Source organism: Microcebus murinus, chromosome 16 (assembly GCF_040939455.1).
Source record: "Microcebus murinus isolate Inina chromosome 16, M.murinus_Inina_mat1.0, whole genome shotgun sequence".
NCBI classification, from domain to species: domain Eukaryota; kingdom Metazoa; phylum Chordata; class Mammalia; order Primates; family Cheirogaleidae; genus Microcebus; species Microcebus murinus.
In genome coordinates this window covers 13,523,294-13,584,241 of record NC_134119.1, presented here as the reverse complement: position 1 = coordinate 13,584,241, position 60,948 = coordinate 13,523,294, and the positions used below count along the sequence as shown (strand labels likewise).

The following is a 60,948-nucleotide window of genomic DNA, read 5'->3' as shown; positions in this document are numbered from 1 at the left end:
GGGGAGGCAAATGGGGGCTGGGGTGGAGGTGTTGAGGGTGGATTCTCAGACAAGGTGGCATTTGGCAGAGACCTGAATGCAACAAGGGAGGCAGCCGCGTGACGGTCTGGGAGCCTGGGTGGGAGCGTGACTGGCGTGTCGGGGGAGCAGCGGGGAGCTGGTGTGGCTGACCCAGCGGGAGCAGGGGGGCAGAGGACCGCAGGGGGTCAGAAAGGTGAATGTTGGTGTGGGGGCGCATGGGCCCTTGATCTGTAGGCCCTGAGTTGGGGGAACCAGCAGAGTGGTTTTGTCCTTTCTGTTCTTTATAGAGACGAGGGCTGGCTCTGTCGCCCAGGCTGGGGTGCAGCGGCTATTCACAGGTGCCATCATAGCTCACCGCAGCCTCCAACTCCTGGGCTCCGGGGATCCCCCCACCTCGGCCTCCCGAGTGGCTGAGACCACAGGCATGCGCCACCCCAGCACCAGATGTGCATGGAGATGAAACGTACTGTGGGACAAAGGTGGGAGTGGGAGACCCGTGAGGGGCCACTGGGGGCTTCCGGCAAAAGGTCCTGTGGCCTAAGCCAGGGTGGCAGGGAGGGGGAACAGAGGTAGGTTCTAAGCATGTGTTCACAATCTTTTTATCAAAGTGCAACATGAATACAGAAAAGTACACAGACCCAATCCACCCATGCAACCAGCACCGCGCCCAAGAAATAGAACTTGCCCACCCCCCCAAGTCCCCGCATGCCCCCTTCAAATCACTGCCCCACCCCTAAGGACAGCCACTCTCCTAACTTCCCGATGATATTTTGGAAGTAAAGGGCGGGGCGGGGGAGCTGGTGAGAGCTGGGAGTTCCCGGGTTCGGGCTGGCGCTCCAGAGCTGCTTTTAATGGGATGGGAAGGTCGTGTGGGGGCAGAGACCCAGGGACAGGAGCAGGGGTTTGTTTTGGACATGCTGACTTTTGGGGTGCCTGTGAGACCCCCGAGGAAGATACCGCCCATCTTATCTGGGGGTTTCAAATTCAAATGCTCACAGGACAAGTAACATGAGGAGTAAGAAATATCTCACTCTCCTCTGAACTCTGTAAGGAAAGAATAGCAGGACCAGCGCCATGATACTGGTGACTGGTAGCCAGTCAGAGTGAGGAGCAGTAGGGAGGGGTGTGGACTGGGGTGAATTGGAGAGCACAGCCAGTCTAAACAGAGAGGTCTTAGAACTGGGGCCCCGTGGTCAGATCTCCTGATGATGATCCCAGAGAAGTCAGCTATCTGGATTTTTAAACAAAACCATCTCAATTATTTAACACTGGCAACTGGCTGGGCTCGGTGACTCACGCTTGTAAAATCCTAGCACTCTGGGAGGCCGAGGCCGGCAGATCACTCAAGGTCAGGAGTTTGAAACCAGCCTGAGCAAGAGCGAGACCCCATCTCTACTAAAAAAAATAGAAAGAAAATTAATTGGCCAACTAAAATATATAGAAAAAATTAGCCGGACATGGTGACACATGCCTGTAGTCCCAGCTACTCGGAAGGCTGAGGCAGAAGGATCACTTGAGCCCGGGAGTTTGAGGTTGCTGTGAGGTAGGCTGGTGTCACCACACTCTAGCCCAGGCAATAGAGTGAGACTCTGTCTCAAAAAAAACCCAAAAAAACAAAAAACCACGAGCAACTAAAAAACAAACATTATGTGGATCCAACAAAAATGTCTACAACAACAGCAACCAGTCTGACCCAGATCAAACCCTCCAATTGAAATATGGGGAAACTGAGGCCCAGGGAAATCTAGAATTTTCCCTAAACTCACAGAGGAAGTTGGTGGCAGAGATTGGCTGGGCCTTGAGTAGGTGGGATCTCAGTGCAGAGGTCTGGCCTCCCAGCCCTCGGCTTTGATCTGAATAGAGCGGACTTTTCTTCCCAATATGTCCCAACCCAAGCAAGAAAGCAACAAGATGCCGTGGACGAGTGTGGCCTTGGGGAACTGGGACATGTACCTGTTTGGGTTAGGAAGGCTTTTGGCTTCGAGTGATAGAAAACCCGGCGTCGGCTTTGGAGATGCTTACTTCCGCGTGCAGCACGTCCAAGCGAGGAGGTTTGAGGTCGCTAAGGAAAGACGTGCCTCTCTCTACTCCATCATCTTCCTCCCACTGACCCTGTATCCTCAGGGGTGGCCTCGTGGTCTCCAGACCGCTGCTGCAGTTGTCACCACTGCTTTGGAAAGCAGGAATGGTTGATGGCATGTGTTGGGGTCAGAGTGGGGACAGAATCCTCACACCCCCTCACCTTCTATAGGAAGCAAAATCAAATCTTCCACGGAAGCAAATGTGGCAGAGTTGCCGTGCATGGCATTGGCCAGAGAAGGGTCACATGCCCACCCCTGTATGAGGAACCAGTCCCACCTTCCCTGAGCGGAGCTCCCTTCACCTAACAAACACCCGGACAGGTTGGGGCTCTGTCCAAAGGGAATAAGGAGGGTGGCTTTCGGTAGGTGCCAATGCCTGGCACAATCTTTACCGCTTACAGGCTGATGACTCAGGGAAAGTTGCTTAGCATCTCTGAGCCTCAGCTCCCTCACCTGTAAAATGGGTACGGCAGACAACTGTTGTTTCTGGCCCTCCCAGCATCCATTTCCTATTTTGCTCGTGACACACCTTGATTTTCCTCAGAGCAGGTATTCTCAGAACAGCAGCCTCAGTGTCACCTGGGAACTTGTTAGAAATGCAAATCCAGCCCAGTCTCAGAACTTCTGATTCAGAAGCACGGAAGTCGGGGCCTGGCAATATGGGAACATGCACCTCGTCTACCCTCAGCTTATACGGGGAATGAATGGTGCTATGTTATAATCACCTGTTCTCTAAAAATAATAGCAATACAAATGGTATCGTGATAATAGCAATCATTGCTCACTGTTACAATGTGCCAGGCACTGTGCTAGTGCTCCGTGTGCACTGATGCTTGTGGAGGACACTGTGCAACCCAGATCCCTTCTAGGAAGGACTGATGGTCCCAGAGGCAGGGAGAGTGGTCAGCCCCTTCAGGGGTCGCCTCATGGTGGGTAGAGGGTGGCCTTGCCCAAGATCATGCCCCTGGCAGGGCTGGCCCACCGAGGACTGTGCAGTATGCAGTTGCGAAGCCCTGGCCATCTCAGCCCATCCTGGGACATCTCTGAAGGGCCATTCTGGCTGCAGAGCTCCCATGGGGGTGGCTGCAGCCGTTGTGGGCTCTGCCTGCAGCCCTGCTTCTTCTCTGCCCTCTCCTGCTTCCCTGCCTGCTGCAGGTGCTGATCCCAAGGGCTACGCGCTGAACTGCGTCTCAGACTCTGCTTCCTGGGGATCCTGAGCAGCACCTGTGCTCACAGCAACTCCGCAAGGTGGCACCATTGTTAGTCCGTTTTGCAGATGAGCACACTGAGGCTCTGAGAGGTGCAGGGAGGGGGTCCCAGGCCATGCAGCTGGTAAGCAAGGAGACACGGGATGAGAAGCCGCCAAACTTCTGAACAGGGAAGTAGCACAATCTGGCTTCAGAAGGGTCCCCTGACTGCCAAGTGAGGAAGGACAGAGGGGGGCTGGGCAGCAGCAGGGAGAGCAGAGCCAGTAGAGGACAGGGGGCTCCAGGACGGTGGCTGGACTTCATCACTGTAGCTCCTTTAGGAACCAGCACAGAGCCAGACACGGCCAAGGTGCTCACTAGATACCCAGGGAAGGGATACATGAAGAAGCTACAGAACAGATAAAAACACGAAGACAAGAAGGAACTAGACATCCTCGTGCCTGTCTTACTTGTTACATTGTAATTAGTGATGACACTGGAGGCTGCACAGCATCCCCCATGCAAGGTGGCAGCTAAGGTGTTGAGTGAATAAATAAACAAGTTCAAGGAAGGGAGGGAGGGAGGGAGAAAATAAAAGGAGGCAGGGAGTTGGGAAGAAAAGAGGTAAAGGAGAAAGAGAGGAAAGAAAGAGAGGAAGGAGGGAGAGGGGAGCTTCTTTGCCTGTCTGCACAGGGAACAGCAGTGACTTGCGACCTCTGGTGGCAAATGAGAGCACAGTCCTTTGGAATTGCCCTGCCGGGAATTAGACACAAGAGGAGACCCCTAGTTCCCAAAGAGAAGGTTGGGGGCTGTATTATTAGCAGTTTGTTTTCTGTTGCTTATAACAGAATACTAGAAACTGGGTAGTTTATAAAGAAAAGGAATTTATTTCTTACAGTTATGGAGGCTGCGGAGTCCAAGGTCAAGGAGCTGCATCTGGTCCTGAGGCAGTGCAGGGCAACACATGGGGGGGGGGGCAAGTGTGCTCGCTCAGGTCTCTTTCCTCTTATCATATAAAGCCACCAATTCATTCCACTTCCATAAGCCATTAGCCCACTACTCCACAAATGGCTTTATTCATTCATTCATTCATGAGGGCAGAGCCCCCACGCTCCCTCCCAATGCTGCCACGTTGGGAATTAAGTTTCCAACACAAGATTTGGGGGAAAGCTTCAAGCCATAGCAGGGGCTGACCCTTGTCAGAACATGGGCTTCTCCATCAGGGCCTGGCAGTCAGTGGAGCTGGGTGGGGACCAGGGGAGCCAATTTCAGGGGGCACCAAAAAAGTCAATAATCAAGACAAATATTTTAATGTAATAGTTTAAAATTCAAATTGGCAAACTATGGCCCACAGGCTGGCTGTCTGTTTTGGTAAATGAAGTTTTATTGGAATCAGGATGAGGATTAGGGTTTACTTTCTGAGTTACATCAGAGATGATACCCTACGTGCATGCCTTGGCTAAGGTAGGTGTTCCCAAGTCCCCTCAGCCAGCACGTGGTGTGAGCATGGCCAGCTCGTCTCAGCTAAAAAGAACATGCCTTGTCTGCAGCACTCACTATGCCAGGCTTTGAAGGTAAGTCTATTCTGGAACTACCGCTCTTGACTCCATGGACTGGCCACAAGAGCGGTTTTAAATGTTCCACAAAATGTGGGCCAGTGTCCTTTTTAGTGTTGGACACATCCCAGTGTCACTTCACATTTCCCTGCCTTTGTCACTCACTGAGTGAACTTGGGAAGACAATTTTCCTGTGCTCCACTGGCCTCCTCTGTAAAATGGGTTAATGCATGCAAGGAACTAAGTAACTATAATACTTAATAAAGTCAGCTGCAGTTGTCAAAAATTGGGGTTTGAATCCCAGCTCTGTCACTTACTGTGACCTAAGACATGATATTTCACATTGCTGAGTGTTTCCTTGTGTGTGAAATGGAGACGATAGTCCTTGTCTGGTTGGGTTAGGGTGGGGACCCACACCAAGCTGCCAGTGCTGTTGGCTCAGCCCTGCAAAGCACCTGCTGTCCCCCATGTGGACTGAGCATTCTGCACCTGGGGAGGGCTCCTCAGCACTTTGTGACACTGGACAAGGGAGGAACCCACTGTTCCCCTAGGAACATCTGTTAGCCTCTTATTTCCCATCCTGGGCCAAGGGCTGAGACCACAGCTGGACAGTTTTCCTCCTGGGGACATTTATGAAGCTTCTCCAGTCTCCAATATCTACCTCTCTCCCCCTCAACACGTGCAAAGGAGGTCACTGTTGCTTCCCCACTGCTGCCGCTACCTTCACTGCCGCTGGCCGCTGTGTCCCAGGCTCCACTGGGTGACAGATCCTGTTCCTCGCAATTGGAGTGTGCTCGCCACTGCGTCCACCCCTGGCTACCGGACTGGCCAGCAGCAGTAGCCTTCTTGCTTCCACGTTTGCCCCCTACAGCTCTTTTCTACCAGCGACCAATGCAATCCTTTCAAAACATTCATCAGATATCACCCTGTTAAAAACCCTCTAAGTCTCATTGAGAATAAAACCCAACCTTGTTGCGTGATCTGGCCCTTGCCCTCCTCCCTGACCTCGTTCTGCTCCTCCTTGCTCGCTGCATGCCAGCCACACTGGCCTTCATGTCTCTCAGGGAGGTTGCTCCTTCACCAACTGCATACACGATGGTCCTCCTGCCCGGGATATACTCTCCCATCTCCTGCGTTTCAGGTTTGACTCCACACCTTCACTCATCACTGTCTGAAATTGTCTTAGGTACTTATTTTACATTCCCCAAGTGAGTAAGGACAGCTTCCTGCCTCCCCACCCCCACCCCCCGCCCCCCATTATCTCTCCAGAGCCTGGTACATAGTAAGCACTGGAGATTTGTTGACTTAGTGCCTGCACACGTGAGTCCACCATTTGCCCCGGGAGGTAGGTATTAGCCTTACAGTACATATGAGGAAACTAAGGAATGAGTCATCTTGAAAATATTAACTGAAAAAATTGCCAGCACCTGTGGGCCTTGGAGTTCCTTGAAAATAATGTTATATAATAACAATATATAAAATAATATAAAGATGTGCCAAATATCCAATATCTCATTTTTTAAAGGATCAGTGAAAAGAACATAGGCTTTGGAGCCAGGTAAAATTACCTTTTGCTGGCTGTGACATTTTGGACATGTTCCCTCCTTTTTTGGGCCAATTTCTTCATCTATAAAATGGGGACAAGACCTAACTTGGAGTTTAGATCCAATACAGAAACTCTTGGCACAATGCCTGACTTGCAGTTAAGCAGGCAATATTTGCTCTCCTCTCTACTAGTCACAGCTATCCAGGAAGGGTAGTTTTCACTCATTCTTGGTCACCTGTTGTGTGCAGGGCACTCAAGTGGGTGCTGACTGGGGTAAACAAAAAAACCCAGGCCTGGTCCCACTAGGACGTTCACTCTGTAAGAACAGGCGCTGAAAGTACCATCTCTGACCCGATGGAATGAAGCTGGAAATTGGTAATAAATGGAAAACTGGAAAATTCACAAGTGTGTGGAAAGTAAACAGATTCTTAAACAAGCAAAGGGGTCAAAGAAGAAATGACAAAGGAAATTAGAAAACACTTTGAGATGAATGAAACCCAAACTACAAAATACCAAAACTTATGGTATGTGGTAAGAAGCAGTATGCAGAGGGAAATTTGTGCTGTAAAGGCCTATATTAAAGAAGAAAGTAGCTATGAGAGGTGATGGATAAGTTAATTAGCTTGGCGGCAATAATGATCTCACAATGTATATACATATCAAAACATCATGTTGTACACTTCAAATATATATTTATTATACTGCCTACACATACCTTCTTTTGGGGAAAGAAACTGAGGCTCAGCAGGTTAAGAGCTAGCTACTAGTCCTTTGCACACTCAGTTTTCCTGCACCTTAAACCAGACTTTATCAATCTTCAGTCATTCACATGCCATTTCACCATTTTTACTCTATCTACTTACTGCTTGTGATAGAAATCAATTTAATTTTTTACCTATAAAGTTTAAAGGAACTTTATAACAATCACTTGCCTTCATTAGAAGGTAACCATAAAATAAAAACATTGAGTTAGAGGACTAATAAAGATATATTATCACCAACTGAGACTTTGTCCTTGTCTTTCCAGGACTAAAAAGAGAGTGTTCTCATTATGTGATTCAGTGCTACATCCATGTACATGAGGTCACAATTTGGGAGAAAGCCTGTCCAAGATTTATTTTAAATACTCAATTCTGCCTTGAACATGTCTTATGTTCATATTTAATAGTAAGCTCTTGAGGACAATGAATTGGAAATGATAATGACATTTTACAAGCACCAGCACAGACATTACTTAAAAATATCAACACCTTTATTGAGGTCTAATCTTGTATTTGTAGCATTTCTTCAAATTTACTTTGAAAAAAGAACTTAACTGTGTGTGACTGTCACACACATTCTCCTACCCAACCATGGACCTCTTTCTTCCTCTTAAGCGAACTTCATCTAATTTTTTTAGCACTGGCCTGGACTTTTTGGAGGAGGTAGAGTAGCTCTTCAGAAAGGCTTCAAACACAGTCTCAGTGTTGGGATGGGTGCTGAGGAAAGCTTTCTCCAGGACGTAGAGGTCTACCCCCTTATCTTCTGGAAGTGCTGAAATGAAACTCAGTCCAAAGTCTATGAGCACAATGTTCTGCTGTTCCATGGGGGGTTTCAGGAGCATGTTGGAAGTTGTGAGATCACCGTGAATGAGGTCTTCATCATGCATTCGAGCCAAAACCCGCCCGATTGTCTTAGCTAAGCCAAAGAGATTTTGGGGAGATTTTTCAGTCTCCAGAGTGGATTGAATATAATCTCGAACAGACACTGAGCCTTCAATTTCTTCCATATATAAGCAGTTGGAAGCATAGTCCACAAAAAAGACAACAGGGGCAGATATTCCTGCAATCAAGACATGAGTGGTTATTGGATTGGACTCCTTTTAAATGGTAAGCTTATTTATTTATTGAGACAGAGTCTCACTCTGTCATCCTAGCTAGAGTGCAGTGGCATCATTACAGCTCACTGCAACCTCAAATTCCTGGGCTCAAGCAATCCTCCTGCCTCAGCCTCCCAAGTACCTGGGACTACAGACATGCGCCACCACGCCCGGCTAAGATTTCTATTTTTGGTAGAGATAGGGTCTCACTCTTGCTCAGGTTGGTCCTCAACTCCTGGCCTCAAGCAATCTTCCCACCTCAGCCTCCCAGAGTGTTGGGTTACAGGCATGAGCCACCATGCCTGGCCTTTAATGGTAAGCTTAATTTTCAAGGATTGAGCCGGTTTTTCAGTCCGTATCTAGTTATTTCAGGAAGAAGATTTAGGAAGGCTGCAGAAAACGGTGCAACTGAGTTATCACTGGGAAGTTTCTTCTGCTCATGCCCTTCAGGATATGCCTGAGGCCTGAGACCACCCCAACCGTGGACTTATTTTTCCCTCTTAAGTGAACTTCATCTAATTTTTTGTCACTGGCCTGGCCTTTTTGGAGGAGGGGGAGTAGCACAGCCAGTCTATGATTCTATTTCATTTTAATAATGCTGGTTATATCCCACTTGGCCTAGCTAAGTATAGGAGTGCCAAAGCTTCCTCCTCCTTTCCTAAACCACCCATTATGAGTGAACTTAATTTGACACACTTACTCCCTAAAACACAAAACAAAACAAAGAGCCAGAAGGGGAAACATGGCCCAGTCAGAGCAGTTTCTATCTGACAAGGACACAAACAGGAGGCCAAGCAGTGTGTTGGCTTAGAAATTCATCTTTGTAGACAGAACGGGGTTCAAATCTTAGCTCCCTTTCTTATTGGTTATGTAACCTTAAAGTTACGCTAACTTCTCTAAGCCTCAGTTTCTGCTACTATAATATGAAAGTAACACCTCCACCAAACTGGGTCAATGAATCTTCACTGAATGTCAACCATGCTCAGGATACTTTTCTAGAAACTAAGAGACATATCAATGGGGATATGCCAATAAACAAGGCAGCTACCCCCTGCTTAATAGAACTTACATCATAGAAACGGTGAAACAGAAAATATGAACACACAAATAACTTCACTAAATCTTTCCAAGGGCAGATGTGTCTGCTTGTTCACTACTGAATATCCCCCCCAGATTCCCCAGCACGTAACAATGTCCTGATGCACAGCAGGTACTTAAAAAAATACTAATGAAAGAAAGGCAAGAAGTGTAAAAGCAAAAAGCCAGTGCTTCTGATTCAAAGGATGCAGGCTGAGGGCCTGGCTGGGCCACTTACTAGCACAGTGTGACCATGGGCAAGTTACTTCTCTCGGAGCCTCAGTTTCTCATCTGAGGACAAGGTTTATGGTGAGGGTTCACAGTGGTATTTTAATGAAAAAGTAAATAAACAATTTAATGAAATCTGACATTTAATGATTACTCTGTGCCAGGCATACATTTAAACATAATCCATGGCATACATACTTCGTCTAATGGTCATAATATCCCTAGGACATGGATACTGCTACTATGACTTCCATTTCACAGGTGAGGAAACTAAGGCTGAGAGGTTAAATAACTTGCTGAAAGGCTACATACGAAGCAGCAGAGTTGGTATTTGAACCCAGGGAGCCTGGCTTCAGAGCAAGTACTTGTAATTACATCTGTTTCTTAAAACTAATGAGTGAATGGATAACGATCGAAAACTGAAACGGCACAAATAGGGAAGGACAGGCAGAAGGGACAAAGAGAGAAACTGAGGCAAATCGAAGCATGGAGAGAAGGAGAATCCCCTCACCCGCCGCTGCCCAGCCCCAAACACTCGGGGTCCCTCCCCGCGCGGATCCAGGTGCGCCTCACCTGCGCGGCGGCAGCGGAGCAGCGCCCGGGCCTCCTGCACGGTCCGCCGCCGGCTGAGCCGCGCCTCCAGCGCCGGGTGCCGGTAGCCCTTGGGGAAGCGGTGCTTCACCACGGCCGCGCGGCCCTGGAAGCGGCCGCGGAACACGCGCGCCTCGGCGCCCTGCTTCAGCAGCTCCAGGCCGCTCAGGAAGCGGCCGCTCCGCTCCCGGGCCGCGGCCAGCGCCTCAGCCTCCGGCGCCGGCTCCTCGCAGTCCCCGGGAGCAGCGGCGACCGCAGCCGCCATGGTCGCGCCCTGCACTGGGCGTCCGAGCCGGCCCGCGCGCTCCGGAAGCTGTCGCGATGCTTCGGCTCGCTCCGGAAATTCTCGGGCTTCCTCCGTCACCTGATCGCCTCCACTTCCGGGCACTTCCGGGCGCTTCCGGCCTGTGGGAGTAGTTCCGCCTCCCAACCTTCCGGCTCTTTTCGAAGCTTCGGCGCCACTTGGGAACTGCTCTTGTGGCCCCTCCTCCCAGATCTTCGTCTGTCTCCGTACGTGCTCGGCGACGCTCGGCAAGCGACGCGTCCCCACGCCTCGGCTCTCTCCGGAAGCGCTCGGTGACGCTCGCCGCCGGCTTTAGGGTCCACCTCCCAGTTCTTCGGCTGTTCCTGGAAAACTTAGGTCCTCTTGAGAAAAATGCTTTCGGGTGCTCTTGCTCTTCTCAGGAGTGCCCCTAGATACTGGAAAGCTGCGCCCCGCAGTAGTCTCTTTTTGCAACTCCTCATCCCGTTACTCCAAATTCCCGTTAAAAGGGGCCCTCCTTAGTCAAAGTCGGACGGGGCGGACGGTGAACCCCGTTTCCGACATGGTCTTGGGTGCTAGGACAATGGTAACTAGCATTCTTCGAGTGCATTCAGGGGCAGTGAGTTAGACCCTTCTCAAGGAAAAGAAGATTGACACTCAGGGCGGTCGGGGCGGTGAGGTTTGGAGAGGGGGAGCGGAGAAGAATCAAGGCAAATTTTCCAGAGACAGAACCTAAACTGAATTGGGAGTAATTTACCTTTCTTTGTTTCCGTTTTATTACAAAGGTAATACGGGCTTTAACAAATTCTTACAATACAGACTTCTGCATACACACAAAAATCAGACTTCCTGTCCCTTCACCCATCTATGCTATGTTGTCATTATATGAATTTTATTTCTACATTTTTCTTTTATACAGTATGTACACTCACACACATATAGCTGTGGGTTTTTTCCCCCAACATAAGTGAAATCATACTGTGCATTCTTTTGCAATTGGCTTTTTTGCTCCTAAGCGATTTATCTTGGATAATTTTCCAAATCGGTACATGTAGAGCTACCACATCCTCCTACATAATCACACAAGCAGTTTCTTGTTGCTAAACAGTTGTTTCCAGTTTTTGTTTTATTCGTGAATGCTGTATTTCCTATTACCGGTTTGTTTGTTTGTTTATTTATTTTCTGAAACAGGGTCTTCCTCTGTCACCCAGGCTGGAGTGCATGGCACCATCATAGCGCACAGCAACCTCAAACTCCTGGGCTCAAGCGATCCTCCTGCCTCAGCCTCCTGAGTACCTGGGACTACAGGTGCGTGCCACCACATCCAGCCACACACTCCACTAAAACCTTGGGGGATTATTATTAAGAGGATGTAGGAGAGGAAAGTTATTGGAGGACAGTTATTAGACTCTGCCACAGTTTTGATATTTCAAGCTGCAAGTAACAGATGAGTCAACTAATTATCTTAATTAGCATAAATAACATATTCATTTATTATCTCAAAAAATTTCAAGAAGTAAGGGGGGCTCAGGTATCATTCAGTCACTTTATGATCAGACCCAGGCTTTTTCCATCTTTCTGCTCCATCAGCCTCCGAATATTATTTTGGTTTTAACACTTGTCACCTTATGATCCCAAAATGGCAACCAAATTTCCACACATCATGTGATGACACAGAAACATCTGGCTAGGGAAGAGAGGAGCTACCTCCTGAACCCCTCTCTTTACTTGGGAGAAAATCTTTTGCTGGAAGTCTTTCTGTCCCCGTCAGACTTCCCCTGCAGGGCACTGACCACGCTTGGCCCCTGTGTCTTTGCCTTTGCTTCAGAGGAAGCTGGAAAAGTGAGGGTCTGGCATTTCCAGCCCATGTAGATGGAGACGTGTCCCACGAGCAAGGAGGAGGGCAGCTGGGCATAGCTGCTGGGGAGGAGCCACAAGTGCCTGGCACATTGTGACACAGTAACCAACATCGTTTCTATGGGTTTCAGCTTCTTCATCTTCAGAATGGGGATAATTAGTTCTACCCTATTGAAATGAAAATACTTATTGATCATGAGGGTGCCTGGTGGATGACAGACACTCTTCATATGTTCTTTTCCTTCCTCCACCCCCTGGTCATTGAGGCCCCGTTTGAAATACTAAAGAAAAGCTCTTTGGTCCGAGGGTTGCTATGACACCAACGCCCTGGACTCTGAAGTCCCTGGGTTTCATTCATACACATGGCAGGTCACCTTTTCAAACATCAGACCCTTTATGTGGGCATAATGTGGTTTCTAGCACCTTTCATCCGCCCAGACTACTCAAAGCTCACCCAGAACCAATTCTATTTATAACTCCCAGTTTCCCAAGTTTGTGGCTTCATTATCATAATTGTTAGTGTCCACGTAGCCATCTCTATGGTTACCAAATCCATCTGAAACCCTGCTTTAGAAATCTACTGTGAAAACATATTTACAAGACCCAGGCTTGCTGTGGTCAGACTAGTTCTGGCTTCTGTGGTACGAAACTCGGTTTTAAACCTTCCAGTGGCTCCCACCGAACTTAGGAGAAAGACCCAATCTTTAGTTCAGCAGCCCTGCACGGGGCCCCTGCATCTTCTTCTAGACCCATCTGCCACCGAACTCCCCGTTGTTTCTGCTCTTCAAACACATTGACCCTCTCTGTCTCATGCCATGCTCCCTCTTGCCATAGGGCTTTGCACATGCTGTTTCCCCTGCCAGAAGTGCTCTTCCCTCCCTTTGTCACCTAGAGTCATCTAGATACCCTTCCATTTTCAGCTTCTGTTGCTTCCTTAGGGTAGCCATTCCTAACCTCTCAGAGGAGGGAAAAATCCAACTTTTATAAGCTCCAGTGTCCCTGTAAACTCCTCTTTAATGCTGCCAAAGATTCCTTCTTTTTTTTTTTTTTTCTTTTTTGACCTGCTGCTAGGAGTAGTATGACAGAGATTCCCTTTTTGTTTGTTTGTATGACTCTCTGATTTGTGTCTCTCTCTCCTGCTAGCCATCAGCTCCATAAAGGCAAGAAGCTGGTCTGTTTTTTCACATCACTGTGCCACCCTGGCGAGGAAAGGTGCTCTTGCTAAAGAATATGCTCATGATAAGAGCAAATATTATCATATTGTCTCCTTTTGTTTTTCTTGGATTGCCAAAGGGTGAAGGAAGGGAGCAGACAGCTCTGTCTTGTTCATCAGGTGCCTTAATGTCATTAGGAGAACAAATGTTAGTTTGAGGTAGGGTTGGAGATCCAGGAGGCTCTGAATAAGAAAACAAGGTAATCTGGGAGTTGGAAGCCTGGCTAGGCTCCGAAGGCAGTGAGAGCACAAGAGGAAAGTGATAAGCTGGAGATTAAGGGGAGGAGTCTTCATTTTGGTATCCCCCAGAAGCAGACAGTGAGATAGACTCAAGTGTAAGTAGTTTATTTGGACTGTGATCCCAAGAAACCCCAGGAGAGGAATGAGGTAGGGACAGGAGGGCAGTCAGTGAAAGGCAGCTTGGCAAGATGGTTTCCACTCTGAGCAACTGCAGCTCAGTCCTGCTGGGGAACAGAAGCCTCTGTAGAGGATTTATGCTTCAGACCCAAGGGACAAGAGAGCGGGATACTTAGACACCAGCTTGTGGCAGTCATGATTGAAGGTTGTTCCCAGGGGGCATTAGTTCCTCTGTGCTCTTGGCCTGCCACAGGGCAGCAGAGCACGACCAGAGTGAGCCCCAGGTGCACATGCCGGCTTGACTGCCAGCCCTGTGCACTGAAGCGGTGAGGGCAAGGCGGGGAGAGCCTAGCACTGACAGTGCCTGCCTAGGGGGGATACACTTTGCATTATTCATGACCGTGGTGGCAGCAAGTGACAGAAACAAGATTAAATACATGAAGGAATTTATTTTAGACACAGCTGTACCCAGGGGTTCACTCGATGTCGTCCAAATTTGTATGTCAACATCGTTTCCTTCTTTGATGGCTTTATCCCCAGGAAGGCTCCCCTTCCCCTGACAGCTCCCCATCTGCCAGCTCAGCAACCCCAGCAGGTAGAACAGACCCTTCTGTGTTAGTTTCTCAATTGCTGTTGTAACAAATTATCACACACTTAGCAGCTTAAACAACATTTATGATCTTAACAGTTCTAGAGACCAGAAGTCTGAAATGGGTCTCACTGCGGTAAAAATTAAAGTGTCAACAGGGCTGTGTTCCTATCAAAAACTCTAGGCGGAGAATCTGTTAACTTGCTTTTTCTAGTTTCTAGAGGTTGCCCACATTCCTTAGCTCAGGGCTCCCTTTCTCTGTCTTCAAGGCCACCAACATCTGGCCAAGTCCTCCTCAGGCTGCCACCTCTCTGGCTCTCTCTCCTAGATCCCTTTTCCACTTTTAAGGATCCGTGATTACATGGGGCCCACCTGGATAATCCAGGATCATCTCCCCATCTCAAAGTCAGCTGATTAACAACTTTAATTCTATCTGCAACCTTAATTTCCCTTTGCCATGCGCCCTAATATACTCACAGACTCCAGAGACTAGAACATGGATATCTTTTTTTCTAAGCTGTCCCAGCAAAAATCCCAGGGTTGATTTTCATTGAGTTGCCTGGGGTCACGTGACTATCTCTGAACCAATCACTGTAGCCAAAGCAATGGAAAAGACTGGCTAAATCCAGGTCATGTGGGAAGGGAAGGGCGGAGCTAGCCCCAGTAGAATCCACATGGAGTGAGCATGGAAGAAGTGTAGCTCCCCAAGGAAAGTCAGAGTGTTCTTATGGAAGAAGAGAAAATGAATGCCAGGCAGGCAGAAGGAGGAGTTGCCCACCACAGGTCAATAGGCCAGAATTTCCTGTTGTGTGTGGGGAGAAGCTGATGCAGTTTTGGGATTGTAATATTGAATTTTAAATGAAAAGCAAGTTCTGGTACCATTCTGGGTGGTCACAAGCCTCCATTATTGCAAACCTCCAATACATAGAACCACACACATCTCCTTAGTACCTCAAGAGTTGTAGGAAGAAGAAAGGGTCAGCTGTCACAGTTGAGGCTGGAGCAGTGATAGGGACTCAGGCAAGAGTAGGGGCAAGGCCGGGCGCTGTGGCTCACGCCTGTAATCCTAGCTCTTGGGAGGCCGAGGCGGGCGGATTGCTCAAGGTCAGGAGTTCAAAACCAGCCTGAGCAAGAGCGAGACCCCGTCTCTACTATAAATAGAAAGAAATTAATTGGCCAACTGATATATATATAAAAAAAAAAAATTAGCCGGGCATAGTGGCGCATGCCTGTAGTCCCAGCTACTCGGGAGGCTGAGGCAGGAGGATCGCTTGAGCCCAGGAGTTTGAGGTTGCTGTGAGCTAGGCTGACGCCACGGCACTCACTCTAGCCTGGACAACAAAGTGAGACTCTGTCTCAAAAAAAAAAAAAAAAAAAAGAGTAGGGGCAAAAGGCAAGCGGTGATTAGGGGAAATATAAGCCCCTGCCTCCATCCCACCCCTAGAATCTAGCTCCAGGACATTGGATTTCCCATTGTATATGAGTGTGGTGGGATAATATTATTTAAACAATGATTTTTATTTTATTTAATGTTATGTTATGTTATTTTAGTTTAGCAGGATCTCACTCTGTTGCCCAGGCTGGAGTACAGTGGCCCGATCTTAGCTCACTGTAACCTTGAATTCCTGGTGGGCTCAAGTGATCCTCCTGTCTTGGCCTCCTGAGTAGCTAGGACTGCAGACGAGTATCACCACAGCCAGCTAATTTTTTAAAAATGTTTTGTAGAGACGGGGTCTTGCTATGTTGCCCAGGGTGCTCTCTAACTCCTGGGTTTGGGCAATCATCCCACCTTGGCCTCCCAAAGTGCTGGGATTATAGGTGTGAGCCACCATACTTGTAATGATATATTGTATAATGATTTTTTTAAGCCATATTTTCTCTATTCTCTTTATCCCTTTATTGTTAATACATCCTAGAAGGGATTTGTTTCATTTGTGAATAGCAGAAAACCCCAAAATAGCACTGACTCAATCTAGTGTTTTATCTTTGAAACATAGAGAAAGGGGGTCCAGGGCTGGAGCCACTATCAGGAGTTAGGATCCAGGTTCCTGCCGTAGCGTTGCTCTGATGGGTTTCTATTCTCAAGGTCCAAAATGGCTGCTAGAGCTCCACCAATCATGACTGCATTCTGGCTGGCTTAAAAGACACTTTCAAGCTCTTTTACGACAGGGGGGCTGTTTTGTTGTCTCTGGTGAACGTATCTTTCTCTTGCTCTGTGAACCTATATCTCGCTTTTGCTTTATAAACCTATCTTGTCCTTTCTCAATAAACTTCGTTTCATACTTTAAAAAAGAAGACACTTTCTAGAAATTGCACATAGTACCTCTGCTTATATTCTTAGCCATTATGCTACGGGCATCCATTTCACCCAACGGTTCTCAAATGGAGGCGATTTTGCCGCCTAAGGAACAAGTGGCGAGGGAGGGTGCTGCCATCTGGTGGGGAGAGGCCAGCAATGCTGCTAAATAGCCTGTATGCACAAAGCAGCTTCCTACAGCAAATTATTCGGTCCAAAATGTTAGTAGTGCTGAGGTTGCAAAGCCCTACTTTAGCCTTTCTGAGCTTCGGTTTCCTCCGTTGTAAAACAGGATTAATTATGCTGGCCTCATGGGTTTTTACAGAACGTCAGTCAACCAAGTGAAGACCTCGCAAACCACAGTGTTGCCCAGATAGGTGACACGCTGGGATTGTTTCACGTCAGCTGAGCAGAATTCGGTAACAGAGGAGCAGGCAGAGCATGGATAGGGGACTATTTGCAATGGTCCAAGCCCAGTCTAGGGGAACCAGAGGGATAGTGCAGTACCTGGGGAGGGGAGTGCTGGAGCGGTCACCATCCTCCAGCCACAGAGATGAGGGAAGGAGCAAAAGGAGAAAGTTTTCCAGAGGAGGCTGCGTGGAGAGCAGCAGGGAGCATGTCCTGTGTTGTTTATCTGAAATTCACATTTAACTGAGCATCCTGTATTCAGCAAAGTCCCTTCAGATCACACTAAGTATTGTCAGATATTACTCTCACTATTCCCCAGCTTCTGGTGGTAAACTGTGCAAAGGAAGGAGAGATTCAAGGCCTCCCATGTCTTAGGAAGGGTGCATAAGCCCCCAGTGTCTGTGTAGATATAACCTCACCCCTGCTTCCTCCTATGAGGCGACCCATCTCCTTTTCTTGATCAAAATAATTAACAATAATGAAATGTGTATTAGTTATTTATCACAATGTGATCAGGATCAGGGATTGAGCACAACTTAGCTCTGAGCAAGAAGAGCTCAGTCTCTCACAAGGTTGAAATCAAGGTGTTATCCAGGACTACAGTCATCTCCAATCATCTCTTGGGGAAGATTTACTTTTTTGGGGGGAGGGATCTCTTGAAGGAATTTATTGTGGAGCACTCTCCAATAAAACCTTAAGATTTTTTTAGTATGTTTTTATCTATTCAACAAATATTTATTGAGTACCTCTGTGCCTATAGCTATTAATAACAATAAATTCCAAACGCACTTGAACATTGAAATTTCAAGGATCAAATAACTAAACACAGACCAAAATATGCCCAGGTGTTTTGTTTGAATTTGGGAGCTGGGGAATCAGAGGAAGAAAAGTTGTAGTTGTATGTAAGCAATGACAGTGCATGCAGGTTACCTTCCAAACCTCACTGGACAGGTTTAAGCTCAAAGAGAGTTTAAAATCAATTCATCACCCACTTGTTGGCAGGATCTAGTTCCTAATGGGCTGTGATCTATGGCCCTTAGTCCCTCATTGGCCTCACCTGGAGACATTAGCCATGTAATTCAACAGATTCATGCCATGTGGGCCTCTCTGTTGGGCAGCTCAGAACGTTGTAGGTGGTGTCATCAGAGAAAAAGAGTGAGACATCAGGAGACAAGAGTGAGATGGAAATCACCATCTTTTATAACCTAATCCTAAAATGACTTCCACCATTTTTGCTGTGTTCTATTCATTAAAGAAAGTCACTAGGTGACACTTGTAGGACACCTAGAAGGGAAGGGAATGACATTAGGGTATGAATACCAGGATGTGTGCATCACTGGGAGCCACACCATCCAGTTGGGACCTTTCCCTTCTCAGGGAGCAACAAGTACAGAGAGAGTCTCTGTTCTGTGGGAGAGATAGAGTGTGGCAGCGAGAATGCGGACACCCTCATGACCCCACGCAGCCGAGACCAAAGAACATCAGTCGCTTTCCCATCCGGTACCTTGTACAGATGATCTCACAGGAATAGAACAGCCCAGGCCTTGCTGTGCCAGGTCTCCTGGTACCATTGCCAGATAGTCATAGGCGAAGAAGGAATTGTCATGTGCCAGTGGCCAAGAGGCTGCCATGGGCTTTCTCCATGCGGGAATGGTGGTAAAGCATGATGGTTAAGAGCATGGCATCTGGAACTTACTTTCCCCATAGCCAGCTTAATCTTCAACTCAGTTATACACTAGTGTGTGTCCTTGAGCAAGTTACTGCACCTCCCTTTGCCCTGGGGGCAAACTGTGACAGTCCTTACCTCTTGAGGCTGTTGTGAGGGTTAACAGGTGAGCTAATTCATGTAAAATACTTTAACCAAAGCACACAATTATCACTCAATAGTTTAAGCTATTATTTAAGTTATTATTGCTGCATAACAATTTACTCCAAACTTTGCAGCTTAAAACAACCCTTTCATTATGGTGAGGGTCAGGAATCCAGACAGGGAACAGTAGAGATGGCTTGTTTCTGTTCTACAACGCCCAGAGCCCCAGCTGGAGAGATCTGGTGTCTGGGAGATGACTCATTCTAGAGCTGAGGCTAGGATGACCGAAAGGTTAGAACCACCCACTGGAGCCATGTAAGCATGGCTTCTGTGTAGCCTGGGCTTCCTCACAGCATGGTGGCCTCAGGGGAATCTGATTTCCTACATCGGCAGTCCGCAGCCCCCAGGCCTCTGCCCAGAAACGATCTGTGGCCTGTTAGGAAAGGCTGAGAGTGGCTGCCTGAGCTCTGCACCTTCCCCACCGCCCCACGCCACCCCACCCCCACTTCCAGTCCGTGGAAAAATTGTCTTCGATGAAACCAGTCCCTGGTGCCAAAAAGGTTGGGGACCCCCTCAGGGCATCCATCAGGCAGCAGTGTCCCCTTGACCCAATGTCAGAAGTTACACAAAGTTACTCTGCAACCTACTGGTCAAAACAGTCACTAGCCCACCTAGATTTCAAGGGTGGGAACAAAGAATTTTTGAGCCATTGTTTTCAAACTGCGCCTGCTATTATTATTTTCAGAACTGTACAAGGATCGCTACGAAGGTCTTGTTGATGCTGTCTTCTTTGCCGAGGTACTCTTTGTGTCGGACACGGACAGATGCGTGTGTATCTGCCTGTAGGGTGGGGTTGGTGTGAGCATGGCTGGGAGGGGGTGCAGCCCGGTACACGTGCGTGAGCATGCCTGTGTGTGAGCACACCTGCAGAGTCTGGGTCAGCCTGCACCACGTGAGTGCTGAGCTTGTGCATGTTTTGCCTGCCCGTTTTCCGGAACCCCAGGCTCATATGCAGCTGCCCGCCTGTTTCCACGTGGACGCCTAACGAGCGCCTCGAAGGTCACACGGCCCAAACGCGAGATCTCATTTTCCAGCCCAAGCTGCTCCTGTCCCAGTTTGTAAGTCCTTACTGAGTCTATCTCCAATCTGCCTACTTTTCTCCAGTCCCACCACGGTCATGTGAGTCCAAACCAACTTCACCTCTCACCTGCAACAGCCTCCCTCTTCCTGCCCTTGCTCCCATAACCTGTCAGAATTGCTGGGGTGTTATTTCTCCTGTCCTTTGGGATGAAATCCGCATGCCTGACCCTGGCCTCCCAGAGCCCCTCCCGCACCTGTCTCCCTCCATGGTCCCTGTCCTCTCCTTGCTCCAGACACGGCTTCCTTTCTGTTGGGCTGTATACCCCACAAGCTCCTCCCCACCTCGAGGCATTTTCCTTTGCTGTTCCCTCTGCCTGGAATGTCAGGTCTCAGCTCACATGTCCTGTCCTCAGACCAGCTGAGCTAAAGCAGCCACCTGTGCCTCCCTACCCCACTACCCTCGTTGAATTCTCTGCCTGGTCTTTATTGCTGCCTGGTATTTCTCAGGCTCCTTTAGTTAGCTATTTTTCATCTTCCCCCACTAGAATGTAAGCTCCAGAAGAGCAAAAACCCTGTCTTTTCTCCAGCACCCCAAGCCTAGCTTAGTGCCTGGCCCACGGTAGGTGCCCCAGCCTGCGTGGAACGAATGAATGAGGAATCCGGGGGAGTGGCTCAGCCAGTGTAGGTGCGGGTGGGTACACACGCTGTGGAGGTCAGACCAGTGTGGCCCGCAGAGTCTGGGGAGTCTCCTCCCGGCCAAGAGGCCAGGGGAGGACAGTGCGGGGGTGGGAGGGGACCTCTCGCCAGGGAGAACGTCCGGAGGGGGATCCAGGGAGGATAGTGCGCTGGGGTGCAGCCCTGGGAGGTCTACCCGCGTGGGGCCAGGGTGCCCCAGGGAAGGACCACCGATGGGTCCCCCCAAAGGGAGGACAGCAGGTGGTGAGGGGGTCCCAGCCAGACAGGGCCGGCCGGGGGCGGTCCTGGGCTCCCCTGCGTCCCGCCTCCAGGCACAGGGGGCCAGGGCTGGCCGACGTGGCGGCGCTGCTGGCGGGCGGGGAGGGACGCAGGCGGGAGGCGGGCCGGAAAGTTTGTCCAGCGGCCGCGGCGGGGACTCTGGCCGGGGGATGCGCGGCCAGCCCGCCCCCGTCCCCAGCTCGCCGCGGAGTCCGGCTCGCCATGGGTAAGTCCCGACCGGGCGCTGCCCGCGGGGCGCGGCCGGTCCCGGGTGAGCACCCGCCGCGCCCCTCGCGGCCCCGCAGCGCCCGGCCGGATGCGGCCACTCGGGGGCAGGCCCGGGGCGCAGGCCCGCGCCGGCTGGGAAGGGGCTGGGCGCGCTTCCCTCCCGCCTCCATTCTGCCCGGAAAAGTGAGTGGCTCCTCGCTCGGTGTGGGCGCCTGCTTGGGCCCAGACACTTGCCTGGCGGCTTTGGTCCTGGCAAGCCCCGGCAAGCGAGATCGCCCCTATTCCTCAGGTGAAGAAATGGGGGCTCCAGAAGGAGCGAAGTCACTCATCAGTTCGCTGAGTGCTCTCGTGCCCCAGCCGCTGCTCTGGGCCTGGGACTCAGCGATCCTACAGAAGTACTGCCCTGGAGGCGATTGGGCACAGACAGCAGGGGGGGGGGAATGTAATACAGAATTGGGGGCGGGGGGGCGGAGAAGGGGGTGTCTTTGTTGCCACACAAGATGGGATTTCCATTTTTCTCTCTGGATTCAGAAGCCTCAGACGGTCACTCATTCAGTCGTTTATTCTTTAGTGAGCACCTACTATGTGCTAGACTTTGGTTTAAGGCAGCAGACCCCAAGCTTTTTGGCAGCACGGATCACTTTCCGAAGACAATTTTTCCATAGACGGGATGGGGGTGGGGGCGATGGCGGGGCGGTGATGCGAGAGATGGGGAGCGGCTGTCAATACAGATGAGCCTTCCCTTGCTCCATGCCACGTGTGCGCCCACCCCTCGTAAGTTTCATGGAAGACAGTTTCAACACGCACGGGGAGTGGGGTGGGGGATTGGCCGAGCTCTGCGGCTGTCCCTAACAGGCTGGGAACCAGTACCAGTTCGCTGCTGGGGAGTTGGGGACCGCAGGCTTGAGGGGTGGGGATTCAGCAGTGAACAGGATGGACAATACTCCCCTCTCTCATGGAGCCGACAGTCTGACTGAGGAGCTGGATAAACGAGTTTATGAATAAGGTAATTTCGGAGAGCGATAAGGTGTAGTGGACACATCAAAGGAGGTCCTGTGAAGGCCGGGGGAGGTGGGTCCTTAGGTAGGTGGGCAGGGTCGGCCTCCCCACCTAAGGTGGCATTGGAGCTGAGACCTTACTCAGAAGTGGGCCTTGCTGAGATCTGAGGGAATAGGTTCCAGGGGCAGGAACAGCAAGTGCAAAGCTCCTGAGGCAGGGATGAGCTGGTGTGGTGCAGGCCAGGGTGGCTGGAGCACAGTGGGCGAGAGGAGAGGGCTCAAAGGGACATCAGAGAATTCAGCAGGGGCCACATCATGCATGGATTTGTAGCCCATGGTGAGAAGTTTGTATTTTATTCCAAATTACATAAGAAGCTGGAGGAGGGTGTTAAGCTGCTGTGGGAGGCATGAGCTGAATTATCTTTTAAAAACTCATTCTGGGTTCTATGGAGAATCATAATAGCTAACACCGGCTATGACATAGGTAGGCATATGAAGTATTATCCTATTTGTAGATGGGGAGGCTCAGAGAGGTTAAGTGAGTGCCCTAAGGTCACACAGCTACGGACAGGAGAAGCTGAAGTGGAACCCCAGCACTCTGGCGCTAGTCTGTGTTCTAGCCACTGCACAGCTGGTGACCGACTCCAGTTCTGACTCCAGAGTTCATCCTCTTAACCTCCACAGCATGCTTGCCCAGAGCCTGTCCTCCTGGGTCCCCGGCTGCTCTTGTCATAGCAGGGCCCGGGAATTGGGCTCTCTATAGACTTTGGGATCAGAACTGGGTTCTGACTGTCACTATAAGATACCCTTGTCCTAGGGCAGCCATGGGAATGGTGTGAGAAAATGAACTGAAAGTGCTCGGCTCACCACCTGCACACGGTAAATGGTCAGTTAACATCAGCTTTTATTTTTTAGCACAATCGATACTGGGACTCAGGAGTCAGACTGCCCGAGTTCAAGTCCCTCCTCTGTCACTTACAAATGGTGTCACCTTGGGCAAATGTCTTCACCTGTCTGTGCCTCTGTGCATGCAAGTTGGTTGGAAGTGAAAAGTGGCTTGGAGAGTTGAGGAAGACGTACAGGAATTAGTCAGGCCCCCTCTCACACTAGCTGAAGCAAAACAAGAGTCTTAATGGCTTCAGGTGCGGTTGGATCCAGAGGCTCAGACAATGTCTGGAATTCCTCAGGCAGAGGACGCCCCCAGCTGCTGCAGGCAGGTAAACCAGCAGCTCGGCAGCCCGAACCCCCAGTGAGCAAACACCCTTAGGCTGACTGTCACTGGCCCAGGTTCAGCCGGGTGGCATTCACCTCTGCCCAGGGCCCGGGAATCTGCTCATCGATCGGATCCGGGTCATGGACACAATCCTGGGGCTGGGCGCTGGGGGCAGAGGTGGGGACCATCATCTCCACCCAAACCAGGAGAACTGGGACAACAGGAAAGGAAGCAATGGATGCTAAATAGCAGGCGTGTATGACTGCAGGCTCCCTGGGGAGGTGACACGGGATCTGGGACTGAAGAGGGAGAGTAGGGGAACAAAGGGACCCTTTCTCAGGGGAACAAGAGTGGTGCAAGCCGAAGGACCAGCAGGTGCAGAGGCGGAGCAGCGTGAGGGTGTGTGCTGTGTGCTGGGAGCAAAGGTGTCCCGACTTCTTCGGGGCTCTCCTTTCTAGCTCCTTGGGACAGTGTCACTTCCCCGTGCTTTGTCCCTTGAGGTTTTCCTGACAGCTCTTTCCCCTCAGCCTCCGCCCCTGCCCCGCGGCTGTGTCCCACCCCACCACCTATCTCTGATCGGCCTTTCTTGCTAGTGGGTCAGTGCAGCAAAGTCCTTAAGTACATGGATTTGGGAGTCCTGTGGGTCGCCATTTCCATCCTGATCCTGTTGCCTCCCAGCCATGAGAACACTCTGCGCCTTGCTTTCCCCGTCTGTGAAATGGGATAGTTGTAGCTGTATCGGTACCGCTGAGGGTTGCTATGAGGACGAACTGCGAGAAGGCACGTAAGTCTTTGACGGAGGAGGTGCTCCCCAGATGGTACCTGTTAAGAATTCTATTTTATTTCACTTGTAGTTTTATTGTTCTCGTACCACTGCAACCCAAATCTGCACTGATGTGTTTCCCGGCCGACCCATGGAACTCAGCTTGGCCTCCGAGCCCTTGGGCTGAGTTCCTGGAGAGGAACCCAGGAAATGGCACACAGATTCTGTGCTTTGACCTCAATTCCCCCCTACAGCCCGGAAGAACCTTCCTTTCTGGGAGTAAACCAGGAATGAGGGAGGGGGAGGGGGGCAAAGGGAGGTGAAGACAGAGCAGGGTCTGGGCAGCGTAATCTTCCAGGATGTTTGCTGGCATCAGGAACAGAAGCGCAAGGCCAGCTGGGGGTGGAAAGCGGTTATTTCCCTGGGGGCAGGGGGGGTGAGGGAGGAAGGCTGAGCAGAAAGGGGTGGGTGGGGAATGTTCCTCCAGATGGAACCCCTCCCCGTGCACAAGAATTGCCTAACAGATCTGGGAAGAGGCAGAAGGAAGAGAGAACAGAGTGGAATCATGTTACACCACGGCTTTAAAATGGGGTGGTCGAGAGTGTAATGGGGTGTTCGAGAGTGTAAGGCCTGTAGAGCCGACTGCCTGGCTTTGATTAGGGCCTCAGCTGCTTACTGCTACTTTGGACCTTAGGCAAGTCAAGTTCACCTCTCTGATGATCGGTTTATTCATTCATAAATAACACAAGAGCCTGCCTCATAAAGTTGCGGTGAGAATTAAATGGGTTATTAAACTTAAAGTGCTCAAAGCAGTGCCTGATCCAGAGAAAACACCCTGTACATCTGGCTATAGTATTACAAATGTTCCTCTCAGGTCTGGGGGCGTGGGGGTGGTGGTGGTGGTGAGTCAGATGGATACTGCTGGATTACTCTAGATGCTTCCAGAAATATATACTTTTAAGTGTGTAAATTGAAAACTAAGATCAACCTGTACAGCTACACTGTGGCTACTTTTATCTGTGAATTCATTAAAATTTTTAAAAAGTAAAAATTCAGTTCCTCCATCACGTTAGCCACATCTCAAGTGCTCAGTCCCTACGCGTGGCTGGTGCCCACCACATGGGACAGCATAGATGGAGAAATTCCCGCCATCACGGGACATTCTATGATATAGTGCTGCTCTAAGAAGAAAAGAAACAGGAAGTGCAGCACTCAAATCGGTAGTGAAAAAATGGAACATCAAAACCTTAATTGATCCAACAAAAGCAGAAGCAGAGGGAAAAAGAAGTATCTTGATAGTACAGTGAATAGAAGATACAAAAATAAACGTGAGAAGCAAATTCAAGCATATCGGGAATTTGCAATAAATTGCAAAAAGGTGGACAAGGTCACCTTTTCAGAGCAGAAGCGCTCAGATGGCACGCACAAGCGTCCCACTCTGCACTGCTTTTCGAGAGACACAAGCACACCACAGCAGTTTAACCTGTTGGGTTAGGGTGGTTTGCAAATGCAGAGACCCTGAGGGAGGGGGAAGCTGCCACCCGTCCAAATGTAGGTAAGGGTTTCAGAAGCAGGAGGGAGGTACAGTGTGAGTTGAGAGAGGCTCAACCCGTCTGTCTGCAGGCTGCTTGTGTGCCTCCACTGTTGGAACGGCTTCTGCTTTCTCTCTCCGCTGTACCCTGTGCTCAGGGCCCCTTCTGCCGTTCCTGATGCTGCTTCTATTTCTGTCTTTCCCCCTTGCTCACACTTGCCAAAGCGTTATCTGTTTTCTTAGTCATGTCAAAGAACCAACTTGAGTTTTAGTGATCAGCCGTCCTGTTGGTGGTGGTGCTATTTTTTTCCATTTCATTAACATCTGCTTTCATATTCATTCATTCCATTTGTTCCTTGGGTTCATGCTTTCATTTTCCTAGCTTCTACAGTCATAAATCCTCGCCCCAACCCCTCCTCAGCCTGCCCTAATAAAAAGTTAGAGTCGTTTGGCCTTAGGGCCAGTGCCTCTGTTTACTTTCTGGGGCTGTGCCTCCTCTGTCTTCTGAACTTCAACTTCGCACTTCTGTCTATCCTAAAGTTCGTCTGAGAATTCTTTCTCCCTGACATACAGACTTCACACCCTAACACCTGTTTCATTTCATCTTCCCACCAGCTCTGGGAGCAGGTAGGGCAGGTTTCATCGTCCCTGTTTTATTTATGAGCAAACCGAGACAGTTCACGTGCAGCTGAGGGTGAGCACAGAGCGAGGTGTGCACGGAAGGCGCGTAAAAGGAGAAGCTCAAGAATATCCTTAATACCAGAACTCTCAGATAACTGCAATCGTCCAGGCTGGGTGGGAAAAAGAAGCAAATAATGACAACAACAACAACAAAAAAAACACACCAAAAAAACCCAAAGCTACCGAAACCAAAACAAAACAAGACAAAGCCTTCTCACATGCCCACATTCAGCCGAGAATTTTCTACCATCTTCATTAGTTTGTTCATCTATAAAATGGGAATAATGAAGCACCTATTTCTTTGGACTTAGGAAGGATTTTACAGAATTATTATTATGTTTGAGCTCCTCCTCATTCATGATCCTCTTCATTTCTAATCTTTAGCCAGTGGTCCATTTGGATATAAATTAACCTAGGACTAAAAGCCCCACAATTTGAGATGCAGAAGTCAGAACCATGGTGCAGTTTAGTGTTCCCTGAGTAATGAAGTAGCTGGGTCGTGGCACTCTCCTAATTCCCACTAACTGACCTTGTGCTTACTCATCATGCACTCAGAAATCTCTATTCCACCTTAAAGGAGAAAAATGTTCGAATGGTTACTTTATCCATTTGTAAATAGACGTTGAAACAAACCTTTTATCAATGTGTCATGAACATTTTGGAAGAGACTGATCTAGTAATGTTTCCTCATTTTATAGACGGGCAAAGATGGATTCATATTTTGGTTATCTATTGCAGTATAACAAAACATCCCCAAACTTAATGTCCTCTACTAACAACCATTTTATTATATCTAATAGTTCTCTGGGTTGAATGGGCTCAGCTGGGTGGTTCATCTGCTGCTGTCTTCGGGTTTCTTATGAAACTACAGTCAGATGGCGGCTGCAGTTGGGATCATTTGGAGGCCTATATAGGATGCTGGTGTGGCTGGGCCTCTCGCCCTGCCTTTATTTTATCTAAAAGTTCTCTCCACATGGTTTCTCCATGTCACAGGGAGTAGCTAGACTTCTTACATGGTGGCTTGGGGCTCCCCCCAAAATATAAAAACTAGAAAGTGCTCAAGGACTAGGCCAAGGACTGGCACAGTATCACTTCAGGCATAATCTGGTGGTTAAAACTAGTCACAGAGCTACCGAGATTCAGCGTGAGAGGAAACCACGTAAAGGCATAAATACCGGGAGGCATGGTTCATTGGGAGTCATCTTAGGGACTAACTCCCACAGCCCAGAAAGGGAAAGAGACCAGCCTGTGTCACACAGTAAGTTAAACAGAAGTGTCACAAAACAGAAAAGAACCTTGTTTTCCTAACATCTAAAGCACTGTCCTTTCCTCACTACTGTGTATATAAAAATGACTTTGAAGTTCTACAAGTTCCTCAATTAATAAACAACAAAAATTAGTTTCCTCTCCCACCCAGAGTAAGAAAGGGTACTTTCCTCAACTAAGATGGAGAGGTTTCAGGTTCATTCCATGAATCTGGGAATTTTGTTACCTAGTATATTAATTGGGAGCTTTTTAATTATAATTTACATAAATAAACTGGATTTGGATTGAGGAAGAGGGAATATTTGTTGGCTCATGTAACTGGAGAGTCCAGTGGCTTGAGTAAGCTTCAGGCACTGCTAGACCCAGGGGTTCATACAATACTACTGGATCTTTGTTTCTTGTTCTCATTATCTTTTGGCTGTCTTTTTGTTTGTGTTGGTTTCATTCTCATAAAGGCCTCTGTACAGCATCACCAATGGCCATTTTGTTTCTGCTACTTGAGATTCTCAAAAATAGGGTCCTTTTTCCTTGTATGCATAGCAATTCCTTGAACGAGCCAGACTGTGTTCACTTGCCCATCCCTGTGTGTGGGTGGTAGGGGCATGTGACTGGCAGCCCCACCAGTGGCGAGGGGGCTCCTCCCCAAATGAAAAGGTTCCAGGTACACAGAAAAAGTAATAAATGTTCACTATCCTCAGAACTCTCTTTTCCTTGAAGATTTGTTTCTGTATAGAAGCAGTTGGAAACCGGTGCCAACGGGCTACATTTTGAGATGTGTTTTGTCTGGCCCAAACTATATTTTAATACATTCTTGGAATAGCATTTAAAAATCAAAAGAGAGTTTATAAAAATCTGGATTTCTGGCTTCTTTTTTTTTTTTTTTTTTTTTAAAAAAAAACAAGCTCTTGGTTTTTCTTTTTAAACAAATCTGGCAGCTTTTGATTTTTCTGTATTCCAGTTTCTTTATCTGTCAAATAGAGCTATTAATGATACCTACCTTATAAGGTTGTGAGGATTACATGAAATGATGAGAAAATATCCTACACAGAGGGAGCAGTCATGAAATGGCAGCTACCCTTCTAATCACTTGCCAGGGGTTAAGTGTTCTCACGTGTTGGCAATACCTAGGGCTGCACTGTGACTTCAGATGACGCGTGAGCCACCAGTTTGCCACCGTCCTTTGTTGTCCTACATGCAGCCCATTTTACTCACTTATGTTAACTGGCACCTCCCTGCTCTATGGCATTTGCTCTTGAGTCTGTCGTTTCCGCTCTCATCTGGACCCTTGTACCTGGGTTCTCTCCTGCTGTCTGCTGATAGTGCTAGAAATAGAAACTTTCACTAAGTTAGACATTGTTAGGATTTTTTTTCCTATCACATACAAAAGTCTGGAGATTGACAATCCATTGTTGATATGGCAGGTTTACTGTTATCAGAGACCCAGGCTCCTTCTGTATTTTGTTCTACTGTGTCAGTGCGTAGCTTGCATCTTCATGGGCACCCCTCCACTGTGTTCCAGAATGGTTGCTGGAGCACCAGCCATAACATTTGCATTCCCGGCAAGAAGTAAAAGAACAAGAAGGACAGGCAAAAAAGGTGCTAGCCACCAGTCTGTCTCCTCCTACCCACTTGGAGAGCTTTTCTCGAAGTGCCACTGAAAAAAGTATCTCTTCTGTCTTATTAGCCACCTGTAGCTGCAGGAAAGGCTGGGAAATGTAATCTTTTAGCTGGATATAGTCCTGACACCAAAGAAGAAGGGATGAATGGACATTGGGTAGGCTACACTCACCTCACTTAGCATCTCTGTACATCACCGAGAGCAATCTTTTAAAAATTAAAAATAGACCGCCTCACTCCTAGCTGAAGCCATCAAAGATGTCCATCCGCTGAGAATGAAACTCATCATTGTCCTCAAGACCTGCAGAGCCCCACGTGGTTTGGCCCCTGCCTTCTCCTGGCTCCAGCCCCTCTGGCCTCCAGACGGATCAGCACAGCGATTTAAAGCCCTCGCTCTAGCCCTGTCAGCTCTGCCTCTTACTTGCTGTGTGACCATGAGAAAGTTTCTTAATCTCTCTGCACCTTGGAAGATGATGCAAATAACGTTACAGTGCTGTTGTAAGATTTAAATGAGAAAAAACATATAAAGTTCTTAAAACAGGTTCTGACACTTAGTAAGTACTAGTTATTAATGTTTGTAGTTGTTCAAACGTACCCAAAACTGCCCTACTTCAGGGCCTTTATGCTTGGTGTTCCCTCGGTCTAGAATATTCTTCTGCCAGATTTTTCCATGGCTTTCTCTCTCACTTCATTCAGATCTCTGCTCAGATTTCCCCTCTTCAGAGAGGCCTCAGCTGACTACCCTGTTTAAAATAGGGTACCTGCATCACTCTCAATTCTGTTGCCCTGCTTTATTTTCTATGATATCTTTCAACACCTGAAATTACATACTTATTTATTATCTTCCTATTTCTAGAATGTTAGGTCTTTGACAACACCACCGTATTCCAGCCCCAAGAACATTTATCTGGCTTGTTGCAGATGCCAGATAAATAAATTCAGATGGATGGAAGGGTGTGTGGATGGGGATATAAAGGGAGGGAATATAGAGATGGGTGCATGCATGGATGGACTTGTGAATGGATGGATCAATAAATCAATGGATGGTTGGATGAGTCTAGGGGTAGATAAATGGACAGATAGATAAGTATGTAGATGGATTGATGGATGGATGAATGGATGGGTGGGTGAATGGGTGGGTGGATGAATGGATGGGTGGATGAACACATGGCTGAATAGATATAGTAGATGCCTGTCTGAGGATGGATGGATGGATGGATGGATGGGCAGATGGATGGTTGAATAGAAGAAGACAGATGAGTACATGGAGAGACTGACAGATGGAGGGGAGGTTGAAAGGATAGATGGTCTGACAAGGAGCCATTTTGAACTCAGTCTTGAACTTTTGTTTTTCAGGCTGTCCCCCACCTGTCCTGCCCCTGTGTGCTTCTGTGTCTTTGCTGGGTGGCCTCACCTTTGGATATGAACTGGCGGTCATCTCGGGCGCCCTGTTGCCACTGCAGCTTGACTTCAGCCTCAGCTGCTCGGAGCAGGAGCTCCTGGTGGGCAGCCTGCTGCTGGGGGCCCTCCTCGCCTCCCTGGTGGGGGGCTTCCTCATTGACCGCTACGGCAGGAAACAGGCCATCCTGGGCAGCAACTTGGTGCTGCTGGCGGGGAGCCTGGACCTGGGCCTGGCTGGCTCCCTGGCCTGGCTGCTCCTGGGCCGCTCGGTGGTTGGCTTTGCCATCTCCCTCTCCTCCATGGCCTGCTGCATCTATGTGTCGGAGCTGGTGGGGCCGTGGCAGCGGGGAGTGCTGGTGTCCCTGTACGAGGCAGGTATCACCGTAGGCGTCCTGCTCTCCTACGCCCTCAACTATGCGCTGGCCGGTGCCCCCTGGGGGTGGAGGCACATGTTCGGCTGGGCCGCGGCGCCTGCTCTCCTGCAGTCCGTCAGCCTCCTCTTCCTCCCTGCGGGTGCAGGCGAGACTGCAGCGCACAAGGACCTCATCCCACTCCAGGGAGGCGAGGCCCCCAGGCCGGGCCCGGGCAGGCTGCGCTATTCCTTTCTGGACCTCTTCAGGGCCCGGGATAACATGCGAGGCCGGACCGCGGTGGGCCTGGGGCTGGTGCTTTTCCAGCAGCTGACGGGGCAGCCCAACGTGCTGTGCTACGCCTCCACCGTCTTCCAGGCGGTCGGCTTCCGAGGGGGATCCTCAGCCGTGCTGGCCTCCGTGGGGCTGGGCGCCGTGAAGGTGGCGGCCACCCTGACCGCCATGGGGCTGGTGGACCGCGCGGGCCGCAGGGCCCTGCTGCTAGCCGGCTGTGCCCTCATGGCCCTGTCGGTGAGCGGCATAGGCCTGGTCAGCTTTGCCGTGCCCATGCACGCGGGCCCCAGCTGCATGGCCGCGCCCAACGCCACCGGGCGGACGGGCCTCCCTGCAGACCCTGGCCTGCCGAAGGGCTCACCTCCCCCTCCAGTGCCGAGCGCCCGGGAGGACCACAGGGAGCCAGTCTTGTCAACCAAGCCCCACTCCGGAGCTGGAGGCCCCTCGGCCTGGCCCCTGCCAGCGTCCCCGCCCGCCGCCCCGGGGCCCGCGCTGCTGCGCTGGGCGGCGCTCGTCTGCCTCATGCTCTTCGTCAGCGCCTTCTCCTTCGGATTCGGACCCGGTGAGCGCGTTTCCGCAGATGGCCGGGGCTGGGCAGCTGGGGGCTGTAGGGTCGGGGGCTCTGAGCGGCGCCAGGGGTGAGTTGACCACGAAGCTTCAGGGCTCTTCCCAGGGCCTAACTTTGTGCTTGGATTATTGCAAAGGCTCCCAGCTCCGGTAAGCTTCCGGCCTCACGAAACCTGGGTCTGTCCCTGCATGGCTCCGTGAAACGGGTTTACGTGACAGGAATTTGCTGAACAGGGAGAAAACCGACATCCCGGTTTGCTCAGGACTGTCCCAGCCTCGGCACTGGGGGTCTCGTGTCCCAGGAAGCCCCTCAGTCTTGGGCAGAGCGAGACTGCGGGTCACCCTGCAGGGACTCTTGCAGCGGTAGGGGACAAGTGGTTTGGGAGAACCGGGTGTCAGGAGCTGACATTCTGCTTAAAGCACGCTGCTGGGAGGCTGCCTGCTGGACCCGTGGGTGCCAAGCCTGGGTCCCGGCCTCCACCCAGGAGCCCCTGCTCTCCCGCCCTAGTGACCTGGCTTGTCCTCAGCGAGATCTACCCCGCGGAGATCCGAGGGAGAGCCTTCGCCTTCTGCAACAGCTTCAACTGGGCCACCAACCTCTTCATCAGCCTCTCCTTCCTCCACCTCATCGGTACGTCCTCCCCGGCGAGTCCCTGTCTTCTGTGGCCCAGCCTAGAGCAAAAGAGCTGGTGAATTTCCCATTGCTAGCGGCAGAGTTACTCTGTGCAGAAGCTGCACAGAAGTGTGCAGGCCAACACCCAGAACACGCAGACACGCCGCACACTCCCCAGGGCAGCTAAGAGCGTGCAGTCTGCGCTTGGTGCCGGCGAGGGCTCGTCTGAGGGCCGTCAGCAGGTGCAAGGGTGGCAATGTTTATCTGCTCTAAACTGGCTTCAGCTGGCCCATACCACCTGCTGGCTGGAAGTTTTTCTCAGCTCTAGCTTGGATGGTACCCTCTCTACTCCCTAGGATTCTGCGGGCGGGGCAGAGATTGTATGGGCCCAGCACACCTGGTCTTCAGCAGCACCGCTCATCTGGGCAGAAGTGCATGGGCTCCTTCTCTGTGGCCCCAGGACACAGTTCTTAGGATTCTGCCATTCCTACTCACTGTAGCCAAGAGCGTCCTCTCAAAGGCACAGCCAGCTCGAGGGTGGGGAGAGTGCGGGAAACAATGGTAGAAGAACCCATGGACCATGGCTGTCTTCCCCCCCAGGCTTAGGGAATCCGCACTTCTCCCTGCTGCCTCAGGCTTCAAGGTTTCCCTTTTTTTTTTTTTTTTGTTTTTTTTTTGTTTTTTTTTTTTTTTTTTTTATTTTGGCATATTATGGGGGTACAGATTTTAAGGTTTCAATAAATGCCCATTTCCCCCCCTCCCCCCAAAAGTCTGAGTCTCCATCATGACCATCCCCCAGATGGTGCACATCTCACTCACTATGTATGTATATACCCGCCCCCCTCCCCCCTCCCACCTGCCCAATACCCTATTACTGTAGCACCTATGTGTCCACTTAGGTGGTTTCCCTTTAAGTGGAGTGAGTGAGTGCCAGCGAGAGGGGAAGGGAGGGAGGGAGGCAGGAAGGGGGGAAGGAAGGAGAGTTTATTAGAATTGTGCCATGTCATTATTATCCCCATTTCACAGATGGGGTAATACCTCCTTCCCAAGTCCAGCCAGGTAGTCAGAAGACTAGAACCAGTCCCCCTGCCTCCCCGCCAGTGCTCCTCTTGCTGGACACCAGGCCCAGCTGGTCAGGGAGGCTGCTTGGAGGAGGCGTGGCCATGGCTGTTAGAAGCGAGAGCGGCGTCCAAAGCATAATTTGTGCTTCCACCTCGACAAAGACTGTGCTCCACATGCTCCCTTTGTCTTGGGCTGACTGACTTCAGAAGACTTGGGGTCATCCCCGTCCTAGTGCCTGGCCCTGCGACCCTGGCCCCACCAGAGGTTCCAGGAAGAGAGAGGGGTTCTGTGCTTCCCCCTCCCCCGGGACTGACCCGTGGCTTCCGTCCTCTTTCCCGAATCAGTCAGACGTAGGCCAGACTGGCTGAAACTCAATTCCCTGAATGATCAACTGACTGCATGACCAATTCCTGTAATTTCTGAGGATTTTGGGAAACTGACCTTTGCCAGGCTGCGTCCTAGCAGCCGTTTCGCCATTCCCCCTGGATGCGGGCTTTGCAGCAAGCTCCGCCGGTTAGCGCTTTGGTGCGGGTCAGTGGCCTTTCCCATAAGCACAAGTTGCCGTCTCTCTGTTTTTGGACTCGTGTGTGCCCTGGCCCTTCCCCTGCCTTTGGGGCACCCGGTGAGATTCCTGCTTTAAGGTTCTTGCCTGACAACTTGTTGGTCACTCTGCAAAGGGACCATGTGGAACATTTGCTTGGCTGAACTGACTGTCCACGCTTGCCCTAGAACCCGGCGGCTGGCCCAGGCCCACCCTCCTGCCCTCCTGTTCCCAGGTGCCATCGGCTTGTCCTGGACCTTCCTGCTGTACGGACTGACCGCTGTTCTCGGCCTGGGCTTCATTTATTTATTCGTTCCCGAAACAAAAGGCCAGTCGTTGGCGGAGATAGACCAGCAGTTCCAGAAGAGACGGTAGGAGGTGGACAGGGGGCTCTGGGGGGAAGAGCTGTATCCAAACCTGAGCATGTGGCTTCAGGATTTTGGTTCTCGTGCTTTCCCTTTGCAAGAGAGTGTCTCTCTTCTCTTCCCATCTCGCCTACTGCCTGGGCACTGTGCCTTTTGTCCTGTTGTTGTACATGAGCCGTTTTCCTTGAGTTGTTTTGTATCTTCCTACAGCATCTTTTCATTTGACTTTAAGGCCCAGCTCACAGGGACTTTAAAATCACTCAATTATGGAGTCACAGGAGCTTAGACTAGTGGAATCTTAAACTCACAGAATCTCAGAGTCACAGAACAAAGAATTATACCCATGGCCTTTAAAAATTGTATACAAAACACCCGTGCACTTAATCCATTCATTCAGTGGATATTTACTAAGTCCTTACCAGTTGCCAGGCAGTGTTTGGGCCCTTAGGAAATGTGACTGAGATTAAGAATGACAAGGTCCTTGTCCTCAAAGAGCTTCCATTTGAGGTGGGGAGAGGGTCAGGGAAGAAACAAGCTAACAATGCATAAATAAGAGCATTTTAGCTGGTGATGTGTAATTAGAAGAAAATGAAACAAAGCTAAATATGTTGAGAGGGCTAGGTTGGTGGAGAGGGGGACAGAGGAGAAAGGGGTCATGGCTAAAGTCGGGAGGGTGGTCAGGGAGGGAAGATCTCTCCAAACAGGTGCAATGTAAGTTAGTAAGAAGAAGGGATTCATTATGTTAAGATGGGGGGATGGAGTCCAGGTAGAGAAAACAGCCAGTGCAAAGGCCCTGAGGTTGGAGCTTACATGGCATATGCAAGGAGCAGTAAGGAAGCCAACATGGCCGGAACAGAGGGAGGGAAGCGGGAGGACTAGAGGATCAGATGGGTGGGAGCTAGATCCCAGCAGGTCTTTAGGTCACTGGAGGGTGGGAACGAGGGGGCTCCAGTGGACAGTCTACTGCACCGCCCCTGCCACCTCCTCATCCCACCCATTCTGTTTGACAGGTTTGCCCTGAGGTTTGGCCGCGGGCAGCACTCAGCTGGCATCCAGTACAGCCGCATCCAGGTCTCTGTGGCCCCCTGAGGAGTTCGCCTGCCTGGAAATCCCTGCGCCGTGGCCTTACAGACCATCCCAGCTGCCTGCTCCCCGGGCCCTGGAGCACAAGTTCCAGGTGGTCCTGTGTGAGTGGCTACACCCCCCAAAGGAGGTCTTTTTTTGCTAGGGGTGAGAGGAAGCACAGTCTGAGAACTCCAAACTCTTCATTTTGAGTCTCATACCCTGAGGGTTCCTGGGGATCTAGCATCATGCCTCAGTTTCCCCACTGACTTTACACATCTTTGCAGTATTTAGGACAAGAACAACTTATAGAGTCTTCGTTGCACCATCGACTTTCTCAAAGAATCTCTAGGGTACCGGTCCTGGGAAGAAGTCTCCCCTTAATCCAACTGAGGATATCATGTTTTCTACTCTCTTTTTTCATCTTGCTGGGACATTTTGGTGAAGGGTAGCCCCGCTTTTGGACTCTTGTTTCTGAGTTTTGTTCAACCCCTCTAATTCTCTTATGCAGAATATTTATTCTTCACCAGCACCTGTGGTGGAGACCCGAGTGCCCGTTCTGGCCCTGCTGGTGTCGTTGCCCTCTGACTGGGGCCTCGTCCCTTCTGTGTCAGCGGGGAGGCCTGGGCCAGGCCGTTCTTAAGATCTGCGATGAGCTGGAATTCTAAATGCTGGTGGCACAACAAATATTCACATGGGCCCCATCCTCAAGTTGCTGGGTACCTCTTTAAGGGATGTAAGTTTTAATCAGTAGGAAAGGTAAGTAGGATTCCAGAGTTGTGCATACTGACCTCCAAGAACCAGCACAGCACACATGCACAAGCGCCAGGAGCTGTCCCCAGGGTGTGCAGGATGGCTCTGCAGAAAGGACATGGGTTTGGAGGCCAACAAACCTGGGAGTCGGGGCTGCCTCTGCCTTTGGCAGCCATTGACCTTGGGTGAGTAATACCTCCCGCAAACCAGTTTCCTCGGCTGTAGAATGGGGGCAATTATGTTCCTAAGGATGTGTTCCACCCCTGACTCCCTTCAGGGGGTCCTAGCTGGTCCGGGGCCTGGGGGATTTCTGCTCAGCCTCTGTTACCCAGGTCCCCACTGTTGGGATGTTATAAAAGGTCAGTCCTCAAAGAGTGAGTCGGATGGAGACTAAGCAAGTGGCTGAGGCTGGCGGTCACTTAAGGAAGGGGCTGACAAGAAGGAGCCCCCAGATGCCGAGGGGAATGAGGAGCTAAAATAGATCCTGGGGGCCGGTGTTGGACCGTCCCGTGGTGGCCGGAGCTGGCTATGCCGGCTTGTGAGAGCTCACTCACATTTTCAGGATTTTTACGAGCTAGTTGTTAAACACAGCCGTCATAGCAAATTAAATGGCTTAGACTTATCATTAAATAAATTATATTAAAACAAAGGTAATACTGAAAAATCAATACCTCTTAATCCTTTGTGCCTTTCTATTATCTGTGCCCTGGGGTTTATCTACATGTAGAGTGTCTTACGGGGCCTCGGGGAGACACCACACACCTCTTCCCGGTGCTGTGCTCAGTGAGGTCACGGAGGTTGCTGGTGGCTTCGCTGGCGATGGGAGAGCATTTATGCCACAGAGATTAGAGAGCATTACAGATCAGGGCTTTATTTATTGTTCTCTTGATTTTCTAGACTTGAGAACATGCCGGATAAAATGGTAGTAATGCAAATTAAACTTTAAAATGTGTCTTGTTTGTAGCCAATTCTTTGTGAATAACACAAAAAATTGCGGGGATGTTCTCTCAGCGTTTGAACACTGCTATCCGGTTCTGCAGACATTTGCCCGTGTCATTGAAGAAGGGGCTCTAACATACATCTTTATTGCTTTACTTTTGTCTTCCTTGTGAATGTAAACAAATATTCCAACCAGCACTCATGCCAGACCTAACCTTGTTCTTCGGTGCTGAGCTATATAGTTAGCTATCAGGCATTATTCATGGTCTAATTTTGTCAAATGATGACTAAAGTGCAGTGAGAGTTGACTTTGGATACAAGTGTTTGGCCAAAAAAATCAACAAAAGCATTCTGTAAGAGTTCATTGGCTGTATGGAATTTATAATAAAGAGTGTTTACAATAAAGAGTTTATTATTTATAAATTATATACAATAAACACGTCCTTTATCTCAGTAAAATGTACACACACACACAAACACACACAGTTTTTTCCATGGCAAGCAGTTGTTAAGTATTTACCAGCTCATGTCTATGCCTGTGGCCTCTTCAAATCAGTTCTCTTTCTATGAACCCATAAACCTCTCTCAGTTTTCTTTTCCCCTGAAATCATCTGAAAATCATCTGAATTTTCCAAAATTCTAAACTTGAAAATAGCTTATGAGCTAAACAAAACACCCTATGGCCAGATCCATGCTTCCATTCTTGAGTTTTTCCTTTTGAGACACTGCTTATCTTCTGCATTTTTGAGGCTCTCAGCTTAACCGTGACTTTTGAAAATCAATACCAAGCAAACCAAATAGCCAACACTTGAATTGGGTGGGCGGGAGAGGTGCTCTTGAACCTGGAGGAACACATACCTGGCAGGAATAAAAATAGCCCGTGCCTCAAACATATGACTTGGCGCAATTACCGTACGATGTGAGTGATTGCTCATGTGTGTTACGGGCACAACGCTGCTTGCTCTTCAGAGACGACGCATGTCAATCACTTAGTACAGGGCCGGGCTCATAGTGGGTGCTCCTAAATGGCTGAGTGACTGTCCCAGCAGCCCCAGGGGACATCTGGCTGTGGGTGAGGACAATGAAGGCAAGGACCAGGTGGCAGTTGGAAATGGGGAGGCATCAAGGAAAACTAAAAATTGGGGGCACATGGTAGGTACTCAGAGGTCTTTAGCACCAACCGGAACAGAGAAGTGTTCTGTTCACTGATCTGCAGGGCAGGTGCTGGGAAATCCTCCTCCTTCTCCCAAATAACCCCAGAATCAGCCCAGAGAGGCAGCTCCCAAGCCCCGGCCTTCTGCACGCACAGCCCGTTCCTAATGCGCGGCCGTCGCTTGGCGCCTTTGATTATCTGCCAAGCTGTACTGCATGGGCTACTTAACCGAATGCTTTTCTTCAAATTGATTTGCTTTTCCACTTAAATACATGCATTTTAAAGAGAAACTATATTAATTTTCCCCTCTAGTGCATATTTATTGTCTATTGTGTGCTAGGTGCTGTTCTAGACCCTGAGGGCACGGCAGTGGAGGAGGTCCCTGTCCTCGGGAGCTGACGTTCTAGTGGGGCGGGTAAATTGGGAATAAGGAGATGGGGAGGAGGGCAAGGCAGAAAGGGAAGGGAAGGAAGAAGGATGGATGGAAAGAAGGAAAGAGCAAGAGAGAGAGGGAGGAAAGGGAGGGGGAGAGAGAGGTCAGTTAGCGATGAGTGCTAAGGAAAGATAAGGGGCTAGAGAGAGGTGGAACAGGGACGAGATGCAGATGTCTGCGTGCTGTTTTAGCTAGCACAGCTGGGTAGTCGGGGAGAGCCTCTTTCAGGTGGTGGCATCTGAGCAGGGACCTGCAGGAAGGGCTAGAGTGAGCCACGAGGTCTGGGGCGAGAGCATCGCAGGCAGGTGGCCCAGCATGTGCAAAGGCCCTGAGGTGAGGCTGGGCTGGGCGCACGGGAGGAGCGCCAGGTGGCGCGAGCGGAGTGCACAGTGATGGAAGAAGAGGGCGAGACCAGCAGGGGTCCCACCCACTATGAAGAATCTTCCAGGCCTCGCTCAGATGTTATTCTCACTGTGCGGGAAGCCGCTGGCGGACTGTGATGAACTCCAGTGGGCTGACGAACTCTGACTCGATGCTGTAAGACGCTCCCTGCGTGTTGGTGGACACAGAAAGCGAGTATTAATTACAGCAACAGGAAGAAACCATTAAAATACTGCAAGAGCCACTCGGCGTCACTGAGTTCTTGCACGCCATTGCTGCCTGCCGAGGGTGCGGGGCCTGGGGCCCGCCCGTGTTGGGGGGAGAGCTCAGCAGGTGCGAGAGAGGCCTTCAGCGACGTGACTCAGCGTATTCACTCAGCACGTGTACGCAGTTTGTGAACCGCCTAAAGTCAACCCCAGCGCCCTGCGTCCCACTCTTTGGTAAATACAGTCTCGGGTGAGAACACCAGGAAGTCACAGCGCCAAGAAAGGGCAAGCCTGCGTGGACACAGCTACCACCTCGCTGCTGCCTCGCAGGGGGAAGGCAAGGAGCAAAGAAGGGACAGGATGTGAACCCCGACGCTTCCCACACCGGACACCATGGATGCGGGAATTTCCGTCCCTGTCTTGCAGGTGGGGACGCTGAGGCTCATGAGGCCGATGGCCCGACTGACCCTCTCCGTTCCTGCCGGCCACCCCAAGTGACCTAACATCCTCGTGAGTGACCCTTCACCAGTCTGCCTCTCCCAGTCGGTCCCCGTGGCCTGTCTTCCACTTCACCTCGTACACCCTGAACGCGTCCAACCTCAAACTTTCAAGGTTTTTATCTCGAACATCCCACTTTCTGGTTGCCACGTCCTAACACTCCCACTAAGACTCTAATGCTCCCCCATGGCAACAACTCTCGGACCCCACTGAGAACTTTGACCTCTACATGCCAACCCCTGACCACACCCCTTTCCCAGCTTCTGTGAACCTCTCCCTGCCTGTCCTCCTTGTCCTCCCCGGATGCCCCATCCCGATCCCAATTTTGTAATCCAACCCTTGCAAACACCCTCGGGTCACTTGGCCATGCTAATCCGGGATTAATGTGCACGCCCATCTTCTCTTTGCTTGCACCTGGGCTGTGAATGCTGTAGGTGGTGCGGGAGGGAGGGGTGGGGCGCAGGCGGAGCAGAGACAGGAGGCCACCTGGCCAAGAGGAAAGGCCCAGAAGTCGCACGGCAGGTGCAGTCAGGAGACCCAGGTTTGAGGTCCGCCTCCGATACTTTGCTAGTATTGGGAACTCCGAGCCTCAGTTTCCTCTACCATACAATGTGGGTGGCAGAGAGAGGCCCCACCTCAAAGTGCCGCTGAGAAGATGCATTGAGATACAGGATGGGAAACCACCTTCCACGCTGGGGAGGGCGGTGCGCCCACACAGAATGGGGACCTTCCAGAAGTTTCCCGCCCAAGGGCTGTCCCGAGCTCCTGCTCTGTCCCGGGGCCAGACTCATGAGCTGTATTCGTTCATTTTATTTTCCAGCTCAAATATTTGTTCATCTGTGGCGTAGGGGGAGGATGGAATTTTGATGGGAGACGCAAGATTTTCCCAGACACCCTCTGAAAGAGTTTCCAGACTGTCACATGCTGGGCCCCTTCCAGACCCGAAAATAATCTGTCGTGGATGGTCTGGCACATGGCTTTGCAGCTTTCCTCCTTGTGCAATTTTGAAGTGGAAAAAATTGCACTTCATTGATCCTCACAAGAGGAAAAAAACGCCCAAGTAGATTTTTATATTGAAAGTCTCCTATTCTGAATGAAATTAGATAAATAAAATTCAATTCTTAAAAAATTATTTTGTTCAATATTTTGAGTACATATTTCAAGATTATAATACACTCTAAGTTATTTATTAATAGTTTTGCTTTGTATTAAAATTCTATTAAAGTTGAAACATGTGTTGACTCAAATTTCGGTCTTCTGAAATTATTGAATTAACATACTCTTTCTTAATAGTCATAGGAGCTGCTTTCGTTAAGATATTTGGGTCCTTAACAATTGTTTTTGCACATTAAATCAACAGCTTTCACTGTCTGTGTGTGTTTCCACTGAATTTGGCACCACACGAAATTGCTAAATTCTTCCAGATTTGGAGTCAGATGCCGTCTGACTCTTCCGGTTTGACAGGTTGGGTTAGTGGTTACTGAGAAATGGTCCCCAAAGCTCTCCCTGTAGCATATTATCCTTGCAATAATAAATATTACATGTATCTTTAAGCTGATCAATAGAATTTCAATATCTGAAGCAATAAAGGGATTTTTTTGAAACACCTCCAAGTTGCATCTCAAAGGTGAATAATGTGCCTTGTCTGTTTTATTGATTAGACCGATAGAAACCTGTCTGGCGACAGACTCTCTGATGACACTTGCTCTGGCCAATAGGATGTGGGCTGAAGCCACACACAGAGTGCCAGTTCCCAGCCTAGACATTGAGAGACATCTAGAGACTTCTAGGGGCCCTAGAAGGAGAAACCTGGACTAGACCTGAGCAAGACCTGCAGCCTGAAGCAGGGCTGCTCCAGCCGATTCACACATCTGAAAATGAGAAAGAAATGCCAGTTAGGAGTCTGGCCTTGTTTGTTATGCAGCAAATGCTGACTAATACAGAATCCAACTAGGTAGGAAGTGTTTGTACCTCACCCACTGAGTATACATACACTCACCAGGCCTGAAAGCCCAAATTTAAAAAAATAAACTAATAACAATCCAGTTTTTGTTTTCAAAAATAAAAAATATTGAAAAACATAGGAAAAATTTAGAATCACTTATGCCCTACCACTCAGATGTAATCATTAACAAGGTTTTGGTGTATATCCATCTCACCTCTTATCTCTGATGACAGAGCAAGTGACTTAGATGGGAAGACAGCCCAGTGGCAACCCCGTCCTTCCTCTTGTTCAGCTCAAAAGCCTTGGCAGCATCCCTCACCCTTCTTGTTCTCTCTTGTTCAAGGTGTCCGCAAATCCTGCGGGCTCTGTAGAATCCGGCCTTTCTCATCAGCTCCTCCATCCCCATCACCCCCACCTCCGGTCTGTCACCTGGCTGGGGTGCAGCAGCCCCCTAATAGGCCTCCTTCCTTTCGTCCTTGCCCCCGCCCATCCTGCAGGTGGCAGCCAGAGGGGCTTTTAAAATCCCAGTCAGTTCATGTCGCTCTTCTGAGCTAGTGTCCCGAGGCCCCCTCGTATGCAGGGGGTGCCTTTCAGGACCCCTCAGGCGTCCCAGGAGCTGCCCCCCTTTCCTCTCTGACCCCATCTCCTCTCGGTCCCTTCCTCACTCAACGCGCCCAGCCTTCCCCTGTTCCTCCAACACCCCACACACCCTCTGCCTCGCGTTCCCGGCTCTTTCTGTGCCCTTTGTTGGAAATGTACATGTGCCTTGTCCCTTGCTTCCTCCCATCTGTTACTCAAACATCATCTTCCCAGGCTGCCCGGGCTAAAATTTCACACTCATGTGAGCTTGCACACATACATGTACTTGCACACATGTGCACAAGCATGCATGCACACATGTGCACAAGCATGCAAAACCACACACATCCAGCACATTCCTCCCTCCCTGCTTATTGCTTCTCCTTGGCCCCTGCCACCCTCTGGCACACCACAGAGCTAACTGACTTGTTAATGTATTATCCACATCTCCCTCCACCATATAAGCTCCACGAGGGCAGGGTGTTTTGCCTGTTTGGGTTCCTGCTGTATTCCCCGAGTCTAGAACAGTGCCTGGCATGTAAGTAGACACTCCATCGATATTTACTGAATAAGCGAATGGATGAGTGAATGTGAAGTTCCTGGACTGTTGCAGATACATAGTAAAGGGTAATCATTAGCCCGAACAAGGTTAAAGAAAGATCCTTTCCTCATCTTCCATGAAAGATGCTGTAAAAAGTTGGTAGAGTTTAAAAATGAAGCTTTAGTATATGACATAAAGTCATAAATGCCATTGGTAAAAGAACAAGCAATAACATAATTAATAAAAAAGGAGGTAAAAGGAAGAAGAGGCAGTGGAGGTGATGTGTTATAGATGAACAAAATTCCTCGCCTCTCTCATCACTAGACATTGATAACTTAAGAAACACATTCTACATTTATTAATTAAAGCAGAGGCCTCGCTGTCTTGGATGTTGGTCCTCAGATGTTTTTATATGTCCCACACATTGCTTTAGAAATGTTTTAGTTAGTTGCCAACCTTTGAGATTTGGGATATTTCACATTTAACGTCGTATTTCTGGCCTCTCTTGGAAAAGATCTGGCCACGACGGACCTGCATTCTGCAATGCGGCCACCAGGTGGCGCAGAGTCGCGGTCACTCCCTTCAGATGCGGCTTGAGCCCTTCCTCTGCGACGGACCCCACCAGGTTCCCATGCCTGGTGTAAATGTTTAACGGCAACAGCCTAAGAAATAGAAACGAAAAATTCCAACAGCAGTCGTCTCACGGCAGTGGAGCCTTGGAAGGAAGAGAATAGAGATTAGCTCGCCATTTAGAACCGTCCGTACTGTATATGTGTGTTCCTATGAGTTCTAATATGTGTCTTGTTTCTATAAAGAGGGGCCTGGCTACATAAAATAATCATTTAATATTTTTTTACTTTAGAAAACACTGAAAATTATAAAAGATTAAAAATAAGAACTGCTCATGTCCTGCCAGCTACTAACAATAGTTAGGTGCATATTTGTTCTTCCACTCAATTTTGTCTACAGTGATAAATCAAGCTAGTTGGAAATGAAGACAGGTGTTGGGATAAATAGATGCTCTCACATCATGGAGACCGCACAGTGTATAAAGCCCTGTGGCATTTACCTTTTTAGACTATCAAGCATTTCACATGAGGTTGTGTTCACAAGTATATTGTCTTTGCCAATGTCAAGGACAGTATCAGCAATTTCTCTCCATGTCTGGCTTTTCTTTACTTCTGAGTGTGTAGAAAACGGAATTATGTGCCTACTAAGTCAATGTTCCAGTTTTTCTGGCAAAGGCTGATTCTGCCAGTGGGAACAGTGTATTTTCATTTTCTCTCTCTCTCTCTCTCTCTCTCTCTCTCTCTCTCTCTCTCTCATTCTAAGCTTTTCTGGTTTCTCTGTGTGCACATTTCCCCCCTGGATTTGGCACTATGAAGTTGCTAAATTCTTCCAGATTTAAGGTCGTTTGCCATCCTAAATCTCTGGGTTTGACAGGCTGGGTCGGTGGTTTCTGAGATATGATCCAAGAAGCTTTCTTTGGGGCCATCTGTCAATCCTCAGTCAGCTCGAGAGTGGGAGAACCTGGCGGCTGCACCGCACTTGGACGCCGGAGTGGCTGCCCTCTCCCCAAATTGTGTCCGCGCAGGGCTGGGCACCAAGTAAGTTCCACTATGCCATTGACGGTTTACGCCCGATCAGGTAGCTCTTGGAAGGAGATGTACGATTTTTGCCTTGCGTCAACTCTTCGTGGCTCTTTTTATAAACATCTGATCCGAACAGCATTCCAAGCTTTCTCCCAGAGTATCACCTGTGGTGTATTATTTAATGACTTTTCTGATTACATCGGGGATTAATTTTTAAAGACAAGTACAATCCATCCCATTGTTAGGACTTGAGATTTCCAGTCTTTTAGGGTCACCCTCTCTATAACCTGATCGGAAGCCTCATTCCATGCAACGGGGGAAACCAGGAACTGCCGCCACCCGCGCTCCATCCCTGTGTCGTCGAGGTTGTGTGCGGGCTTTCGTGTTCTCATACGCTGGGAGAGTGGGGGCGGAGGGGTGCAGTGATCCGCTCTGTTCTCCTTCCCACTGCCCGTTCAAACACGCCTGCCGGGGCTGTTCTTTGCCCGCCCCGCAAAGTCCACTGGGCAGGTGCCTTGCCCTCCTGTCCACTCTTAGATAATGGCAAATAACAATGTGGTGATGCCTTTCAGTCATTCCAAGTGTAACAACAGTCTAAATTAAGTCATTAAAATGTTGAGTCATGTCAACACTCCAGAGGTGTCATCCCTATCACACCCCTCCCCTCCCCCACTCTTGCTTCTCCCCAGCCCCCACCGGGCTCGGGCTCGGAAGAGGGGAGCGGCAGCACAGTCTTTCCCTGGCTGGCACTGTCATGCCTCGGCACTGCGCTTTCTGGGCTTAGTAGGCCGACTCCTTCTCCCCTTGGGGGGTGGGGCTTCATGGCAACTCCCCCCTCAGAACCCTCTGGACGTGTTTCCTGGGACGCAGGGATGCGAGTCCTCCGGCAGGCCACGCTTGCGTTGCCCACAGGTCCTGGGCATCTCGCGGTCCGGCAACCCCAGTGGGCTCCCTCACATCTCCAGGCCGCCTCGCTGGAATCCCGCATGATCCCGGGGCAGCTGCTTCTGGGGCTTGGAACCAGCCCCGGAAGAAAGTCGCCTTTGCCCCACCGGAGTCATCTCGCTGCTGCAGTCTCCGTTGTCCTGCAGGGGCTAAGCAGCCACACTCTCTAACTTCGAGACTTTTCTAGGCATGGGCCTGGCCCTGGTCTGCCCTGGTCTGACACGGGCCAGCTCTCCAGGTGGCGTCCCCAGGTCTCTCTGACCTGCCTTTAGGTGAGGCGTTGGATAGGCTTTCTCCCCACCATGGGTTTGGAGGTGCTGGCAGCAAGGGAATCGTTTCCCCGAAGTGTCTCCGCAAGCCAGTCCTGCGTTTGGCTTCTCAGCCTCCTTGAGGGAGGCCTGAACTAAGGATCGCAACACCATTTCCCTGTCCTCCGTGCGGCTCCTGCACGGGTGGAGCGGAGGGCGCTCGCCACCCACGGGGCTGCTCGCGGCCTTTGGAGCCCCCAACAGTGGAGGGCAGGCAGGTGCGTCCACTCAGCCCTCCAGCACGCGCGTGGAGGCCAGTTCCCCTTCCCAGCCCCCGTCCTGGCCTGCAGCTTCGGCAGCTGGCGTCTGCGGCCCGCGCCGACCCCGGCACGGAAAACAGCACGTTCTCTTTTCACTCTCTTGCTCTCTCTGGCAGTATCACTCACGCCGCTCGCAGAGGCCAGGAGCGTCTTGTGAAGGGGAAGAGACAGAGTGGCGTCTGTCGTTTGGACACCACCCTCTTCTATTCGCCTTCAACGGGGGGTGCTGGAGGATACTGTCCCTGGGGACCCAGCCCCTCTCCTGCCTGGCCAATGACAGCATTCCTGTCCCCATCTTGCTGTGACAGGAGTGTGGCCAAAGCTAAGCCGATCTGAGCCAATGATACTGGATCTTGGGAATGGTTTTTAAATCTCATAAAAGAAAGTTTTTTTACTGAGTTGCTGAGAGACTAGGGTGTGAGCCCAGAGCTGACGTCTACCGTCACAGGCACGGCGGCCGAGGGTGAGGCCGGGTGCCCTGATCCAGTGCGTGCTCGCTGCTGCAGGGGGCCCGTGAACGACACGGGTTTGGACTGAGCGGGTCCACGGATGCATGGTTGCCTTTTGTCTCGCCGTCCCTGAGACAGTGAGACCAACCCCTCCTCTTCCTCCTCCTACTCAAGGGGAAGACTTTTATGATGATCCGTTCCACTTAATGAAGAGTAAATGTATTTCTGTTCCTTATGATTTTCTTACCATGTTCTTTAGCTTGCTTTATTGTGAGAATGCAGCATATATTAACAATATATGGAACATACAAAATGTGTGTTAATTGACTGTTTCTGTTATCAGTAAGGCTTCTGATCAACAGTAGGCTATTAGTAGTTAAGTTTGGGGAAGTCAAAAGTTGCACATGGATTTTCGACTGCCTGGGGGCTCAGCACCCCTAACCCCAGTGTTCTTCAAGGGTCACCTGTAGTTTATTGAGTGAAGGAATGAATATCTGCTGGTGCAACTAGTGCCAATGCTATGATTCAAAGTGGTATGAATTGTCCCCGGGAGAGGGCTGCATACACATGCAGTTCCATGTCTAAGAATGTATCCCACAGGTGTGTTTGCACATGGACCCATATCAGGACCACAGAGCAAGGTTGGTCAGGTTGTGCACTGTCCGACATTAGGGAGCATCGTTTCATAGCAGGTGGAGTGAAAAGAATATAACTTTTCACTATATATATCTTTGCATGCTTGTGAAATTTTTTTTCCACCGTGGACATGGATAACTTCTTCCAAAGAAAAGTTTTATATCAAAACAGACAGTGCATTTAAATTTCTTGATACACTGCTTGGTACATCAGCACTCAATAAGTATTTAGCACCCATTATTATCGTCACCATTTTTAAGGAGGTTCTGTTTTGAAAACCCTCGGTGTCATTACACCATAGAGACACACGGGGGCGCACCAGGCACCTGCTATTTTAAAGAGGTGTTTTCGCAGCAGCAGCCCTTGCAGGCTGTAATTTTGAGTGTACGGAGGGTGGTGAGGAAAACAAATCCTGGGGGTCCCACGTGGGTGACAGGGCGAGATTCAGCTCCATCGGGCTCTGCCTCGTCAACGAAGTACCAGGACTCATTTCCCGAGCGCTTCCCTAATGGACCCAGGGTGAGAGCCGCTCCCCGTGGGCGCCGGGAGGGCAGAGCTGGCGGAGCTGGAGGGCAGGGCGCTCCCGCCACACCCGGCCTGCGCTCTCATCTACACCAGGGGGAACCGCACCCGCCCTGCAGGCCCCTGGGAGGTTAAGCAGGGTCTCCCAGAGATCAAGAGAAGCCTGGACTATGTCTTTCTGTAGTGAAGAACTGGGAAGAAGAAAGAGAGAGACTGAGAGGAGGAAAAGCAAGCCCTGAATAGTTACCGGGACTGAAGTCTCTTTTATAAGGTTAGACTTCAGGACTCATGCCCTACCGTGTGCGTGTGTGAGCCCGCGCGCGCACACACACACACACACACACACACACACACACACACACACACGGCAACCTAACAGTGCTAGTAGGATTTATTTTAAAATAGTAATTTGTGTGATCTGATAGTGGGACCCAAGTTTGATGATTTTTTTCCCCTGATGTCTGTTGCTATCGGTTCCGGCATTGCTTCTCTGTGACTTGGGCATAGCCTTATTTGAAGATAACACATAAAAGCGTGCACGGAGGCCTGTGGCGGGCGGATTGCTCGTCTACCGGAGTGGTCTCCCACAGCCCGACTGCTCCTGAAACGCACCAAGCAAGCCCCTGTCTTCTGCCTGGAACAGTCTTCCCCATAGCTCCTTCCGTCACCTCCTTCTGGCCTCTGCTCAAATGTCACCTCCTCAGTGAGGCCCTCCCTGATTGCTCACCTAGATTTCCACCCCACCTGACCGCTCCCGTCCCTTTATGCTTCTCCGTATCCCACCCCACCGGGTGTATACTGTGTGCCTATTTGTGTACTTCATCTTCTCGGTATTAGAACGTAATCTCCATGATAGCAGGGTCCACGTCTGGTTTTGTGAAAAATTATTTTCAATTTGCATGCAGTAGCATTCACTTTTTCGGGTACAGTTCTGTGGATTTTGGTAAATGCATGGAGTCACATAACTATCTTCACCATCAAGACACAAAACAGTCCCATCATCTCCAAAAGTGTCTTCCAGCTGTCCCTCTGCAGGTGGCCCTCCCCCCACTCCGCCCGCTGGCAGTCACGGACTATTCTCCGCCCTGTGGTTTCACCTTTTCTGGAATGTCACGTGAATGCATCATACGGGACGTAGCTTTGGAGACGGGCTTCTTTCGCTTGGCGCAATGCTTCTGAGAGTCATGCGTTGCCCCCGCCAGTCGTTCCTTCCTTTGCATTGCTGACCCGCCATGGATGTGCCACCGTCTGATTATCCGTCCCCCAGGTGATGGCGTTTGGCTGTCGCCAGTTTGGGGCGATTACGAAGAAGCTGCTCCGTCCCTGCAGGTACAGACTTTTGCATAAACGTGGGTTTTCGTTTCTCCAGGTCACACACCAGGCGTGGGATTGTGCGGTCATGGGACAAGTGTGTGCTTAACGTCACGAGAAACCGCCACACTGTTTTCCAGAGTGGTCGCGTCATTTTAGGTTCCCACCAGTGAGCGACGTGGGGGACTAACAGCTGCTCCCAACTGCCACCTCTGCTTTTTCTCACCGTCGGGTCTGTGCCGCCGAACACAGCACCCGGCGTGTAGCAGGCGCTCAACAAACATGCAAATAGTAGGCGCTGAAGAAATTGCTGAATGAATAAGTAGATAACTAGAGGCTGTCACACGGGGGATTTCATGGGGTGAAGTTTGCAAAGCGCTTGGCACCTGCCTGAGGGTGGGCCACGGGCAGGGTCCTCAGCTCCGCCCGCAGCAGGGAGGCCGCCTCCTCGAAACCGGCCTCCAAGCCGACCTCCAGGCTGTGGGGCGGCAAGATCTCCTCTCCCCAGGATCCCAGGAGGCAAGAATCCCTCCTACCCATAGAGGCCCCCTGATCCTGCAAGCGACTGCCAGGCCTGTCTCGGCCCACTCTGCCCGCCTCTGAGCAGCTCAGGGAGGCCCGGCCCCCACCGTGTTTTCCTGGCCTCCACGCTGGAGAATGGGAGGCCACAGGCCCAGGAGCGGAGCCAGTCTGTTTTGCTAGCTGGCCCTGTCCCCTCGAGGGGGACACCAGTGCCCCACGCTGCTGAGGCTCCTCCCACTCCAGCCAAGGGCCTCTCTCCTCTGCCCCTGCTGGGAGGCCCCTGGCCAGAATCTTTTCATCACCTTTTCTTTTCCACAATCACTCTGACCCTTTTTGCTATTGTTTTTCTAGGCTAATTGAATATGGTCCCCTCTCGTAGGGAGGCCGCAGAGGGGGGCCAAGCAGGACAGGCCCGCCAGAAGGGGGCTGGGGCCAGCCCACCTCTGCAGCCCAGGCCTGCAGGGCAGGGGCAGGGAGGGGCAGGGGGACATTTACCGGGACGGGAGGCTTAGGCTCCTTTGCCATCCCTGTTCTCTCGCTTCTGTGTTTGTTTTCAGAGCAGGTTGTCCCCAAATTCCTCTCCAGCAATTCATGGCGCTGTTTTCCGAGCACCTTCTAACAGCACAAACCGCAGTGGGGCCGGGCGTGGTCACGAGTGAGAAGGGGACGTGGTTCTCAACCTGGGGCGATTTTGCACCCCGACACACACACACTTGACAACGGGTCTTCACAGCCCTGGGGCGGGGTGACGGTGGCACCTAGCGGCAGGTGAGCTGTTAGACGTCCCGCAGTGCACAGGCCAGGCCGGCACGTCAGCAGTGCCGAGGCTGGGAAAGCTGACCTGTCACGGTCCCACTGTGCAGATGAGGAGACTGAGGCCGGCGCAGGGAAGTCACGTGTCCAAGGACACGCAGCGCGGAGGGTCAGGGCTGGGGTTTCCACCCGGGGCAGCCTGACTCAGCTGCTCTCATCAGAGGTGAGCGGTCACCTCCCATCATCGAGGGGTGGGGGCGGGGAGCCGGGAGGGAGGGAGAGGCTCACTGGGGGGGTGCACTGGAGTTGGGGGGGCCGTGCACAGAGGATGAGGGGGCTGAGGGGACTTTGGAAAGACCCCCAGGGGCATGGGGGGTCCGTCGTGATTGCTCCTGTCATGCACTCCTGCTGCTCCCAAACTTCTGGGGGACACGCCCTGTCTCCCCCACCGCCCCAGGATCTGCGGAACCGCCCCTGCCCCGCGTCCTGCGCGGCGCTGCAGTGGCGGAGGGCGGCCGGCAGAGGGCGCGGGGCCTTCGCCGCCTGTCCCAGCGCGGCCTTCCCAGCACCAGGGTAGGGGTGCCTCAAAGCAAACGCCCACGACGCAGAAAAGCAGAACAAAGACATCTGCGTGGCCCAGAGCCCCGCCTGCAGGGACAGCTAAGCGTTTAAACAGTGAGTACTTTCTGCCCATCTTTTTCCCAGGCAAAGGTGTTTACATTTTTTGTGTTGTTTTGTTTTCCAGCCCAGGTGTAGTCATCGGTGCAGGAGACTTTGCAGCCTGGATTCTCAGGGACAGCACACGGGAAGCTCTTCGTGTCATGCGTGGTCGCTGGTTGCAGCTGTGGGGTGGAGGAGGCTTCCACCCAGCAGCACATTCTGAGCCCCCTCTGTGTGCTCGGCCGTGGGGCTGTGACAAGTGGGGGGTGCACTGGGTGTTCGGTGCACCCCCCCTGGGGGAGACGGACACACCCAGGGTCATTTCAGACCCGAGGCAGTGCCACAGGGGGCAACGCACAGGTGATGGGGTGGGAGATCCTGGGGGTGTCCCTGGAGGGCCTCTCAGAGGAGGGGACATTCTAACCGGGACCTGCAGGAGGACCAGGAGCCTGGTGAAATGAGAGCTGCAGGAACGCGCCTGGCATGTTTGAAGGGCACGTGGATTTTAAAAAGGGCTATTTTGGAAAAAGCCCCCTGGGACTGGGTGAGGGCTGGAGTTAGAAAAGGGAGGGTCTCACTTGCCTGAGAGTGGCCCATCTGGGGCTTTGGGCAGATGGCGGTGCCCTGTACAGAGGCCCTGAAAAACCTGTACTTTCTTCAAGGGGAGAGAGGTCATTGCAGGAAGAGAAAGTCGGGCATCTGTGCGATGTGTAAAAGGGCAAAGCACGTTTAGACTGTGAGCCTGGAGTTTAGGAAGAATAAGGAAAAAACAAAGGTAACAAAAAGTAGGCTCAGGTCAGATTTTGAAGTTTTGTACATACAACTTTTAGAAAATTCATCTCTTAGCTGGGAAAGAAAACTCGTGGCTAGTACTTTGAGGTTGAATTAGTGTTTTTAAATTGTTTAACCCATGGCTCCCTGGAAAATGCGTCCACTCTTTGGTTTGTTGATCACCGGGGACCCTGGGCTCCTTCTCAAATGGGTCTAACCATTTCTCTGCGTGCAAGAAAGTGGCATTGCAGGGCTGGATGCCCTCTGCTTCCTCATCCTCACAGAGAGCTTCCATTCCTTCAGCATGTTTTTATTGAGCACATACTACATGCCAGGCACATGTTAGGCACTGAGAATAGCAGTGAACAGGGTCCCTTTCCAAGGCAGGGGAGAACTCTCGATAAACAAATGCATAAAGTCAAAAGCAGGTAAGAGCAGACAGTGCCAGGAGGGGCCAGACAAAGTTAGGCAGTCAGGGAAGGCTTCCCAGAGGAGGTGACATTTCAGCTGGGATTTGAAGGATGAGGTGGAGCCAGCCACAAGAAGAATTCACTTTAGCCATTTGACCCCCTTGCATGCTTCCTGCACTTCTTGCTTTCTAACAGCACATAATTGCCGTATTTATTGATTTCTTGTCTGTCTCCTTTCATTGGAACGTCAGCTCCACGAGGGCTCTTTCATCTGCCACTGAATGTACAGGGCCTACCAAGGGCCTGGCACACGATAGTGCCCAATAAATCCTTGCTGAATGAATGAAGGTTGCACTCAGGTGCAGACAGCTCCTGGCAGCCTAGAATGGGCAAAAGAGGGAAACCCAGTTGCCACAGGGATTCAACCAGGGGAGACTAAGGAGCTGTTCCACAGCAGCAAAGGCCTCGCTGAACCCAGCCCACGGGCTTCAGATCAGACTGGTTTGGCTTAAACCCAGGTCCAGCACTATATGAGCTGTGTGATCTTGGGCAAGTCAACTATCCTCTCCAAGCCTCGGTTTGTACATCTGGAAAATGGGGAGAAATAACAAGTGCCTCCCAAGGTAGTTGAGGGGATTCATGAGACAACATATGTCAAGAGTCCTGAAGGTCAGAGGACTCTGAGGGACCAGGGTCACTGAGTTTCATCGTTGAGGGGATTCGCCATAGTCCTTTGTTCGCCCCAGCACTCAAAATGGCGTTTGGCCGATGGCAGGCACTCAAGAAATAGGCGTCCGATGAACGAATGAGTGAGTGAGCGAGTGAATGAATTAGAACAATGAGAAGAACCCAGGGAGCGGGAGAGCGGGAGGGAAGGGAGGCCGAGGGCTCGCGCTCCCGAGCTGGGACTTCGGGGTTGCAGGCCGCGGCAGGTGGAGGTGCGGGAGCAGATCCCCAGGAAATGCTAAGCCTCCCTGCAATATTGCAGGCTTTCAAATGTAGGCTTAATGTGATTTTTGCATATTGGGAATAATAAAAACGTAGGCGACGTCTGCTCGGAACATACTCCCCGATTCAATTTCCACTCTGCTCGTGAGTATGTTGTTAAATTGTCTGGTCCCACGGGTTAGGAACAATAGATTCGGAGTATGTTCAAATTGGAAGGCCCAGAGAGGTGATCCAGCCCAGAGCTTTCTAGCCTCTTGACAGCAGCTCGCAATAAGAAATACAGTTTGCACGGTGACCCAGCGCCTGCGCGAACACACACGAACGTTACGGGAAACCAGTTACCTCCTCCTCCCTGTAACGCTCCCTGTTATTTTCTATTCTTTCTATTTCCTCCTTAAAAAAAAATGATGGTTGCAACTTGCCAAATTGATTTCATGACCCACTTAACGGGTCATAGCTCACGGTTTGCAAAGCAGCAGGTCTAAAACCTCCAATTTACATATGGGGAAACTGAGAGAGAACCAAGGTGGGCCAAGGACCTTGCTGAGGCCACATAGCAAACTAGTAGCAGGGTCAGGGCAAAAGAACTTTCACTTTCCTTCCACCGTAGCCATCTGGAAGTCCAGGAATCCATGGGAGAGGAAAGAGCCGTGGAGTGCTGGAATTCCAGCTTGGAGGACAGAGGCTGTGCCATAGAGAGTCCATCTGCGCCATTGAGTGCCAAGCCACCGCTGCTGCACCAGGCTACCCGACCGTCTTCGTAATGCGACGGCTCTTCCACGCGGTCTAACTCACTTGTTTGTTTCCTGGTTGTCTCTCCCACCCCAACAGTAACAAAAATGCAAAGTGCAAGACAGCAAGAACTTACCTGCGTGTGCCCGCTGTGTCCCCAACACAGGACGGTGTCTGGCACACAGTAGATGTTCAGTGGATATCTGTTGAATAGCTACGAGCGTAAGAGGAACAGCTGGCAGCTGACACGCAGGTTTTGACGAAAGCGAGGCTCAGACCACATCCAGCTCCGTCTACGAACAGGCAGCAGACGACAGCCCTACGAGCAGGTCTGGAAGCTCGGTGGGACCGTCAGGTGTCTGACCTTACTGGGACGATGGCTGCAGTATTCCAGCAGCGGCATTTGTGTGACATCCGTGGGGGTCAGTCGAGGGCCCATTTAGGGATCAGACCTAAAGGCCCACCCCCTGGAGCAGCTCTGGCCAATAGAACTCTCTACTGCACGGACGGAATGTTCTGCTCTGCGCTGTCCGGTGTGGCAGCCACCGGCCACATGTGCTGTCGAGCCCTTGAAATGCAGCTAGTGCGACCGAGAAACTTGATTATCAATTTAATTTTATTTTTAGTTAATAGAAATTGAAATCAAAAAAGCCACATGTGACTTGTGGCCACTGTATCAGACAGTGCGGCCCTAGGTACGTAAGCCCCCGTCGTGCAAGGGGAGAGGGCAGCTGTGGAGTATTGTCCCCAATCCACTTATCCACGCATTGCTAACATCCATTCTGCCAACCATCCGCCACGACTCCCACCCACGGCCACTCATGTCTAATGTTCACCGCGCCCATGAGGGGAGGCCCTGGCGTTGGCCACACGTAAAGCCAGTGGAGCCGCTGAAGTCGCTGCCTCTGCAGTGTGGCCTTCACGACGAGCACCCCTGGAGAACAACCGGCCACCACCGACTAAAGTGAGGTTGCCATTAACTGATGCATTTATGTCCCCTTGTCTATGCGGAAGCAGCAGAAACATCAAATAAATGATTGTGTAATTATGGTTGCCATGGGTGGTGAAGGACGCCAGGACAGAGTTGTGGTCAAGTCCAGCTTCCCTGAGCAAGTGACTTTTAACCCGAGAGCTGTTGTCTGAGGAAGGGAAAGCCAGGGAGGGGAATGGGAGGAAGTTTTCCAGGCAGAAGAAACTGCAAGTGCAAAAGTCCTGGGGTCACCTACGGCTTGACCTGTCTGCAGAACAGAACAAAGACCAACGTGGCTCACTAGGAAACCTAATGAGGGGCCAGAACTTTCAGGCTGGGCTGTCACAGTGAAGGTTTGGGATTTTGTTCCCCTACCAAATTTTCCCATCCTTTGCTTAAGAGGCCGGCACATGCTGGGTTAAGCAAGGCTCAGAAGCAGCCAGAGAAGGCAGCTGAAATAAAATCCTTTGTATATGCTTTCTACTATAGGATCCAATTTAGTATTGATATTCTCCTTTGAAAAAATAATAATTTCCATTAGATTGAGGCCAGTATGCCCCATGAAGCCTGGTGTGGTTTGCCAATTGATTCGCAGAATGAAATCTTATCTAAAATCTTTTTATTTTATGCTATTAAGGATGCAGGAGGGAGCAGCCAAGGAAAAAATTACCCTGCTTGGTTAATGCACAGGGTCAGCTGGAAGTGGCCCCAGGGCTGTCTTAAAAAGATTGTCATTTGCCATTTCCCACTCTTTTGTTTCACATTACCAGTAATTGAAAATGTTTTTCCTCCCTTCAAGTGAAGCTAATGGATTGGCATCTCCTCGTTAGCACCTCGGAGGTGTGGGGCTGGCATCACCCCCAGGCGCCCTTGGGAGACCTGGGGTGGTCGGTGTGGTTTGCTCCCGTCTCCCTCTGCGGCCCTGGGCAGGGAGCGGGAGGAGGAGGGTTGAGGGAAGGAGGGGGTGCCCTGCCAACATCCCCTTCACCAAGCGCACCGCCCACAGGGCTCTGAACCCTTGCTGGCCCCCTTGCTGTTTTCCACACCCTCTGCACTTGCTGTTCCCTCTGCCTGGAACCTTCTTCCCCCAAATAGCCTCACTCTCTCCTCTCCTTCCAATCTTTGCTCAGCAGGCCTTCCCCAGCCCCGCCTGCACCTGCAACCTGGCACTTCCTGTCTCCTGCCCAGCTTGGTTTTGTTCTCCCAAGCACGCACAGACCCAACCTGCTGCATACTTCACTTAGTTAGTTGTTCATTGTCTGTCTCCACCCACCAGGCACTTTTGCATTTTTTAATTCACTGCTTTATCTTCAGTGCATAGGACAGTGTCTGGCACATAGTAGATGCTCAATAAACATTTGCAAATGACTATAAGGAGGAGGTGGGAAAAAATCACCCCTACTTCTCTTCCTTCATATTCAACTATTAGTAGTAATTGGTGCATTTGCTTCCTATCTTTTTATTATATAAAGGCTTTTATTTTTATTTCTATAGTGGAGTTGCCCTGTACACAGGGGTTAGGCTATAAAAATAAATGTCTGTGGAGTAAACTGCAAAAATGTCCACGAAACCCTATTCTGTTGCTCCAAATCGTTTTGTCTATGCACAGGGTAGTTGGTTTGCATTTAGGAGGCGTGTTGCACAAAAATTGTGGATCTTGAGATACCAGAGTTGTTCCGCAGGAAGAGATGCTCTCAGAAGAGCTAGGACCAGTGAGGCTCCCAGATGCACTCTTCCCACTCTGCACGCAACAGGTGGCAAACAGTCATTAAACCAGAGGGACTGCCTGCGTTGCTTAAATGACTTTTTCCCTTCTTGTTTCTTTTTACGTGTTTTTGATCAAGTAAGTATAGTTAAATTAACATACATGTAATGGGCAAATACATAACTTCTCTGCATGTATCTGCGATCATACCACATAAAATAATTTTCAATCCTGTTTTTTCACATCATCATATTGTATTCCTTTCTACATGATTACAAACTCCTCACAAACATCGTCTCCACAGGCTGCGTCGTCTGCTGTCAGGGTGTGCCCTCGTCCACTCAGCTCACCCCCTGCTCTCGCACGCTGAGGTCGTTTCCAATTTTTCACAATGATAAATAACACAGAATGGACATCTTCATGCCCAATACTCCTACCAGATTTCAGATTCCTCCCTTGGGTCAAAATCAAGGAGATCTCTGCAAGTGGGAGCCCAAGGAATCAGTGTCAGGTTAGCCAAGTGGGTAATTGTGAGGAAGAGAATTTTGTTCTGGGAGCAAGTTCGGTTGCAGCTGGGCGCTGTGCGCTCTAGTTAGGTGGGCATCCCAAGGAGCAAGGACTCCAGGAGAACATGGACGGAGAAGCAACCTGACCGGTCAGGGAGCCAGGTGGGAGTCTGGGTTAAAGAGAGATGGCATCAACCAAGATGCAAGTAAGGAGGAGAATGAGTCACAGTAACATTAAAAATAATAGCATCTACATTCACTGAGCACCTGTGCAGTGCCAGGCACTGTCCCGGTACCATAGGATCATCATCTCTAAGCAACCTTGGGGACAGATCATTATCCTTTCCTATTATTGTCACAGAAGCAGAAATCAAGGCTCAGAGAGGCTGACTGATTCACCTAGCATCACACAGCTAGTGGGCAGAGCCAACATTCAAACTCAGGATTCAGACATCAAAGCTCATGTCTATTTCTATGTCACTATTAAAATCAGGATGTAGGTCAAAAGGACCCAAAGTTGTAACCGGGAAGACCCAGCATGTGCCAAATCTAGAGAACAAGAGTAGGCTGGCAACACGAGAGTAAATGACAGGAGATGCTGAGAGGAGACGTTGACATGGAGGCCTCCGTGCATTCGGTCAAGGGTGGTGGCCACGGTGGTGACAGTCAGTGCCATGGCATGGGGCCTCGTGCCAATGCCGTCCTTCTACCTCCTCACCTTTCCCCACCTGCTGTCTGCCCAGGAGGGTCCCTGTGTGGACTCCACTGCCGGGCTCCCACAGGTGGGCACCTCTGGTTGGGTTTGGCCAATGGCGACCTTTAGCTGGGTGGGGGGAGACAGGATTTGAGGTGGGAACTTTATTCCCTGGCCCCACCCTGCAGAGTTGCCTGTGCTGGCTGTGTTCTTCAATCCAAGGTCATGGCTCTGTGGGGTGGCCCTCCCCATGGCTGTCCCTCCAGCTTCCAGGACGCCTGTGTGTCAGGGGCTTCCCACCGCCCTGCCCGTGCTTTGTAAACAGAAAGTCCCTCCAACGACCCTGCTCACTTGTGTCCTTGGCTCTTCTGCGGCTCTTGACTAATACAGCCCCCCATTTGTTCACATGTGCTCTGTCCTCAGTTTTCTGAGCTGAGGCTGCAAACCGGTGTCCCCATGGGTAGCATTAGGCTGTCACACATGCTTAATGGCTCTTGCAGTACTTGAAAATCCTTTCACATTAGCTTGCAACCTTCAACCACTGGAGAGCTCATGGAAAAGTTCTGATTCTCTGGCTTCTCTGGGAAACAAAACAAAACAAATAATGGGGGGCTCTCTGGCCACACAGGGCCTGCCTTCCTCCCTCTCAGCGACTCAGGGACTCCGGGGAGCTGCTGGGCCTTCGGGCGCTCAGGGACCACCCCCGGCCTGTTCCCCCCTCTCACTCGTGTTACCTGCCGGCCCTGCAGGCGCTGGTTTATGACCTTCCCCCAGCCGTCCAGACATGGCCTCTCCTGCCTGACCCGCGGGCTGCGTGGGAGAGAAACCAGAACCGGGATTTGGTCCTCGGGCTGCAGAACGGCCCAGGCGGCCGTCAATACTGGAGAAAATGGAGACGGGAGGGTGACTCGTGAGCCTGGCAGCTGGGCTGGTCCGGGGGACAGACCTGCCCAAGGGGGAGAGACTGGGCTTTCATCTGGGTGACGTTAGTTAGATTTGGGGCTGGCAGCCTCGGCAATTAGCCGGCGGTAAGAGCTGAGAGGGAACTCGAGACTCCTCCAAGTGCCTATCTGGGTGATATTGAATTCAGATCGAGCCAAGGAATTAGAAGGCTCTGGATAAAGTGGCCACCTTTGCCCTCCTCTCTGGGCTTTCGCACAGAGCTCTGGGGGCGGTTAAGAGGGAGAGCGAGCCCTGGACCTTCTAATGAGATGATGCTGCAGATTGCATCTCAACTCGCTTATCAAGTTTACCAGCTCACGCTCACCGAGTGCGAGATTTGGCCCAGAGAGAGCTCCCTTCACTGTCAGTGAGCCAAGAAAGTTTTCTGGAAGGTTCCCAATGCACACACACAAATCCCAGCACAAGAGGGACGTGCCTGCGGAGCAGAACGCACGGAGGGGAGAGTGCGAGGGCCGAGGGTCTCAGCTCAGTTGGGAAGTGCACGCAGGACAGGCCTCAAGGAGCTGCTCGCAGAGGCCCGAGTTAGCACTCTCGCTTGGGAAGCTTAAGAGAGCTCAGTTGAGCCAGCACCTCAGCCTCGGAGTCTGCAGCGCGGGGCTCAGCTCTGGGGGGCTGCCAGTCTCCAAGGCGGTCCCACCCCATACAACTGAGCGCCCTTAGCAGTTTCATTCACCCTTTCCAGCTGGTTTTACTTCTCTGTAAAGTGGATGGCAGTCATGGCAGCTAAGCCCTTGCTCCCCTGCGCGTGGCCAGGGACCAGCAGCCCCAGCGTCCCCCAGGAACGTGTAGGAACGCAGTCTCGGCCCCAACCCCGCCCCACTGATTCGGAAGCTGTTCTCCCAGCTGTCCAGGTGACCTGCGTGCACAGTAGATGTCAGCGCTATCGGTCACACTCGCAGGGCTTTGTGCGGGGTGCACGCGATTCACCGACTCCGCGTGTGTGCCAGGCACCCGCTATGTGCCAGGCTCTGCGGCAAACGCGGGGAGCACAGCACCAATCCTGAGCGGTGGCTGCGTCCCGGCCACTGGGAAATGTACTTTCTAATGGCAGAGGGACGAACAGGCAAGACGGACACGCCAAACCTGGGAAAGGCCGGGCAGGTGCGGAGTGGGAGGGAGAAGCATGAGCCGCGCTGCCCGGTAGGCCTTGACAGGCAGGAGGATTACGACAGCGAGTGGGGTGGCAGGGAGGTGACACCTGAGCAATGGCCTGATGGGGTGAGGAAGGCGTGTTCCAGGTGACCGCACAGAACACGCAGTGTCCCCGCGGCAGAAGCCTGCCCCATGTATTGGAAAGGTTGGTGAGGAGGCCATTGCGGCTAGGACAAACTGAGTCAGCGGAAAGTGCTAGAAGGTGAGGCCAGGAGAAGTAAGAGCAGGGTGGAATGACCCAGGACTTTAAAAGGTGCTGGCTTGTCCTCCAGGCGGCAGGGACCCGGTGGAGAGGGGCGGAAAGAAGTGGCTGGCACGCACGTGGTAAGCCTCCAATCGAGGAGACCACAGAGTTGTTGTAAGTGTTGCTATATTCACAGCTTGTGGGAACACGCTGGAACCATCCTTGAGGTTCCAGCCCAGGTGCCCCTTCTACAGAATTCCTGACTGCCAGGCTGGGCAGGGGTGGGGTGCAGCCTTCTGAAAGCTCTCGGGTGCTACTTGGCACCTAGCAGGTGCTCAATAAATATTTGTCAATCAAAGGAATGAATATGTACAAAGACTCAGGGATGTGAGCGGGCAGTGGGTGTGCTCGGGAAGGCTGGGGACGTGGCTGGGAGGAGTGGCCGGAGTATTGTTGAAAGCAAACACCTGAGCTTTGTCCATTCAAGGTGCTCTCTGGAGCCTGACGCCCAGGAACGAGCAGGGTGGGGGCCGTCTCTGGTCCCAGCTGGGTAAGGTGACCCAGAGGCCACCAGGACTCTGTGCCAAGAAACCCCAGGCCTTTGTGCTGAACTTGGTGAGGCTTCCGTCCTGTTCTGGCCAGGCCAGGGGCCACCACTTGCCCCTGCACAAAGCCTCCTCCCAGCAGGGGTGCTCAGCACTGCTGGGGGGAGGGCAGCCACCCAAGAGTCACCCTGCAGCAAGTGGAGAAAGTGACCATGTGCAGGCTCCCTGGTGGGGCAGAGCCTGAGGCAGAGGTTCTCAACCGGGGTGATTTTGCACCCCAGGTAGCACTCGGCAACATCTGGGGACACTTTTGGTTGTCACACTAGGGGATGGGGGTACTGCTGGCATCCAGTGGGTGGAGGTCAGGGATGCTGCTAAACATCCTGCAATACGTGGGACAGCCCTCCCCACAGAGAATTACATGGTTGAAAATGTCAATAGTTATTATTGTCCCTAAGG

At 50.9% G+C, this 60,948-nt stretch overlaps 2 protein-coding genes across 2 annotated transcripts; one reads left to right on the top strand and one right to left on the bottom strand.

Annotated features, from left to right (window-relative positions):
• Positions 1–7,625: 7,625 nt before the first annotated feature.
• TP53RK (TP53 regulating kinase) lies at positions 7,626–10,497 on the bottom strand. Its single transcript, XM_012743005.2, has 2 exons — positions 10,128–10,497; positions 7,626–8,212 (listed from the first exon to the last, which is right to left on the bottom strand). Exons 1-2 carry the CDS (start codon positions 10,408–10,410, stop codon positions 7,734–7,736), a joined length of 762 nt encoding a protein of 253 aa, XP_012598459.2. The 5' UTR covers positions 10,411–10,497; the 3' UTR covers positions 7,626–7,733.
• Positions 10,498–21,078: 10,581 nt separating this feature from the next.
• SLC2A10 (solute carrier family 2 member 10) lies at positions 21,079–37,620 on the top strand. Its single transcript, XM_012743003.2, has 5 exons — positions 21,079–21,197; positions 30,625–31,875; positions 32,389–32,511; positions 34,332–34,467; positions 35,472–37,620. The coding sequence occupies exons 1-5, from the start codon at positions 21,194–21,196 to the stop codon at positions 35,548–35,550; spliced, it is 1,593 nt and encodes a 530-aa protein (XP_012598457.1). The 5' UTR covers positions 21,079–21,193; the 3' UTR covers positions 35,551–37,620.
• Positions 37,621–60,948: the final 23,328 nt, after the last annotated feature.

Excerpts from the sequence above, each read along its gene's own strand:
- TP53RK (XM_012743005.2), bottom strand. The coding sequence starts at position 10,410 with ATGGCGGCTGCGGTCGCCGCTGCTCCCGGGGACTGCGAGGAGCCGGCG. Across the intron at positions 8,213-10,127 it reads GCTCCGCTGCCGCCGCGCAG|GAATATCTGCCCCTGTTGTC; the intron begins GTGAGGCGCACC and ends TCTTGATTGCAG.
- SLC2A10 (XM_012743003.2), top strand. Across the intron at positions 31,876-32,388 it reads CTCCTTCGGATTCGGACCCG|TGACCTGGCTTGTCCTCAGC; the intron begins GTGAGCGCGTTT and ends CTCCCGCCCTAG. Across the intron at positions 32,512-34,331 it reads CTCCTTCCTCCACCTCATCG|GTGCCATCGGCTTGTCCTGG; the intron begins GTACGTCCTCCC and ends TCCTGTTCCCAG.